Source organism: Rhinopithecus roxellana, chromosome 12 (assembly GCF_007565055.1).
Source record: "Rhinopithecus roxellana isolate Shanxi Qingling chromosome 12, ASM756505v1, whole genome shotgun sequence".
Lineage (NCBI taxonomy): Eukaryota > Metazoa > Chordata > Mammalia > Primates > Cercopithecidae > Rhinopithecus > Rhinopithecus roxellana.
This window is the reverse complement of record NC_044560.1, coordinates 129922782-129985356: the sequence shown is the minus strand read 5'-3', so window position 1 is coordinate 129985356 and position 62575 is coordinate 129922782. Positions and strand designations below refer to the sequence as shown.

The 62575-nt window shown below is 51.2% G+C and overlaps 3 protein-coding genes and 1 long non-coding RNA gene across 7 annotated transcripts; 1 reads left to right on the top strand and 3 right to left on the bottom strand.

The window, feature by feature from the left end:
* Window positions 1-2979: 2979 nt before the first annotated feature.
* CNFN (cornifelin) lies at window positions 2980-6086 on the bottom strand. Of its 3 annotated transcripts, none has more exons than XM_010358785.1 (5): window positions 6027-6086; window positions 5286-5365; window positions 4733-4846; window positions 3301-3437; window positions 2980-3203 (listed from the first exon to the last, which is right to left on the bottom strand). In XM_010358785.1, the coding sequence occupies exons 2-5, from the start codon at window positions 5320-5322 to the stop codon at window positions 3114-3116; spliced, it is 378 nt and encodes a 125-aa protein (XP_010357087.1). In that variant the 5' UTR covers window positions 5323-5365; window positions 6027-6086; the 3' UTR covers window positions 2980-3113. The 3 variants fall into 3 exon arrangements, with proteins under 3 accessions (XP_010357087.1, XP_010357081.1, XP_010357090.1); XM_010358779.2 differs by having other exon boundaries at window positions 5286-5466; window positions 6027-6041; XM_010358788.1 differs by lacking the exon at window positions 5286-5365 and having other exon boundaries at window positions 6027-6078.
* Window positions 6087-12921: 6835 nt separating this feature from the next.
* Window positions 12922-24132, top strand: LOC104658669. 2 transcript variants are annotated; one of them, XR_747461.2, is made up of 3 exons: window positions 12922-13026; window positions 17390-17503; window positions 23812-24132. It is a non-coding gene; the product is annotated as an uncharacterized LOC104658669 (long non-coding RNA). The 2 variants fall into 2 exon arrangements; XR_747465.2 differs by lacking the exon at window positions 23812-24132 and adding an exon at window positions 17687-17821.
* On the bottom strand, window positions 17650-43844 carry LIPE (lipase E, hormone sensitive type). The gene is made up of 10 exons (XM_010358762.2): window positions 42709-43844; window positions 25865-26400; window positions 23786-23876; window positions 23530-23675; window positions 23160-23345; window positions 22728-23022; window positions 21717-21944; window positions 20958-21134; window positions 18757-19181; window positions 17650-18230 (listed from the first exon to the last, which is right to left on the bottom strand). The coding sequence occupies exons 1-10, from the start codon at window positions 43607-43609 to the stop codon at window positions 18009-18011; spliced, it is 3207 nt and encodes a 1068-aa protein (XP_010357064.2). The 5' UTR covers window positions 43610-43844; the 3' UTR covers window positions 17650-18008.
* Window positions 43845-45000: 1156 nt separating this feature from the next.
* Window positions 45001-60131, bottom strand: CXCL17 (C-X-C motif chemokine ligand 17). The gene is made up of 4 exons (XM_010358744.2): window positions 59836-60131; window positions 48836-48916; window positions 47792-47893; window positions 45001-45443 (listed from the first exon to the last, which is right to left on the bottom strand). Exons 1-4 carry the CDS (start codon window positions 59912-59914, stop codon window positions 45346-45348), a joined length of 360 nt encoding a protein of 119 aa, XP_010357046.1. The 5' UTR covers window positions 59915-60131; the 3' UTR covers window positions 45001-45345.
* Window positions 60132-62575: the final 2444 nt, after the last annotated feature.

Sequence of the window (62575 nt, the reverse complement as noted above, 5' to 3'; positions counted from 1 at the left end):
GCTTGCAGTGAGCTGAGATCTGGCCACTGCACTCCAGTCTGGGTGACAGAGTGAGACTCCGTCTCAAAAAAAAAAAAAAAAAAACAAAACAACAACAAAAAAAAAACAAACAAACAATGATTTTGTTTTGTTTTGTTTTGAGACAGGGTCTCTCTCTGTTACCTGGGCTGGAGTGCAGTGGCGTGATCACAGTTCACTGCAGCGTTGACTTTCTGAACTCAAGCGATCCTCCTACCATAGCCTCCAGAGTAGTTGGAACTATAGGTGTGAGCCACATGCCCAGCTAACTTTTTTTTTGAGACGGAGTCTCGCTGTGTCGCCCAGGCTAGAGTGCAGCGGCGAGATCTCGGCTCACTGCAAGCTCCGCCTCCTGGGCTCACGCCATTCTCTTGCCTCAGTCTCCCGAGTAGCTGGGACTACAGGCGCCCACCACCATCCCCCGCTAATTTTTTGTATTTTTAGTACAGACGGGGTTTCACTGTGTTAGCCAGGATGGTCTCGATCTGCTGACCTCATGATCCGCCGGCCTCGGCCTCCCAAAGTGCTGGGATTACAGGCGTAAACCACCAAGCCCAGCCTTGCCCAGCTAATTTTAAGAAATTTTTTCTTGGCCGGGCGCGGTGGCTCAAGCCTGTAATCCCAGCACTTTGGGAGGCCGAGACGGGCGGATCACGAGGTCAGGAGATCGAGACCATCCTAGCTAATACGGTGAAACCCCCGTCTCTACTAAAGAATACAAAAAACTAGCCGGGCGACGAGGCGGGCGCCTGTAGTCCCAGCTACTTGGGAGGCGGAGGCAGGAGAATGGCGTGAACCTGGGAGGCGGAGCTTGCAGTGAGCTGAGATCCGGCCACTGCACTCCAGCCTGGGCGACCGAGCCAGACTCCGTCTCAAAAAAAAAAAAAAAAAAGAAAAGAATTTTTTTTTTTCTTATTTTTTTCCTAGACAGAGTCTCATCCTGTGAGCTCATTGCAGCCTTCACCTTCTGGGCTCAAGTGATCATCCTATCTTAGCCTCTCAATTAGCTGGGACTTCAGGTACACGTCACCATGCCCAGCTTATTTATTTATTTATTTATTTATTGAGAAGGAGTCTTGCTCTGTCATCCAGGCTGGAGTGTTGTGGTGCAATCTCGGCTCACTGCAAATTCTGCCTCCCGGGTTCAAGTGATTTTCCTGCCTCAGCCTCCCGAGTGCTGGGATTACAGGCACCCACCACCATGCCTGGCTAATTTTTGTTTTTTTAGCAGAGATGGGGTTTTGCCATGTTGGCCGGGCTGGTCTTGCACTCCTGACCTTAGGTGATCCAACTGCCTCCGCCTCCCAAAATACCGGGATTACAGGCATGAGCCAGCACGCCCAGCCTCATGCCTGGTTAATTTTTGTGTATTTTTTGTAGACACAGTTTTGCCATGTTGCCCAGACTGGTCTCGAATTCCTGGGCTCAAGCGATCCTCCTGCCTCAGCCTCCCAAAGTGCTGGGATTATAGGCGTGACTGCTCCTGGCTCAAAAATTTTTCGTAGAGATATCTCGCTGTGTTGCCCAGGCTGGTCTCCAAATCCTGGCTTGAAGTGATACTCCTGCCTCAGCTGTCCCAACATTGAGATTAGAGGCAGGAGCCACCACATCCAGCCCACAGTGATTTGAGTTCACATTTTGGCCTTTCCCTCTGTTCCATCTCTTGTTCTTACAATAGCCATATGACATGCTAGGGATTGTTAGCCCCAGAGGGGGAATCAGGTTCAGAAAGGTTTATGAATTCACTAAGATAACACAGCTAAATGTTGAGGAGTCAAGATTAGATCCCAGGTCAGTCCAATTTTGAGACCTGAACATTTTTTGATCTGCTGTTGGTTGCTTTTGCAGGAAAGAGCATTGATTGAAGTAGACAGTTCCTAAAAATTCCTTTTTAGGCCAGGTGCACTGGCTCATGTCTGTAATCCCAGCACTTTGGGAGGCCAAGGTGGGAGGATCACCTGAGGTCAGGAGCTCAAGACCAGCCTGACCAACATGGAGAAACCCCCTCTCTACTAAAAATGCAAAATTAGCTGGGGATGGTGGCGCATGCCTGTAATCCCAACTACTCAGGAGGCTAAGGCAGGAGAATCGCTTGAACCCGGGAGGCGGAGGTTGTGGTGAGCTAAGATCGTGCCATTGCACTCCAGCCTGGGCAACAAGAGCGAAACTACGTCTCAAAAAAAAAAAAAAATGAAACAAGAAGAAGAAGAAGGGGCTGGGGGCAGTGGCTCACGCCTGTAATCCTAGTACTTTGGGAGGCCAAGGCAGGTGGATCACGAGGTCAGGAGATCGAGATCATCCTGGCTAACACGGTGAAACCCTGTCTACTAAAAATACAAAAAAAAAAAAGAAAAAAAAAAAAAAAAGAAAAAATCAGCGAGGCGTGGTGGCGGGCGCCTGTAGTCCTAGCTACTCGGGAGGCTGAGGCAGGAGAATGGCGTGAACCCGGGAGGCGAGATCGCGCCATTGCACTCCAGCCTGGGCAACAGAGTGAGACTGCGTCTCAAAAAAAAAAAAAAAAAAAAAAGAAAAGAAAAAAGAAAAAAAGAAAAAAAAATTCCTTTTTAGCCCCAGAGAGCCTTAAGCTTGGAAGTTCTCTGCTTTGGAGACAAAAGTCCCCGACGCCTGTTCGAATTGTGTGCAGGCCAAACAGTCCATTGGCAAGGGCGCTCTCCTGTGTTTTTCCTTTGAACTTCAGTGCCCCCGCCCTCCCAAGACTGACTTTCTGGTTTTGCTTATTTTCAGAGTGCAGGCAGCTTCATGCAGGGAGTCTGCAGCTAAAGCGTTAGTGGTTTTACTTTGTTAAGGTGAGGGCGCCTGGGGTTTGGGAGGGATAACTTGCCAAAGTCACACACTGCCTGGCGGGGTCACACGTAGGCATCTGTCGTGTCCCCACCTCTCTCACCAATCCTCTCTCTCCACCCAGATTCCTACCCTGGGACAAAATGGATGTAGGCGGAGTTGGTTTTCAGGTTTTTATTGTGGGTGTATTTCTGGCAGCGAGACAGGGGTGGTGAGGCAGTCCCTCCCAGGAGTGGCCAGAGAAGGCCAGAGGTGAGACTGGTGGAAAAGGACGGGGAAGACAGGGAACTTCCTTACTCTCGGATCTTCAGCTCCCGCGCCATCTGGCAGAGCGCGCAGGGCAGACAAAAGGTGAGGGCCGCCCAGTCGTGCCCGACGGAGCCCTAGAGGGTGGGAGAGAGCGGTCAGGAGCCCTGCCGTGGGTCCCAGGAGGCCAGTCCCCAGTTCCCTGCTCCCGCGGGTCCCCAGTCCGGCGCGCACCTGGATGTGGTATCGCTCCCGCATGCCGGTGCGGATGGAGTGCAGGCCTCCGGGCAGGTAGGGCGCGCAGCAGCACTCGCCGAAGTCGTCGGAGATGCGGCAGGCGAGGCACAGAGGAGCAAAAGTGCCGCACAGACCTGGGCGGGGCGCAGGCGGTCAGGGGCGGGGCCAGTCAGGGCCTCCCAACGGCTCCGCCCCGGGGAGGGGCACGGCTGATTAGTCGCAGAGGGGCAAGAGGGTCCCAGCCAAGGAGAGGTCCCGGAAGGAATTAGAGGTCCGAGGAGAGGATGGCTTAGCGATTGGAAGATAGGGTTTTTCTTTTTCTTCTTCTTCTTCCTCTTTTTTTTAGAAATCGGAGGCCGCGCGCTGTGGCTCACCCCTGTAATTCCAGCACTTTGGGAGCCCGAGGCGGGCGGATCACAATGTCAGGGGCTTGAGACCAGCCTGGCCAACATGGTGAAACCATGTCTCTACTAAAAATACAAAGATTAGCCGGGCGTGGTGGTGTGCGCCTGTAATCTCAGCTACTTGGGAGGCTGAGTCAGGAGAATTGCTTGAACCTGGGAGGCGGAGGTTGCAGTGAGCCTAGACTGTGCCATTGCATTCCAGCCTGGGCAACAGAGCAATACTCCGTCTCCAAAAAAAAAAAAAAAAAAAAAAAAAAAAGAAAGAAAGAAAGGAAGAAAGAAAAATAAAGTCTCTCTCTGTCATCCAGGCTGGAGTGCAATAGTGTGATCACACGGCTCACTGTAGCCTCCATCTCGTGTGCTCAAACAATCCTCCCGCCTCAGCCTGCCGAATAGCTTGGGACTACTGGTGTGCCACTACCCCGGGCTAATTTTATTTTTTATTTTTTTGAGATGGAGTCTCACACTGTTGCCCAGACTGGAGTGCAGTGGCGCGATCTTGGCTCACTGCAACCTCTGTCTGCCGGGTTCAAGCAATTTTCTGCCTCAGTCTCCCGAGTAGCTGAGTTTACAGGCGCCCACCACCATGCTCGGTTAATTTTTTGTATTTTTAGTAGAGACGGGGTTTCACCATCTTGGCCAGACTGGTCTTGAACTCCTGACCTCGTGATCCACCTGCCATGGCCTCCCAAAGTGCTGGGATTACAGGCGTGAGCCAGTGCACTGCGCTGGGAGTTAGGGTTTGAAGAGGGAGTTGGGCGTCACAGTGAGGAAAGCTGGGAGTGCAAGGGGGAGGTTGAGGGCCCGAAAAGTTGAGTGTAGGAAGGCATGAGGTAGTATCCTAAGGAGTGTTGGGAGTCTGAGGAAAGGGTGAGTGTTAAAGAGTGGGAATTCCGAGTCCAAGGAAGGGAGGTTGGAGTGGGGTTAGCAAGCGGTGGGAGGAGGTTGGAGGTGAGCTTCCCTCTCCTAATTTCCCCCAAACCCGCCTTCCACTGGGCCTGGAGAGGGAGCAGGCAAGCACTCACAGACAGGCATGTCGTTGCAGCAGTCCGTGAGACCTGTGTGCCAGTCACTGAGCTGGGTCTGGTAGCAGCTGGTGGTGGTGCACTGGGGCTGGCTGGTCACGGGGTAGGACATAGCTGCAGAGGTGGGAGGGTAGGGGTCAGCTGGCAGCCTCGCAGCACCTCCTGCGCCCTGCACTTCTGCCACCCTTCCCTCTGCCGGGCAATCTGGGCGGGGCCACAAGGCCGCCACTGAAGGGGCACCACTGTGCCTCCCCCTTCCCTTCTGCCACATCTGGGTACCGGCAACCCCAGTCTGTCCCTGTTGCTGCTGGGTCCTGCACGTCTGGTTAGGCTGGGCGTGGGGGTCTCCTGTACATCCAAGGAAGGGTGGGAACCACATCTGAGTGGGGCCTGGCAGTGCCTCCTCCTCCTCCACGTCTGGGCCTGGGTTCTGGGTTGCAGCATTTCTGGGGTGGAAGCAGGCGCCATCTGTCTTCGAAGCAAGGGTGCCCAGGGGAGGGAGGCGGCCAGGTTCCAGTACTGAGAGGGTTGCTGGTCCACCCAGTGATCCCACCTTTGCCTTTCACGTTGTCGTGCATCTCAAACTGCATCTTGCTGGCCCTGAGGAGGTGGCGTTGGGGACGGCAGAAGTGGCTGCAGCGACAGTGGCAGAGTCTGTCCAAGGGATGCTGGATACTGGGGAGGTGGGGGCAAGGGACTGGGGCATGGGGGCTGGTCTCTCAGGGGGAGAGGAGCTGGGGAGAAAGAGGCCAAATCAGCCTGCTGACCAGGAGAGATAAGGAATAGGGAATGGATAGGGTGGGGGCGAGAAACTCGCCCATCTCTTTCCAACTGCCCGACAGATCGCAGAGGACCCTCCCCATAACCGAGGTAGAGCTTGAGAGAGACTAAGAAATGGAGATGGACAGAGTCAGAGACAAGGGGAGAAATATCAGAGCCAGGTGCCCACAGCGATGTCACCAATAATGCCCACATGTGCCCAGCACTTTGACTCCTCTGCAAGCCCATCTCACAGATAAACACTGAGGCTCAGAGACATGAGGAGGAACGCCCCACGTCTGATGGCCCAGGCCAAGGGGGTTCATAGAGGTGATGCTGGGCCACAGGACTTCTAAATTCAGCTCAGCCCACCCCAGTTAAGAAGGAGGGATTTGGGGGCATTGGGAAGGACAGAGATGTCCCGAGAGACAGACAATCAGAGATACGAAAGGAGACAGAGTGATATGAGGAGGAGGGAGATCAGAGCAGAGGTGCCCAACTTCAAAGAAGAGGGCTATGGAGGGGTTGCTCCTACCTGCAGGACCACGAGGCAGTGATGGAGACAGAGGTGTGGAGACACAGGCACTGACTTCTCCCTCTCAGCCCAGAGCCACTTATATGGGCAGCCACGCAGCCCTGGGCGGGGCTCTGACAGAGGTGCCCAGGAAGCCAAGCCGGTCCGGTCGACCCTCTCCCCGCACTGGGATTTCCCGCCCTCCCTCTCCACTCCCATCACCCCACTTCCCCTCCTGCCTCAGCTCCCAGGACTGAGGGGAGAGAAGGCGGCGGGGTGGGGTGGGGTGGGGTGGGGGTGTGGGGGGCCACAGCTGCGTCAGTGTGCAGAGACCAAAAGAGAGGGAGAAACAGAAACACAGTGTCAGAAGGGCAGGCAGAGAAGTCCCTCTATACAGAAGGGAGAGAGAGAAGGAGATTCAGAGAGATGGAGAGACACAGGGAGATGTAGAGAGATGGAGAGGTGCCAAGAAACAGAGGAGCACAAAAATGTGAAAAGAAATAACAAGAAGAAGGGAGATGGGCCAGGCATGGTGGCTCTCACTGGTAATCCCAACACTTTGGGAGGCTGAGGCGAGAGGATCGCTTGAGCCCGGGAGTTGGAGACCAGCCTTGGCAATAATGGGGAGACCCCATCTCTACAAAAAATACAAATAAAATTAGCCGGGCATGGTGGCATGCGCCTGTAGTCCCAGCTACTTGAGAGGCTGAGGCAGGAGGATTGAGTCCAGAAGGTTGAGTCTGCAGTGAGCTGTGTTCCTGCCACTGCACTCCAGCCTCAGTGACAGAGCGAGACCCTGTCTCAAAAAAAAAAAAAAAAAAAAAAAAAAAAAAAAAAAGGGGAGATGGGAGACAGAAGAGAGATGGAGATGGAAAAGTGGAGAGGTGGGTGGGGGAATCACTGAACAGGCTTAGAGGATAGGGAAATGGGGAGAGGTGATGGGTGGGGAGAGAGAAAGGCTAGGTGGAGTGGGAGAGAGTGCTGTGTGGGACTCCCCTTTCAGGGTCTCTCTCATCAGACTCTCAGTGATGTCCCCACTTTACTGAGAGAGGGGGACAATGTCCTCCCCATTCAAGCCAGGAGACACATGGGGGGCAGTGTGTTTTGGGGAATGACTCATGTTGGAACCAAAGTAAATAAACACACCTCACCCCAGTTCCAAATTGGAAAGGGAGGAGGCTGGGAACTGAAAAGCCGCAGTTCCTGAAGGACATGGACGTCATCCAGGACTCCTGGGTCCTAATGGAGCAAAGGACTGGGGACTTGGACCCCTGGGTCTGAGGGAGGAGGGGCTGGGGCCCTGGACTCCCGTATCTCATGAGGCCAGGCACACATCCCTCAGTAAGGTAGGGGTCCTGGGATTCCACACTGCTGGGCTCCTGAGCAGGGAAGGAGCTGGGGGCCTGGGTGCCTGAGTCGCCAAAGTCTCCCCCCAACAGGCCTGACGGGGTTGGGAGGTGACTCAGTGAGGGAAGCAGTGTTAGAGCTGGGTGGGGTTCTCAGCACGGGTGTCACCCCAAAAATGTAGGAGGTACTAGAAAACTGGGGTGTCACCTGCAGAGAAGGTGGTGTCATCATCCTATGGTGTGGGGTGATGGCAGGTGGATCGCCCTGCTAGCCTGGGATCCCAGGTATCCCCTCCCTGCGTCCAACACATTAGGACCCAAGCCTTGGTCTCCCAGCACCACCCAGATGGTTGGGTCTCCTTGTCCCCAGAACTCCCGGCAGCGCTCACTGTCTTGCCGGTGCACGTCCATCATTGGCCCTGGAGCTTGGATATCTGGGGAACATCTCCTTCCCACTTGTGTCCTGACATCCCTGTCTCCCCATCTCTGAATCTTTGTCTCTCACCCTGCATCTTCACCTTTCCAGCTGTGAATCTCTCTTTCTTTCCTCATCTCTGCAAATCTCTTTCCAAATCTGTCTCTCCATCTCTGGGTCCCTCTCCTTCCAGGCTCTGTGTCTCTATGCCCTTATCCCAGGGTCTCTGTCTCCTAAGTCAAAATCTCTTCTGAATCTCGCTTCCCATCTCTCTTCATCTCCAGACCTGCCCCGTGGAGGCAGCCACAGGGCCCCATCCCCCCTGCTGTCCAGACTAAGGGTGCAGGTGACTCAAGGTCAGTCATTTCCAAGGACCCTAGGGCTCCCAGGATGACACTCTGAGTTGTCCTCAAGTTTCCTCTCTCACTCCTGACACAGCCTGGGGGCCCCAATTAGATCTAGCAATTCATGCAGGTGAGGAAATAGAGAATGGGGAAGCTGTGAGGTGGCCTGCTTGGGGGCGAGGAGGGCCATGAGCAGGAGGAGGAGCTCCTGGGGTGCTGAGGAGTGATGGTGGCCCAGTCACCAGGCATCGGCCTACATCCTCCTCAAACAGGGTTGCCACATAAAATACAGGATGTCCTGTAAAATCTGAAATTCAGATAAGCAACAAACAGTTTTTTTTTAGTATAAGTATGTTTCATGCAGTATTTGGGACATATTTATACTAAAAAAAAGTATTTGTTATTTATCTAAAATTCAAATTAAATTGGGCTTCCTATAGTTTTATTTGCTAAATCTGGAACCCTACCATCAAAGACAGAGGAATCCAGGACTCCAGCCCCCTCTTTTCCCAGAATCTAGGAGTCCAGGCCCCAGCCTTCCATCCTCAGGATCTGAGAGTCCAGGTCTCAATCCTCCTCCTAGCCCTTAGAAGGAATGGGGCACCCAACCCCCTCCTCCTTTGGAAATACAGGAGTCCAGGCTCCCAGCCCCTTTCTCCCCAGAACCCAGGCATCCAGACCAGGTCTGAGTTCAGTTGCCCAACATGGGTCAGTCATCACTTGGGTTTCACAAGGTGGGTTGTGCCATCTGTGGCCCTGGTGGAACCGGTCGGGCTGAGCAGACAAGTGGGGTGGCCCCCCTTCCCATCCTCAACCTGCTGTTTCCTTGAGGTCCAGCCCAGCGGGGCTGGGAGCGGAACAGGAGGGACTTGGGGAGCTCTGGGTGTGCCCCTGTGTTTCTGTGTGTTATGTCTCTGTGTGTGGTTGTGACCACTTGTCATGACAATCCTCAACTGTCATGATGTGTCTCTGTGCTTTTTCTGTGGTCTGTGGTGTGATATGAGAGGGCCTCTTCTATTTGTGTGTCTGTATTGCCCTCCTGTGAGTCCACACACTGTGCACTGCCGTTTGGGTGTGTTCGCAGTTACTGTGATTCTGTAATTCTGGTGGATTAAGGGAGCAATTATTTATTGAATGGTAGCCTTATGTGATGGACTCTGGAGCCAGAAAGCCTGGGTTCAAAATCTTTTTTTTTTTTTTTTTTTTTTGAGACCGAGTTTCGCTCTTGTTTCCCAGGCTGGAGGGCAATGGTGAGATCTCAGCTTACTGCAACCTCCGCCTCCCAGGTTCAAGCAATTCATCTGCCTCAGCCTCCCGAGTAGCTGGAATTACAGGTATGCACCACCATGTCCGGCTAATTTTTTGTATTTTTAGTAGAGACGGAGTTTCTCCATGTTGGCAGGCTGGTCTCAAACTTTCAACCTCAGTTGATCCACCTGCCTCTGCCTTCAAAAGTGCAGGGATTACAGGCGTGAGCCACCACGCCCAGCCTCAAATTCTTTTTTTATTGAGACAAAGTCTCACTCTGTTGTCCAGGCTGGAGTGCAGTGAGTGGGAGGACTCCCTACAGCCTTGACCTCCCCAACTCAAGCCTCCTGAGTAGCTGGGACCACAGGTGTGCACCACCATGCCAGCTAATTTCTAAAATTTTTTTGTAGCGACGGAATCTTGCTATGCTGCCCAGGCTGGTCTCAAACTCCTGGGCCCAAGCAATCCTTCTGCTTCTGCCTCCGAAAGTGTTGGGATTAAAGGCATGAGCCACTGTGCCCAGCCTGGGTTCAAATTCTGATTGCTGGCTTGGCATGGTGACTCACACCTGTAATCCCAGCACTTTGGGAGGCTGAGGCAGGCAGGTCAGTTGAGGTCAGGAGTTCAAGACCAGCCTGGTCAACATGGTGAAACCCCGTCTCTGCTAAAAATGCACACAAAAAATTAGCCGGGTGTGGTAGCATGTGCCTGTAGTCCCAGCTATTCGGGAGGTTGAGGCAGGAGAACTCCTTGAACCCAGGAGGCGGAGGTTGTATTGAGCTGAGATCGCACCATTGCACTCCAGCCTGGGTGACAGGACGAGTCTCCATCTAAAAAAAAAAAAAACCCCACCAATTCTGACTGCCTGTCAGTGGCTGTGAAACCTTGGGCGAGTCACTAAACTTCTTTGGATCTCAATTTTCCCATCTATAAGATGGGTTGTTGCAAATAAGGTTGTTGAGAGCGTTAAATAAAAAGTGTGGCTGGGCGCGGTGGCTCACGCCTGTAATCCCAGCACCTTGGGAGGCTGAGGTGGGCGGGCGGATCACCTGAGGTCAGGAGTTCATGACCAGCCTGGCCAAGATGGCGAAACCCCGTCTCTACTAAAAATACAAAAACTAGCCGGCCGTGGTGGTGTGTGCCTGTAGTCCCAGCCACTTGGGAGGCTGGGGCAGGAGAATCGCTTGAACCCAGGAGGCAGAGATTGCAGTGAGCCGAGATCGCGCCACTGCACTCCAGCTTGGGCAACAGAGTGAGACACTGTCTCAAAAAAAAAAAAAAAAAAAAAAAAAAAGTGCTTGGAATTGTGCCTGTCACATAGGAAATATTTTTTGTTGCTGCTGCTGCTGACGATAATGTGTTTTTTCTTGTTGCCGGGGATACAGTAGGGAATTAACCCAGGTCTTTGCTCAGTTCCTTCTGGTAGGAGCTGGATGAGTGGCCTGTCAGTGACTGGTCATGTAATTTCATCCCTGGGGTGTCTGTTTTGCATGTGGAATAGGATATTTCTTGTGTGCTGTGATCACGGGTGATTCTGTGATTGTGTGCCTGTATTTGTGTTTGTGCTTATAGGTGATTGTATTACTGTGTGTGTGTGATTCTTTGTGTGGGTGTAAATGCAAGATCAAATCTAATACAAACTGTGAAGGCCCATGTTTGGTGTGATCTTGCATTTCTGACTGCGGTGCTGCGAGTGTGTCTGTAATTGGAATCTTGAGAACCCTTCTCTCAGCTGTGAGGCCACTCCCTTACATAATGTCCCGTACGTGACCCCTGGGAGAGAGATCTTCCAAAATGAGCCTTGGTTTCTCCCTAATGGGGATAGTGGGCCCGGTGGCTCGAGGAGAAAGGTGAGGTTGAAAGGGAAGGTGGGAGGAGACTGGTGAGGCCAGGGGGAGGCTAAGAGACGTGATGGTGACACAGAAAAACGTAACTGGATGGGGACAGAGGAAGAGCTACGCAGAGATGGGGATCTCCATCCATTCATTCCATGAGCATTTCCTGAGCCCCTGCAATGTGCCAGGACCTCTGGTCGGTTCAGGGTCTGGGAGAAAGCAGAGAGACCCAGAGAGATGAATGCCCACCAGGAAAGCTGTTGCTGCTCCAGGGTGGCCCACTGCCTCCACAATGGGCCTCAGTGACAGTTCTGAGTGACGGAGATGCAGCGATGGGGAGGGACAGAAAAGGCCAGATCTGTCCAGATCAAAGAACAGAGGCCATGGGGGAAGGTCCCTTCCAGGCTGAGGGCACTGTCATGAATCATTTTCTTATCACCTCCTAATAGGCTCATGATGCATCTGCACCTCCTAATCACTATTTTCGACCCCAACCAGGCTCACACCCACAGCCAGAAGGGTTGGACAAGCTTGGTATTATGGATTCGCAGGGGAAAATACCTGGGAGACCCCATCCTTGGCCCTGCCTTCCCCAGGACCCAGGAGTCCGAGTCCCCAGCTCTCCACTCCTCCAGCCCCAGGAGTCCCAGCTCTCGGCCCCTCCCCTTTTGTTTGTTGCCTGCATTTTCTTTTTTCTCTCTGGGCCTGTAACTCTTTGTTTATCTCCATCTGTGTTTTGTGTCTCTCTTGTATCTTTACATCTGTATTTTGATTCTCCCTCACTGGGCCTCAATTTTCTCACTTGTAAACTGGGGATAATAATAATAATAATAATAATCCAATCTCTCAGAGCTGTGACGAGGAAGACATGAGATAATTATGTAAAATGCTCAGCACAGAACCAGGCCACAGTAAACTCAGTACAAGAGAGCTCTATTATTATTACTGTTTTATTTTTGCTATTTCCCCTTTGGTATCTCTGTTTTTCTCTTGGTCTCACGTGAGTCTCCAGTCTCCTCCAGTTCTGGGTTCCTTTTGCAGACAGCACCTGCCTCTGACTTCCCTTTTCGGGATGAGGAAAGGGCATATCCACGCCAGAGCTTCCCCTGAGCCTCTTCCTTCTCCCTCTCTATTCCAAGCTCCACCTCATTACCTCCACGTGCCTAGGGGTAAGGCCTGGTTCCCTTCCCATAAATAGCCTTATAAAATCCTGAACCCCAAACCTGTCATCCCTGGGCGGGCGAGTGACTCAAGATCCCGTAGTTCCCGCTCCTAGACATCAAACCTTTAGGTTTCCAGCCCCCTCCTCCCTCTGGCCCAGGAGTCCGGGCCCCTAGTCCCTCCTTCCTCGGGTCCCAGGCTTCTCCTCCTTCAGAACCAAGGAGTCTGAACTCTCAAATCTCCAACCTTCCTGAAGACCCAAGGATCGGGTCAGCAAACAGCCTAGGTATTGGGGGCCAGAAACTCCATTCACGGCCACTCGGCGACCGTCTACGCCAGGGCTCCCATCCCGACTCAGTCCCTCCGGAGGCGGGTCCGACACGCCAGGCGCCCCTTTGGAGTCTGGCTGCGATAAGCTATCCCTGACGTCAGTCACTATCTTCCAGCCAATGGACACTCGGCCTTCTACCTCCCTGGGCCACTCAGGACCCTTTGCCTAGTAGGCGGGGCCCATAGCCCAACGCGGTCAGCGATAGGCTTTCGGAGACGCCAGTCTCTGCCAGGCCCCATCAGTCGGCCAATAGACCCGGAACCTGAGAGATCGGAATCCGGGTCCACTCCGCAGAGGCCCGAGCGGGCTCGCGAGGGAACCGGTTCTGCGGGTCTGGCCGGGTAAGCCCTTTCCAGCACTCCTGGTATTGGGATTCTGGACATAGCTCGGGTGGGAAACCGTGAGGCTTGGTGAGGCTCGAGGCGGAGGGGGGAGCTCAGTCCCGGCGAACCCATCTTGCTTTCTTGGAGAAACTGAGACCGGGATGCTGGATCTCAGTTATTCATCCGTTCCTCCCACCCTAAGCCTGATTCTCGTCTGCTCCTGCCTTCCTGCTCCTCATCCGTTCAGCCTTTCCTGCCCTCCTTAATTCCCTCACTCACGGATTCCCTCGTCTAGCCACTCACACACTCTCCCACCTATTACTTAGTTAGACAAACATTTCCTGAGTCTTCTGGTGTGCCAAGCCTTGTGCCGGGCGATGCTGGTGACCAAGATGAGTCAGGCGTGGGCCGTGCCCTCAAAGAGCCCGGGCCAGATGGGAGGACGGACATCGATGGGCATGGGTGTGCAGAGATGGTGGGGAGCCCAGGAGAGACTTTTTTGAGTTTGGCGTGGTCGGGAAAGGGTTTCCAGGGGAGGGGCCATTGGGGCTGGATCTTGGAGGAGCAGGAGGTGCCAGGCAAAGTGGAGGTGCCAGTTTGCAAAGTGGTTGTGGGGAGGGTGTTTCAGCGTGACCCAAGACAGGGAGGCATGCAGGAGTAGTACTGTGTGCAGGTGCCCAAGCGGAAGGCCAGTCAAGTCTGTGTGGCCAGCAGGGGAACTGTAAGGCTGGAGGAGGCTGAAGAGATGGGCAGAGGCCACGCTGAGGAGCTTGGAGTTTGTCCTGAGGGTGAGGGGGTAGTGGAGAGCCATGGAAGGACATGGTAGTGGAGAGTAGCGAAGGACAAGGTCGTAGTTGGACCAGAACTGGAGGAATGAGACTGGAAGCCAGTAGCCCAGGAGGTGGCTGTGGCAGGGATTCAGGCAGGAGAGAGTGGAGCCTGGATCAGGGAAGAGGCCAAGGGGATAAGATAAGATAGAGATTCAGGAGGCAAGACTGGGTGCCATGGCTCATGTCTGTAATCCCAGCACTTTGGGAGGTTGAGGTGGGAGGATCACTTGAGGCCAGGAGTTCAAGACCAGCCTGGGCAGCACAGTGACAGCCTCATCGCTACAAAAAATTAGCTGGGTGTGGCTGGGCACGGTGGCTCATGCCTGTAGTCCCAGCACTTTGGGAGGCCAAGGTGGGTGGATCACGAGGTCAGGAGTTCAAGACCAGCCTGGCCAAGATGGTAAAACCCCCTCTTTACTAAAAATACAAAAAATTAGCCAGGCGTGGTGGTGGGCAGCTGTAATCCCAGCCACTTGGGAGGCTGAGGCAGAAAATTACTTGAACCTGGGAGTCGGAGGTTGCAGCAGTGAGCCGAGATTGTGCCACTGCATTCCAGTCTGAGCAACAGAGTGAGACTCTGTCTCAAACAAACAAACAGACAAAAAAACTGGGTGTGGTGGTGCGTGCCTATGGTCCCAGTTACTGAGGAGGCTTAGGCAGGAGGATCACTTGAGCCCAGGAAGTCGAGGCTGCAGTGAGCCAAGGTCATGCCACTGCACTCCAACCTGCACAACAGTGAGACCCTGTCTCAAAAAAAAAAGGAAAAAAAGAAAAAATAGGCCGGGCACGGTGGCTCACGCCTGTAATCCCAGCACTTTGGGAGGCCGAGGCGGGCGGATCACGAGGTCAGGAGATCGAGACCATCCTGGCTAACACAGTGAAACCCCATCTCTACTAAAAATACAAAAAAATTAGCTGGGCATGGTGGCGGGCGCCTGTAGTCCCAGCTACTCGGGAGGCTGAGGCAGGAGAATGGCATGAACCCGGGAGGCAGAGCTTGCAGTGAGCCGAGATTGCGCCACTGCACTCCAGCATGGGTGACAGAGCGAGACTCCGTCTCAAAAAAAAAAAAAAAAAAGAAGAAAAATAAATAAATAAATAAGGAGATTCAGGAAGCAGAGAGAACAGAAAGTGGGGATTGATGGGCGATGGGACAAGGGGGTGTCCAGGATGAGACCCAGAGCTCTGGCCTGGAGGACAGTGGAGCCATCCCTGAGGTGGGGACAGGAAAGAGGAGCAGGTTGATGGGTAGTGACTGTTTTGACAGAGGTGAACAAGGGGTTCTATGAGTTGGACAAGGGGAGCAGTGACTCAGGCCAGTGGATCTGGACCTTCAGGAAGAGTTCTGGGCTACAGCTCCCTGCCCCAGCACAGGCCCTGACTCAGAAGTCACTTGTTGGTGAATGAGGACCTCTGAGCTGAGGATCCCTTGCTTCTCACCCACCCACCAGGAAACCGCTTTCTTGTTTCTGCAGCTTCAGTCTCTCCCACCCCTCCAGCATTCAAACATGTCCATCATCTCTAAACACACGCGCCTTGTATCAGGCTCCCTTGTGGTGCCCACTGGCTCAATCCCTTACCTTCCACCACCCTCTTCAACCCACTATGTCTGGCTGCCCAACTGCCATGACCCTGCAGTGGCTCTGGACAAGGTCACTGAGGTCACCTGCTTATTGCTGAGACCTGAGGATAACATTTTAATCCTCATCTGACCTGGTCCACTCCCTGAAACTCCCTTCGCCCTACATCCTCCTTACCGGGCAGCTTCCTCTCTCTCCGGCTGCTCCTTAGAACCCTCCAGCCTTGCCTTCCACTGCCCACCCTTGCCCACCCCTTTACTGAGGACGTGATCCTCAGGGCTCTCTCTGTCCTGGCCCTCTTGTTGCTTGTCCTACCTGCCCAGGCTTCCTGGAAAGGTTCCAGTCCCTTGGCTCCACCTAGATTGCATTGCGTTTTTTTTTTTTTTTTTTTTTTGAGACAGAGTCTCATTCTGTCGCCCAGGCTGGAGTGCAGTGGCATAGTCTCGGCCCACTGCAACCTCTGCCTCCCAGGTTCAAGCGATTCTTTTGCCTCGGCCTCCCAATTTGTTGGGATTATAGGCATGTGCCACCACACCCGGCTAATTTTTGTATTTTTAGTAGAGACAGCGTTTTGCCATGTTGGCTGGGCTGGTCTTGAACTCCTGACCTCAGGTGATCCACCCACCACGGCCTCCCAAAGTGCTGGGATTACAGGCATGAGCCAGTGCACCCAGCCCCAGGCTGCACTTCTGACCCTTGTTGCCTCCTGGATTGTCTTCCTGAGACCTTCCAGCTCATCATGTCCAGAATGGCCCTCAGCAGGTCTCACCTGTCACACACACACCTGAGCCTCCTCCTATTGAAGAGACAGCTTCACTGTCCACCTGCTCCCATGGCTAGCCTGGATGTCATCTCTGTCCCCTTGCTCTCCTGTAACCTCATCAGTAAGTGCTGTTCTTCCCAGCTTTTATGGCTCTGGGATGCTCCACCTCCACTCCCTACCCTCACAGCTCCTGCCCCAGCTCAGGCCTCCTTCTTGGCCTGCAGGACTCCAGTTTTGCCCTTCTCTGTCCATCCCCCAATGTCCCAGCAGAATCTTTCAGTGCCCTGAGCTGACCCTGGCCCTTTCCTGCTCAAAGCGCTCCGGTGGCTCCCCACTGCCCTCCAGTTTAGTCCAAATTATGAAGAGTCCAGGCTCTTCAGGCCCTGCTCCTGCTGACCACACCAGGCCCTTCACGCCCCTCTCCACTTTGCACCTGACCTTCTGGTCAGGTGGAAGCTTTTTCTAGCCAGGTGGCAGCTTTGATCACTGCCAGCTGGCTGTCACAACCTGGAATGTTTTTTCTTCCTAGCAGACTTTTGTTCATCCTTTAGTGTCAAGCTCAGATCACCACCTCTGTGAAGCCCTCCCTGACTACCACAGGTGGAACCCCGGGGACTGTGACAGCCTTTGTCTGTTCTTCCCCCATCTCTGAATCCAGGATCAAAAGCCCTTTGAAGGCACGTCCTGGGTATAAATCATCTCAACTCCAAACTCAGGGCTTACAAGGGGCCAGAGAGTTGGTCCAAGAGCTGATTGTCACAGCTGGACAGAGCTCGCATTTCCAGTTTTTGTTTTTTTTGGAAAAAGGGTCTCACTCTTGCCCAAGTTGGAGTGCAGTGGTGCGATCATAGCTCACTGCAACCTCGAACTCCTGGGCTTAAGTGATCCTCCTGCCTCACCCTCCTGAGGAGCTAGGACTGCAGGGGTGTGCCACCATGCCCGGCTCATTTTTAAATGTTTTTGTAGAGACTGGTCTATGTTGCCCAGGCTGGTCTCAAACTCCTGGACTCAAGCCATCCTCCTGTCTTGCCTCTCAAAGTGCTGGGATTATAGGCGTGAACCTCTGTGGCTGGCTGCATTTACAGTATTTTGAGCGCCAGTTTGTTTCCGGTTTCCTGCTAACTTTGCTCCAGTTCTGTAGGGTGTTTGGGTCATTGGAGCCTTTGAGACCCAAGACATTAAACTTTTATTTCCCCCGATGTATGCAGAGCCTGGTCTCCCTGGGACCACCAGAGTGAGTTCAGCTAACCGAAAGTCTTCAAGGGGAGGAACTGAGGACCCAGCATCTCCTGGCAGTGTACCTGGATGAAGTCCGAGGGGAGGTGGGTCTGGGTTACCAGGGAGTCCACTCCCTTCTGGTACTAAGAATCCAGGCCCCCACACTCCTCATTCCAGGTTTCTTGGTTCCCAGCCGCTTGAGTCCGATGCTGCCCCCTGGTGGGCAAATACCCCACCGTATTTGAGAGAGGCCAAACTAATTAAATACTTTTATTTACAACAAACAGACAAACCGACCTGCAAGGGAGGGCCAGTCCCCGTCCCTGCGGCGGTCACAGCAGCAGCAGAAGGTAGCGGTGGTGTGCAGGTCCAGCCGTCTCGGTGACCGGTGTGTGTGCGCGTCCCCCTCCCCGTGGCGGGGGTCTCAGCTTTCGGGCCCCCGCCCCGCCCCCTTGCCACCCCCGACTTAAGTAAGGCACAGCCCGCGCCCCCTCCCGCCCGGCCCGGAGCGCATTCATGACGGAGGCCGGCGCATATGGGAACAGCAGGCTTTTAGTGTCGCCCCCCGCAGCCCCCTTCTCCCCGCGCAGCCCAGATCCGGCAGGCGGCTCAGACCGGAGGTGGCGCGGGCGCGGCGGGCGGAGTGAGGACGAGGCGGATGCGCTCCACGCACAGCTCCGCGGCCTGGCGCGTCTCGCGGCACAGCGCCGCCAGGGTTAGGAAGCCGTGTGGCAGGTCTTCCACCACGCGCAGCGTCACCGGCTGGCCCAGGTTGCGCAGTCGCCGCGCGAACATGACCGAGTCGTCCAGCATGGGGTCCAGCGCACACGCCTACGGGACAGCAGGACGGACGTGGAGGGTGGGGGACCGACAGACCGGGGTCAGGTAGAGCAAGGAGGGGTTTGATGAACAAAGGGAGCAGGAAATATGGATACAGACAGGGGTGGACGGAGGCAGGAGACATGGTGGGTGAGGAGTTGGGGAGAGAATGAGGGAAGGCGGGGAGTGGTGGGAAGGAAGGGAGAATGACTTGAACTGCGCTCCCTGGCCTCTGTCCAGCCTCTCCCTCCCCATCCCGCCAAACCCACCTTTTTTCCCTCTTGATTCTCCAAGCCCAAGGGGCTGCCCCACTGATCCTGTCTCTTGGTACTCAAAATTGCAAAATAAAACGGAGGCCGCCCTGACTCCTGTCCTCCTCCCGTTTGTTTGGGATATTGTTCTCTCCTGGGCACACGCCTGTCCCTTTCTCCCCACTCCGGAGCTCTCTTTCCCAGGTGCACCTGTGCGCGGTCCCGCTCCTCCCTGGGTGCCCTGCTCCTCTCTAAATGCACCTGTGCCGGCCCCCTCTGGCGCTCACCACGATGTGCACAGGTGGCAGGCTCTTGAGCATGCTGTCGGGTGCCAACAGCGGTGACATGAAGGGGTTCTTGACTATAGGCGAGGAGTAGAGGGGCATCTGTGTGGCACCCTGGCTGGAACGTCGCGGGTGGAAACCCTCGGGGAAGGCGGCATTGACGCCCAGGCCTCTGTCCATGGGGCTCAGCTTATTTTTGGCCTCAGCCTCTTCCTCTGCATCCTCAGGCGGTAATAAGAAGTTGACATCGGAGGGTGTGGAGGGGCCAAGTGTCTCAGCTGACAGCGACATCTCGGGGGTGTCCGACAACATCTCGGAGTTTCCCCTCTGGCTCAAGTCCCTCAGGGTCAGGTTCTTGAGGGAATCCGTGCCCAGTGGGCCCTGGGGCTGGGCCAGCGCTGCTTCAGACACACTGCGGCGCATCGGCTCTGAGAGAGGGGGAGCAGATAGGCCTGGCTCCGTTAGTTTGGGTGAGTGTGGCTGGCAGGGAATGCAATGGGAAGGGCAGTCACTTGTGGAGGGCTGTGAAAGGCTGTTTCCCCAGACTCTCGCCTAGGGGATGGGTGGAGTTCCAGATGCCCCAGGTGGTCATGGCGGCGGGGGGGGGGGGGGCGCGGTTCTTTGCAGTGGGGCTATGTGTCCTAGTGAAGGATGTGTGTGTGTGTGTGACTGGGAAGGTGAGGTGCAGTTTACCTCTAGGAACCTATTTTTTCTTCTAGATCAAGGAAATGAAAATAGTCCTTGGTTCATAGTTGGCAGGACTCAGTGGTTTAAGATGTGGGATTAGGTACTGCTACCCACTGGGAATCACAGTATATCAGGTTTTTATTTTTTGGAGACAAAGTCTCGCTCTGTCACCCAGGCTGGAGGGCAGTGGCTAGAACATGGCTCACTGCATCCTCCACCTCCCAGGTTCAAGTGATTCTCGTGCCTCAGCTTCCCGAGTAGCTGGGACCATAGACATGTGCCACCATGCCCGGCTAATTTTTGTGTTTTTTTTTTTAGCAGAGACGGGGTTTTGCCATGTTGGCCAGGCCTCCCAAAGTGCTGGGATTACACTTACCACCGGGCGTAAATGGATCAAAGTGATTTGAATAGTGAGCAGGCCCAGTGGCTTGAAGGGAGGCTCTGTTCACAGGGAGCTAACAAGTCTCCAGGGTGTATCAGATTCCTAGGGGTCTGGCACCTGTAGCCAACATGGATCTGCTTCCCCAAATTTCCTTTGTGTTCTTCCATTTTATCCCTTCACATGACTAGGCAAGCAAGTGCCCAAATGATGCTAAAGATACACTTCCAGCCCACCCGGTGTGCCCAGCTTAGCCTCAGATCTGTTCATTTTATCAGACCCACACTGCCTACCACGAGGGCCAAGACCCTACAGCTTCAGTTTTTTACTTCTTTTTCTTTTTTTTTTTTTTGAGATGGAGTCTTGCTCTGTTGCCCAGGCTGGAGTGCAGTGATGCGATCTCAGCTCACTGCAACCTCTGCCTCCCGGGTTCAAGCAATTCTCCTGCCACAGTCCTCTGAGTAGCTGGGATTACAGGCGTGCCACTATGCCCAGCTTTTTTTTTTTGAGACAGAGTCTCACTCTGTCACCCAGGCTCGAGTGTAGTGGTGTAATCTTGGCTCACTGCAACCTCGCCTTCTGGGTTCAAGCGATTCTCCTGCCTCAGCCTCCTGAGTAGCTGGGATTACAGGCGCCTGCCACCACACCTGGCTAATTTTTGTATTTTTAGTAGAGACAGGGTTTCACCATGTTGGTCAGGCTGGTCTTGAACTTCTGACCTTGTGATCCGCCCGCTTCGGCCTCCCAAAGTGCTGGGATTACAGGCATGAGCCACCGCGCCTGGCCAATTTTTGTATTTTTAATAGAGATGGGGTTTCACTATGTTGGCCAAGCTGGTCTCGAATTCCTGACCTCAAGTGATCCGCCGGCCTCGGCTTCCCAAAGTGCTGGGATTATAGGTGTGAGCCACCACACCCGGCTAATTTTTTTGCATTTTTACTAGAGATGGGGTTTTGTCATGTTGATCAGGCTGGTCTTGAACTCCTGACCTCAAGTGATCTGCCCACCTCGGCCTCCCAAAGTGCTGGGATTGCAGGCCTGAACCACCATGCCCCGCATCTTCCCTGGGACTTTTGCTGTGCTAGGCTGTCCCTTCTGCCCACCCTGGCTGGGCAGGTGATGGGAGTGAATCACTCACCTGCTATGGGCTCTGACATCTTTTGGGACTTGCGCCCACTTAACTCCAGGAAGGAGTTGAGCCATGAGGAGGCACCCAGACGGAAGTCTCGAAGGAGCAGGGCTGTGTCCCGCCGCACCAGCCCCATCATGCCTAGGGCTTTCTGGTCTGAGTTGGAGTGGTCCTCTGTCTTTGCACCTGCAGAGTATATGTGGGGAGCTGAGTTGTTTTCCTCTCTTTCTGGGTCCAGTCTTAACACGCAGAACTTCAGGCATCTGTGGCCCCAGGGACGTGAGAATATCCAATTGCTTCAAAAGGGATAAGGAGTCTGGGCGCAGTAGCTCACGCCTATAGTCCCAGTACTTTGGGAGGCCAAGGCGAGAGGATGGCTTGAGCCCAGGAGTTCAAGACCAGCCTGGGCAACATAGCGAAAAACACAAAAATTAGCTGGGCGTGGGTGTGGGCGTGGTGGTGCACGCCTGTAGTCCCAGCTACTTGGGAAGCTGAGGCAGGATGATTGCTTCAGCCTGGGAGGTCGAGGCTGCAGCGAGGTGTGTTTGAGCCACTGCACTCAGCCTGAGCGACATGAGACCTTGTCTCTCCCTCTCCCTCTCTCTCTCACATACACACACACACACACACACAAAAGGGACAAGGAGTCTTAGATTCCTCCGCCTGGCTTCTCCTTCCTCAGTCACAGGAGTCCCGGTCCCCAGCCCATCCCTGCAGGACCCAGATATCCATGCAGTCCTGTTTCCCTGCTGAGAGTGTGGGCCTCACCAGCATAGGCACTGACACACTTGGAGAGCACGCTGAGGGGTAGCAGGGGGTCCATGAGGCTCAGCAGGCGGGAGGGAGAGGCGGCAGGCTGCAGCATTGTGGCCGGGTAGGCTGCCATGATGCCATCTGGCACCCGCACCCCGTAGGCTGCTGCCCGGAGAGCCACGGTGAAGCAGAGGTTCCCGCCTGCACTGTCCCCCGCAAGGCAGATTCGTTCCCCTGTTGAGCCTGGTTTGGGAGAGGGGTGGTTGGTTACAGCCTGGCAGGGGCAGGAGACTGGGGAGGGAGGGCAGGGAGGAACTCAAGCTGGGAGAACTGGGCTCTCCAAGGTGGGGTGTGGGGCACTCCAAGGCCTAGCAGACTGCAGTTTTAGAGACTGGCAGACTGAGGCACAGATTTGGGCTCATGTGGTAGACAGAGGATCAGGATGACTCAGGACCTGGAGAGGCGCAGGGAAGTGCCGGGAAAGTCTGTCGGGGCTGGAGGTTGGGAGCAGCGAGGGCAGGTGGTGGGGAAGGGGAGCTGAGCTCAGGCCTGTTGCAGGAGGGGGGCCTCAGAGGGTGGGAATGGAAGGTCAGGGTTCAGGCTCAGCACAGAGGGACTGGGCTGCAGGCTCTGTGCTCTGGGGCATGGCCACAACCTGCTCTGTGCCTCAGTGTCCTCCCAAGATGTTGATCTTCAAAGAGGGAGGTCAGAGAAGCTGGACTGTGGGCCAGGAGGCTGGCAGGACAGGAAAGCAGGGCCTGGAGCTACCAGAGGGGGATGGCAGAGGCCCAAGGAGACAGGACGGTGGGTGGGAAGTGGAGGTGGAGGAGATGGAGAGTCTGGGTGCCACAGTCGGGGACAGAGGATAAAGTGGCTGAGGCGGAAGACTGGGCAGGACCTGGGTGAGCAGGAGCTGGGAGGTGTGGGGGAGGAAGGTAGAAGGTGTGAGGCTGAGGCTGGAGGAGCTTGAAGCAGGCTGGGCAGGATGGGAGCAGGTGCAGGTGGCTGTGGGAGTCTGAGGCTCACCAAGGAGGGCGCAGTGCTTGATGGCCCAGCAGTAGGCGAAGAAGCACTCCTCCAACGCACGGGGGAAGGGGGCCTCGGGGGCCAGGGAATAGTCGATGGAGATGATGGGGGCGCCCAGCTCCTGGGCCCAGCTCTTGAGGTAGGGCTCATGGGATTTGGAGGTCTGGGCCACGAAGCCACCACCGTGGAAGTGCACTATCAGGGACTGCGAGCGGGGTGCCTGCTGGGGGCGCGGCCACAGCTCCAGGCTCCGTTGGCCGTTGGATTTTACCAGGCTGCTGAGCTCCTCACTGTCCTGGGGGTGAGGAGGGAGGCGGTGTGTGAGGTTGGGGAGAGCTGGCCAGGGCTGCACCCCTCCATGGGCATGCCAAGGCAGGGGCTGCCCGGGCTTCTCGGCTGTGTCCCTATCCCTGGCTGAGGCTGGAACCCTACCTGTCCTTCACGCAGGTCGTAGGAGATGAGCCTGACTAGGACAGGCCCGGGGCCTGTGTGGGCCAGTGGGGGTGAGATGGTGACCGTGAGTGTGGGGTCAGCAGTCAGCGGCATCTCAAAGGCTTCGGGTGGCAGGCTGAGCAGGCGGCTTACTCTCACGGTGGCCGATGCCATGTTGGCCAGAGACTGGAGGGAGGAGACAGAAAGGGTACTGGGGAGGGTCTGCCAGCAGGGGTGCCCTTCACCCCTCCCTCTGATCCCCAGTCTTTCCCCTTGTGTGCCATCCCTGGGCCTGGAGCCCCACAGAGACCTACTGTGGCCTTAGATGGGTCTCTGGGCCTCACTGTCCCCATCTATAACAGGCCCTCACCGATAGCACTTCCATCTCGGTGATGTTCCAGAAGGCTTTCCAGAAGTGCACGTCCAGGTTCTGTGTGATCCGCTCAAACTCAGCCCCACGCAGCTCGGGGTCAATGGCAAAGCGGCCGCTGGTGAAGAGGGAGCTGGCGGCCACACCTGGGGTTTGGAAGGGGTGTCAGGGAGCCCCAGTGGGTCAGGCTACTTGGGCAGGAGTGGGGAGGAGGGCCAGGAGGGTAGGCTGCGAGTAGAACCCGGCTGGGACTCACTGAGGCCTGTCTCGTTGCGTTTGTAGTGCTCTCCGAAGGACACCAGCCCAATGGAGATGGTCTGCAGGAATGGCCGGATGGCAGGTGTGAACTGTGGAGAGACGCGGCTGTGTCACCTACCGCTCAGGAGAGGGATGGGGACAGGGCAGGAGCGAGGCACAGGGATGTGTGGGGAAGACACGTTCATTGAGTAAATGTTTCATGAGCTCCTACTGTGTGCTGGGCATAGCCCTCACCTGGTTCAAGGACCTGATGTTCTCAAACGGAAAACAAATGATCAGCAGATAAGCAAAGCCATGCACAGTATCACAACAAGGAATGACGAATGATTTGAAAAAAAAAAAAAAGGCAGTAGGTGGAGAGGACACGAGCGATGACTAGGGGTCAGGCTACTTAGCGGGTCTCGGAGGAGAGATCTGACTGAAGTGAGGGGAGGGTGTTCCCTGCACAGGGCACAGAGAGCGTGAAGGCTTAAAGGTGAGCTCATAGGAGACTGAGGCAGGAGAATTGCTTGAACCAGGGAGGCAGAGGTTGCAGTGAGTGGAGATCACTGCACTCCAGCCTGGGCAACAGAACGAGACTCCGTCTCAAAAAAAAAAAAAAAAAAGGTGAGCTCATGCTTGGTGCTTGACCTGGGTAGCGACAGCCAGGGAGCCAGTGTGGCTGGAGCAGAGTGAGCAGTGGGGAGAGGGGCAGGCGGTGACACTGGAGAGGCAAAGGGGGCTCATGCAGGGCCTGGGCAGAGGAATTCGGATTTCATTCTCAGTGCAGGCTGGTGCCACTGGTAGGCTGTGAGGTGGGGAGTAGGATGGTGCAGAGACTTCCTGAAAGTCAGAGAGAGGATGGATGGGGAGAGGGGGCAGCTGGAAGGCAGGAACAGGGAGATGGCCAGAGACAGCCCCCCAGGCACAGGGACCTGAGGCAGAAAGACAGCCAGAGAGGGTGACTGAGGCCTAGACATGGGGCCAGCCGGCCACCACAGGGGAAGGGGGAGACAGTGTCTGACAGAGCAGACAGGCAGTTAAGGAAAGATGGTGGGGGCCGGGTGCGGTGGCTCATGCCTGTAAACCCAGCACTTTGGGAGGCCTAGGTGGGCGGACCAGTTGAGGTCAGGAGTTTGAGACCAGCCTGGCCAACGTGATGAAACCCCATCCCTACTAAACAAAATACAAAAAAAAAAAAAAAAAAAAAGACAAGACAATGGGGACACAGGATCAGAGGAAATGAATGGAGCCGCAGGAGGCCAAGGCAAGGGACTGGTGCATTCTTGTGTTCACTCTACATTGGCTAAGGTCCTACTGCATGCTAGACACCGGGCTGGTCCAGTGACCAAGACAGAGGAGGCCTCTGCTCTCCCAGAGGCTAACATTTTAGAGGGGAGACTGCCCTGTACCAAAGCAGAGCTGGGCCCTGCCCCTGGCCAGGTGCCCAGTAGGCCAGAGGGCACCTGAATGCCTGGCTATTATGGCTGGGATGCTGGTTCAGGCAGCCCTGGGATCTCTTTCTCATGACTCTAGGGTCACGGCTGGGACACAGGGAGGAGCTGGCTGGCCCCGCTGGGCTGATCAATACTCGTGGGTTCAGCCCTGGCGAGGGGAGGTTTCCAGGAACACCTGGGCTGGGTTGCTGAGAACAGGCTAGCCCTCAGGGAAGCCTGGAGACATGGGGTGGGAGGGGGAGGCTGAGGTGAAGGGAGGCCCAGAAAGGGCCAGAAAGACTACAGGGTCACATGGCTGCAGATCCCTCCCTGAGGGGTCTCAACCTCAAGTGACTTCAGAGGCCAGACAGGTAACAGAGTGGATGTATCTCCTGTGTGTAGGATGACAGAGAGTAGTGGATATCCTGGTGAAAAAAGCTCTGCAAGTTGGATTTCTTACTACCCAGCAGATATGACCTAGGGCCCATGAGTTTGAGACCCCTGGTGCAGCTCTGTCTGAGCTCCAGCCAACTTCCCTTTTCTGTACCTGCTGTTTGCTGAGTCCGATAATGCTGACCACTGTGGTTACTTTACCATATTATAGGCCAGGCCAGGGGCCACCAGGTGCCTTCATCGTGGGCCCAGAGGGGCAGGGGGCTCACCTGGAAGCCCAGGCAGCGGCCATAGAAGCATCCCTTATGCAGCGTAACATACTCCCGGAGGAAGTCGGCGGTGAGCCCCTCGTCGCCCTCAAAGAAGAGCACCCCTGGCTGATTGGTAACCAGCAGGCGCTGGGCGTAGTAGACCAGAGCGCGGAGCTGGGTGAGGGCAGCCAGGTAAGCCTCCAGCTCGGCCAGGTTGTGGTTGGTGCGGAAGAAGATGCTGCGGCGGTTGGAGGCCACATAGCGGGATTTGTGCAGGAGGTGTGCCACGCAGCAGCGGGCTGTGTGCACCAGGCTGCGGTACCCATTGGCGGGTGTCTCTGGGTCCAGGTCAAAGAGGTGCGCCACACCCAGCAGGCGGCCAAGGGCCGGCTCCAGCCCCAGTGCCTGCTCCCGCACACCGGCAAAAACGCCTGACAGCCTCTGGGCCGTTTCCCCAGGACCCTGGCTCGAGAAGAAGGCTATGTTGTCCTCCGCCAGAGTCACCAGCGACTGTGTCATTGTGCGCAGGTCCATGTTGTAGATGAGCTTTGAGGCTGTGGGTAGGTGGGGAGGCCTGTTAGGCTGGGCTGGACCAAGCCTTGCTCAGCTGGAGCCCAGGAGTCTGGGCCATAGCTTATCGGCTCCTCCTTCAGACCCCAGCACTGTCTTCTTTCAGTTCCAGGAGCCCAGGACCCCAGGTTCCTCCTCCTTTCGACACGAGGTCACCCTCTTGTCTCTAGGAATCAGAAGTTTGGGGCCCCAGTTCCCAGTGCCTTTGACCCTCCTCAGGAGCCAGGAGTTTGGGCCCTCAGCTCCTCCTCCCTCAGGCCCAGGAGTCCGAGCCCCAGACCCTTCCTCTTCAGGACCCAGGAGCCCCTGCTGTCACCTCTTTGGGACTCAGAAACTTGCTGCCCTGGCCTCCTATCCCTCGGACCCAGGAATCCAGACATTCCCTGAGCCCACACAACTCTGCTTCCCTAACTCATTCATCTCTCCTATGATCCAGGAGGCTGCCAGTCCTTCTTTCTTCAAACTTCCAGGGACCCAAGAGTCCAGGCACCTGTCTCCATGAACTCTCCTGGGGCCCAAGACTCCTTCTCCTAGATTCCAAGAAGTCTAGACCTCCAGTTGGTCCCCACTCTCAGGACTCTGGAGTCCAGGTCCGCCATCCCATCTTTCCTTCTTAGGCCCCAAGTGCTACCCACAGGCCCTTCCCCTCCAACAACATTTGGGAGAGTTCAGCCTGAGTCCTCCCATTCCCATCTCTCCGGACCCTGGTCCCCAAGCGCAGCTCTCCCTGAACTTAGGAGTTCACAATTCTAGACTTCACTGATGAGTCATTCCTCATTCTTCAAGTCTGGCTGTGGAAGCCCCTCCAAATCCCAGTTCCCTCCCTGTTTCTCTGAGAGATCCCAAAAACTCAGTCTTGCTTCTCCCCCAGTGCGGTCCCCTGGCCTTCAGGCTTGTCCACTGGTCCTGGGTTGCATGGCCGGCCCTGCTCCCCTGCCTGGAACAGCGATACTCATTGCTGTTATCGACCTTGAGCATACCCGTGCAGGTCCCGGGCTGAGAGCTTTCTGTGTGTTTGCTGCTTTAGCGCGCTAACCCGCTGGGACCCATGTCACCTAGGTTCAAATCTCTATTGTTGCCAGCATCCCCATTTTATAGGAGAGGAAACTGAGGCTCAGGTTTTTTTTTTCTTTCTGAGATGGAGTCTTGCTCTGTTGCCCAGGCTGGAGAGCAGTGGCGCGATCTCAGCTCCCTGCAAGCTCTGCCTCCTGGGTTCACGCCATTCTCCTGTCTCAACCTCCTGAGTAGCTGGGACTACAGGTGCCCACCACCATGCCTGGCTAATTTTTTGTATTTTTAGTAGAGACAGGGTTTCACCGTGTTAGCCAGGATGGTCTCGATCTCCTGACCTCAGATCTGCCTGCCTCGGCCTCCCAAAGTGCTAGGATTACAGGCCTGAGCCACCGCGCCCTGCTGAGGCTCAGGTTTTAAGTGAGGAGGTTAAGGCTGCACTTCAAGTGGCAGAGCTTTTGTAAACCCAGCTCTCTGAGTCCACAGCCACACTTACGTGGGGCTCCCCGCTAGGACTCTGGAAACCACATCTCAAAATTTGCCCTGGACTACGTCTGATTCGCCATACTTCCCGGTCCCCAGTGATCTTCCCTCTGAGATCCTTTCCCAGGCATTCAGGCCGTCCTGTTTCTTGGATGCCTTGTCACTCAGGTCCTGAACAAGCTGCCCTTGGTGGAATGCTACCATCTGCTCCAGGGACTTCCCTCCCAAAGCCCAGCACCTTGCCTGTTCCCCTAGAAGAAGGTATTTCCTTTCCCTTCTAGGTCCTGGGGCCTGGCAGCAGCCATTCCTGTCTCTCAGCTGGCTGCACACTCACCCCTCCTAGGCATCTTCCGAGCTCCCCCGGGCTGAGACTGCTGGTCTGTGGCTTGTGCCAGTAGCAGCCTGGGGCTATAAACCCGGGGGCGGGGCTGGCCTGCCCAGGGTGTAGCCGCACAAGCCACCTCCCACCCAGAAAGATCAGTGAGGACCACGTGCTGTAAACAGAGTAGAGGGCCCAGCTCCCTGCCCTGCCCCCCACCTGCTCCCAGACTCAGCTCAACTGGTAGTCCTGCTACAGGCTCCTCTGCCTTAGAACCCAGGAGTCCACACCCACAGCCCCTCCTCCCTCAGACCCAGGAGTCCAGGGCCCCAGCCCCTTCATCCTTTAGGACCCAGGAGTCCCAGCCCCAGTCCTGAACAAACTGTCCCCTCTCATCCAGCCAGGGGCTGCCCTCTCTCTCCCTAGAGAGGATTCAGGGAGCCAAAGGCCCAGTGATCTCAGCTCCCGCCTCCTAGTCTGGCCCTGGCACAGCCAGCCCCAGCTGTTGGGGGGAGAGAGGAGGTAGCCAGCCCTGCCTGCCCCTCCTGGAAGGACAAAAGCCGATTAAGGGCAGTGCCAGGCTCAGCTAGGGGCCTGCCTGCTGGTCCTACTGGGTGGTTGAACACACCGGGTACCCTGGATCTGCCACTTACCCCTCTCAGCCCACCCTGCTGTGATTGGCATCCCCACCTCACACATAGGGAAACAGAGGCTCAGAGAGATGCTTCACCCATGTCATTCACCTGTGTGATTCCACACACTCCTTGTCTGGCCTCAGCTTGTCACCTCAAAGAGGTACTCCCCAGTTGCTCCTCCCCATCTAAGATATGCATGCCACCATTATTTTCTGCCATGATACTTAGTTCTGTTCCATCCTGCCATTTGACACTTTATAATTTGTCTACATGTTTGTTCATCTCCCCCAGGACAGGACTAGGTTTTATGGAGCCATGAAACTTATAAGGTACAGGGGCGTGGCCCTTTGGGAAGAAGAAATACAGAATTACAAATACAAGATTAAGGCCTTGGGCCGGGCGTGGTAGCTCATGCCTGTAATCCCAGCATTTTGGGAGGCTGAGGCGGGCGGATCATGAGGTCAGGAGATCGAGACCATCCTGGCTAACACAGTGAAACCCCGTCTCTACTAGAAATACAAAAAATTAGCCAGGCCTGGTGGCGGGCGCCTGTAGTCCCAGCTACTCAGGAGGTTGAGGCAGGAGAATGGCGTTAATCCGGGAGGCGGAGCTTGCAGTGAACCAAGATCGTGCCACTGCACTCCAGCCTGGGTGACAAAGTGAGACTCTGTCTTTTTTTTTTTTTTTTTTTTTTTTGAGACAGAGTCTTGCTCTGTTGCCCAGGCTGGAGTGCAGTGGCTGGATCTCAGCTCACTGCAAGCTCTGCCTCCCGGGTTCCCGCCATTCTCCTGTCTCAGCCTCCCGAGTAGCTGGGACTACAGGCGCCCGCCACCTCGCCCGGCTAGTTTTTTGTATTTTTTATTAGAGACAGGGTTTCACCGTGTTAGCCAGGATGGACTCGATCTCCTGACCTCGTGATCCGCCCGTATCGGCCTCCCAAAGTGCTGGGATTACAGGCTTGAGCCAACGCGCCCGGCCGAGACTCTGTCTTAAAAAAAAAAAAAAAAAAAAAAAAGAAGATTAGGGCCTTGGAAGGGGCCTGTGTGACTGAGGGGCCCTGAGGCCTCAGGGTCATTTGCTTGGCTGGAGGTGAATCTTCTGTCTACGACTGTCATCCCCCAGGTGGCCCTGGGGCCCACCATGGGATCTGGCACATAGCAGATGCTCAGTGGATATCTGAAGCAGGAAGGAAGGCATGAAGAGGCAGAGTGAGGGCAGAGGGGCTAGTTAGCTCGGGAGAGGACTGCCCCTTCCCAGGGCTGGCGGATAGATGGATAGACAGAGGCCTCAGGAGTCAGTGTTAGGCTTGCAGCTGTGAAAATGGGACGATGTGGGCTAGGCACGGTGGCTCATGCCTATAATCCCAGCACTTTGGAAGGCCAAGGTGGGTGGATCACAAGGGCAGGAAATTGAGACCATCCTGACCAACATGGTGAAACCCCGTCTCTACTGAAAATACAAAAATCAGTGGTATGGTGGCGCATGCCTGTAGTTCCAGCTATTGGGAGGCTGAGGCAGGAGAATGGCTTGAACCCAGGACGCGGAGGTTGCAGTGAGCTGAGATCACGCCACTGCACTCCAGTCTGGCGATACAGCGAGACTCTTGTCAGAAAAGAAAGGAAGAAAGGAGGCCGGGTGCGGTGGCTCACGCCTGTAATCCCAGCACTTCGGGAGGCCGAGGCGGGTGGATCATGAGGTCAGGAGATCGAGACCATCCTGGCTAACACAGTGAAACCCCGTCTCTACTAAAAATACAAAAAAGTAGCTGGGCGCGGTGGTGGGCACCTGTAGTCCCAGCTACTCAGGAGGCTGAGGCAGGAGAATGGCGTGAACCCGGGAGGCGGAGTTTGCAGTGAGCGGAGATCACGCCACTGCACTCTAGCCCGGGTGACAGAGCAAGACTCTGTCTCAAAAAAAAAAAAAAAAAAAAAAAAGGAAAGGACGAAAGAAAGAAAGGAGAGAAGAAGGAAGGAAAGAAAGAAAGAAGGGGCCGGGTGCGGTGGCTCAAGCCTGTAATCCCAGCACTTTGGGAGGCCGAAACGGGCGGATCACGAGGTCAGGAGATCGAGACCATCCTGGCTAGCATGGTGAAACCCCGTCTCTACCAAAAAATACAAAAATCTAGCCGGGCGAGGTGGCGGGCGCCTGTAGTCCCAGCTACTCCGGAGGCTGAGGCAGGAGAATGACGGGAACCTGGGAGGCGGAGCTTGCAGTGAGCTGAGATCCGGTCACTGCACTCCAGCCCCGGCGACAGAGCGAGGCTCCATCTCAAAAAAAAAAAAAAAGAAAGAAAGAAAGAAAGAAGGAAAGAAAGAAGGAAGGAAGGAAGGAAAGAAAGAAAGAAAGAAAATGGGATGATGGCCCAAGCCCTTGCTGGCAACCCTGGATAAGTCTGTTTCCCTCATCTGGAAACTGCACTTGGCCGTTCTGCTGGCTCAGGATGGGAGACAGGGTTTATAAGTGGGGCCATGGCCCGTGTGTTCTGCATGCGGTTTGCTTTGTGGGCTCACTCGGCCTTCCTGAGATGGTGTATTGGGTGATTTTTCTCTGCGGCACTTGTCACCGTCTGGCATACTATACAATTTACTATAGGAATACCTTGCTTTACTGTGTGTGCCTCGCACGTATTGCATTTTTTACAAATTGAAGGTTTGTGGCAACCCTGTTTCAAACAAGTCTGTTGGCACCATTTTTCTGACAGCAGGAGTTCACTTTGTGTCTCTGTGTCACATTTTGGTAATTTTCACAGTGTTTCACACTTTTTCATTATTATTATATCTGTTATGATGATCTGTGATCAATGATCTCTGGTGTTACTATTGTAATTGGGGGCACCACCAACCATGTCCACGTAAGAGGGCGAACTTTACCGATTAATGTTTTGTGTGTTCTGACTGCTCCACTGACCAGCCATTTCCCCCATCTCTCTTCTCCTCGAGCCCACATATTCCCTGAGATGTACACTATTGAGGCCGGGTGTGGTGGCTCACGCCTATAATCCCAGCACTTTGGGAGGCTGAGGCGGGTGGATCACTTGAGGTCAGGAGTTTGAGACCAGCCTGGCCAACATGGTGAAACCCCATCTCTACTAAAAATAAAAAATTAGCCAGGCATGGCGGTGTGTGCCTGTAATCCCAGCTACTCGGGAGGCTGTGGCAGAAGAATTGCTTGAACCCAGGAGGTGCAGGTTGTAGTGAGCCAAGATCACACCATTGTACTCCAGCCTGGGCAATAGAGCGAGACTCTGTCTCCAATAAATGAAATAAAATAAAAAATAAAATAAAATAGAAATCTGGCCAATTAATAACCCTACAATGACCTCAAAGTGTTCAAGTGAAAGAAAAGTCTCGTGTCTCTCACTTTAAATCAAAAGCTAGAAGTGATTAAGCTTAGTAAGGAAGACATGTCCAATGCTGAAACAGGCTAAAAACTAGGCCTCTTCTGCCAGTTGGCCAAGTTGTGAATGCAAAGGAAAAATTCATGAAAGTAGTTAAAAGTGCTACTCCAGTGAACATGTGAATGATAAGAAAGTGAACCAGCCTTGGCCGGGCGTGGTGGCTCACGCCTGTAATCCTAGCACTTTGGGAGGCCAAGGTGGGCAGATCACGAGGTCAGGAGATTGAGACCATCCTGGCTAACATGGTGAAACCCCGTCTCTACTAAGAATACAAAAATATTAGCCAGGTGTGGTGGTGGGCACCTGTAGTCCCAGCTACTAGGGAGGCTGAGGCAGGAGAATGGCATGAACCTGGGAGGCGGAGCTTGCAGTGAGCCGAGATCATGCCACTGCACTCCAGCCTGGGCGACAGAGCAAGACTCCGTCTGCAAAATAAAAAAAAGAACAGAAAGTGAACCAGCCTTATTGTGGATATGGAGAAAGTTTGAATGGTCTGGATAGAAGGTCAAACCAGCCACATTTCCTTAAGCCAAAGCCTAATCCCGAGCAAAGCCCTATCCTTCTTCAATTCTATGAAGGGTGAGAGAGGTGAGGAAACTGCAGAAAAAAGGTTGGAAGCTAGCAGAGGTGGATTCATGAGGTTTAAGGAAAGAAGGCATCTCTGTAACATAAAAGCGCAGGATGACAGCCGGGCACCGTGACTCATGCCTGTAATCCCAGCACTTTGGGAGGCCGAGGCAGGCAGATCACCTGAGGTCAGGAGTTTGAGACCAGTCTGACCAACATGGAGAAACCCCGTGTCTACTTAAAATACAAAAAATTAGCTGGGCATGGTGGTGGTACCTGCCTGTAATCCCAGCTACTTGGGAGGCTGAGGCAGGAGGATAACTTGAACCTGAGAGGCGGAGCTTACAGTGAGCCAAGATGGTGCCACTGCACTCCAGCCTGAGCAACAAGAGCGAAACTTCGTCCCAAAAAAAAAAAAAAATTGCAAGGTGATGTGGCAAGCGCTGCTGGAAGAGCTGCAGCAAGTTATCCAGAAGATCTAGCCAAGATCATTGATGAAGACGGCTGCCTTAAGCAACATATTTTCAGTGTAGATGAAACCACCACGTATTGGAAGAAGATGCCATCTAGGACTTTCATAGCTGGAGGGGAGGTCAGTGCCTGGCTCCAAAGCTTGAAGGCCAGGCTGACCCCCTTATTAGGGGCTAATGCAGCTGGTGACTCAGTTGAAGTCAGTGCTCATTTATCATTCCAGAAATCCTAGGGCCCTCAGGATTATGCCAAATGTACTCTGCCTGTGCTCTTAAATGGAACAAAGCCTAGATGACAGCATGTCTGTTTATAGCATGGTTTACGGAATATTTCAAGCCCACTGTTGAGACGGACTGCACAGAAAAAAACAAAATATTTCTCAATGACAATGCACGTGGTCACCAGAGAGCCCTGGTGGAGCCATACGAGTGGATTAATGTTGTTTTCTTGTCTGCTAACACATCATCTGTTCTGCAGCCCACCGGCCAAGGAATAATTTCCACTTTTAAGTCTTATTATTTGTTATTATTATTTTTAAAATTTTCAGTTTTAGAGATGGATTCCTGCTGTGTCGCCCGGGTTGGAGTGCAGTGGTGCGATCATAGCTCACTGCAGCCTTGAACTTCTGGGCTCAGGTGATCCTCCCACTGCAGCCTCCTGAGTAGCGGGGACTACAGATGGGCACCACCATGCCCGGTTCATTTTTTTTTTTCAGGTTTTTAGAGACAGAGTCTTATGACATTGCGTCGGTAGCTGGTTTTGAACTCTAGGCCTCAAGAGATCCTCCTGCCTTGGCCTCTTGAATAGCTGGGATTATAGGCATGTGCCACCATGCCTAGCTCTAAGTCTTATTAAATAATAAAAAATAGAAATACATTTTAAAATAGAAATGCATTTTGTAGGCTGGGTGTGGTAGCTCACACTTGTACTTGTAGCACTTTGGGAGGCCAAGGTAGGAAGATAGCTTGAGACCAGTTTGAGATTAACCTGGGTAACATAGTGAGACCCTCCCCATCTACAAAAAAAAAAAAATTAAAAAAAGAAATACATTTGATAGCCAGGAATAATGGCAACAAAGGATTTAGACTATGACATAGACTTGGTTGAAAAAGCACCAGCAGGATTTGACAGGACTGACCCCATTTTTTTTTTTTTGAGACAAGTTTCGCTCTTGTTACCCAGGCTGGGGTGCAATGGTGCGATCTCGGCTCACTGTAACCTCTGCCTTCCAGGTTCGAGTGATTCTCCTGCCTCAGCCTCCCAAGTAACTGGGACCACAGGTGCCTGCCACCATGCCCAGCTAATTTTAGAATTTTTAGTAGAGATGGGGTTTTACCATGTTGGCCAGGCTGGTCTCAAACTCCTGACCTTGGGTGATTTGCCCACCTCGGCCTCCCAAAGTGCTGGGATAATAGGCGTGAGCCACTGTGCCTGGCCTGACCCCAATTTTGAAAGTTCTACTGTGGCCAAAATGGTATCAAACAGCATCACATGCTACAGAGAACTGTTTTGTGAAAGAGTTAATTGAAGCAGAAAACTTCATTGTTACCTTATTTTAAGAAACTGCCACAGCCACTTTCCACAACCACCACCCTCGTGAGTCCGCAGCCACTACCACTGGGGCAAGACCCTCCACCAGCAAAAAGATGAGGATTTGCTGAAGGCTCAGATGATCATTAGCATAGTATGGGGCCAGCTGTGGTAGCTCATGCTTGTAATCCCAGCACTTTGGGAGGTCAAGGCAGGAGGCTCACTTGAGGCTAAGAGTTCGAGACCAGCCTGGGCAACATAGTGAGATTCTGTCTCTACAGAAAAAAAAAAAAAAAATGTACATGGTATTTTTAGATATATGTTAATGGACTATAGGATAGTGTGAACATAACTTTTCTATGCACTGGGCAACCAACAAATTTGTGTGACTCGCTTTATCAAGTGGTCAGGAACCAAACCCCAAATAGCTGAGACATGCCTGAATTTATATTGTTTGCTCTCTGTCTTCCCCACTAGATTGTAAGTTCCCTGAGGGCAGAGACTTTTGCCTGTTTTATTCAGCCCTTAGGCAGTGCCTGGTGCACTGTCACCCCTTGGTAAAGTGGTAGTAGCATCCATGCTGGTAGGGATCTTTTAAGGTAAGGAGTGGGGGCTGGGCGCGGTGGCTCACGCCTGTAATCCCAGCACTTTGGGAGGCCGAGGCAGGTGGATCACCTGAGGTCGGGAGTTCGAGACCATCCTAGCCAACATGGAGAAACCCCATCTCTACTAAAAATACAACATTAGCCGGGTGTGGTGGCGCATGCCTGTAGTCCTAGCTACCCGGGAGGCTGAGGCAGAAGAACTGCTTGAACCCGGGAGACGGAGGTTGCGGTGAGCCCCATTGCACTCCAGCCTGAGCAACAAGAGTGAAACTCCATCTCAAAAATAAAATAAAATAAAAAGATGAGGAGAGGTGACATTTCCGACAAAACAAGTGACTGCACAAAGGAGTGGGGAAGGGGCTGGACCCAGGCACTAGGGACTCCAGGGCTCTGCCCTTTGTCCTGTTCCAGGCCGCTCCCTGAGGGCTAGGCTGGGTGGAGCTGGCAGGAAGGGATGTTAAGGCTGCCAGAAACTTGCCAAGAATCCCTGGCAGAGGGCACTGGGGCAGGGGCAGGCCCACTGGGGCCGTGGGTGCAGACTAGGGCAGAGGTAGGGCAGAGGGGATTTGGCTTTGGGGGGTGTCCCACTGACTGGGCACTGGACCTTTCTTTGCCCTAAAGAGTTTCTGGACAGCTGAATCCGATTCCTGGAAACTGAGCAGGAATAAGGAGGGCGGTGGGGAAGGAAGTGGGGTGGGGGTGGATGGGGGATGGAGGAAGGGTCAGGTCTGGGGCCTGGGAGGAAGCAAAGGCTTCTGAAGCCAGGAAGCCTGGAATCAGATGCAGGCGGGGACAATGAGTGGCTGGATAAAAGAGCAAACATTGCACCAACAGTCTCTACGTGCCTAGTGCCTGGTCTCTTTCTGTGTGTGTGTGTGTGTGTGTGTGTGTGTGTGTGTGTGTGTGTGTGAATTTAAAAACAGGGATCAAATCTAGCTGTGTTGCCTAGACTGGTCTCAAACTCCTACGCTCAAGCAATCCTCCTACCTCGGTCTCCCAAAGTGCTGGGATTTCTTTTCTTGTGTGTGTGTTTTTTTTTTCATTCTCAAAGGAGTGATGAGATTTCTTTATGTGTTGTATGTGAAGTGACTCATGTCACCTGCCCCACAACCCATGAGGGAGGGACCATTATCATCCCTTTTGGCAGATGACAAAATTGAGGTACAGAAAGGTGACATGATCACTTGGGGTCACACAGCCAGCAGGGGGCAGCTCCAGGGCAGCGCTGCTGATCTCTGCTGTTTCCGTGTGCTGCTCCCTCTGTCTGTGCTTCAAAGTATATGCTTTCTGTCAGGTGTGAGGGTGTCTGGGATTCACGTGTACATATGCACCTCTGCAGGTATGTGTCATGGCTAGCGTGTCCTGGCCTGTGTCCGTTGGCACTGGTACATTTGAAGGTATGAATGTTTGTAGGCAAGTGTCATGGCCTATGTGTGTTTCTTAGCCTGTGAATGTATCTGTGTCTCTGTTTCTCTTGGCCTGTGAGCTTGTGTGGGCGTATTTGTTTATGTATAAACAGATATACATGCTTGTGCATGTCTTGGTCTCTGCATGTGTGTTGAGAACAAACCTCTCCCCATTTGCTTAAGCTGGAACCCAGGATGTCATCCTGGCCACTTCCCCACACTTCAACTCCCATGTAATCCATTCCCTAGTCCTTCCTGCCCAATCTGCCTACCAAAGGCCTATGGAACCTGATCCTTCTCCCCACCTCCACTGCCTCCTCCCTGGTGCAGGCTGTAGCATCACTATCTGGGTGACTGTGACAGCTCTTTATATAGTTCTGATTTTGTTCTCTTTGATTTGTTGTCTGCATAGCAGCCACAAGATCCTTCTAAAACATGAATCTGTTCACACACTTCCAACCCTTCAACACCCTCTCCCTTGCTTTCAGGATAAAGCCCCCAATCCTGGACATGGCTTGCCAAGCCAGGTACCATCCTCCTCTCTCTCTCTCTTTTTGAGACAAAGTCTCATTGTTGCCCAGGCTGGAGTACAGTGGTGCCATCACAGCTCACTGCAGCCTCAACCTCCTGGGCTCAATTGATCCTCCCACCTCAGCCTCCCAAGTAGCTGGGACTACAGGTACACCCGACAATGTCTGGCTAATGTTTGTATTTTTGGTAGAGATGGGATCTTGCTATGTTGCCCATGCTGGCCTCAAACTGCTGGATTCAAGCAGTTTGGTGCTGGATCCCACCTTGGCCTCCCAAAGTGCCAGGATTACAGGTGTGAGCCACTGTACCCAGCTACCATCCTCCTCTCTTAACCTGCCTGCACTATTTCCTCTTCCTCTTCCTCCTGGCCCTGGCTGAGCTCCCTCTGCACTGTAACTCAATGCTTCCTCAAGCCTCAGGTCTTTCTCCATCCCGTCCACTCTGTTCCCCTGCCTGCCCCCTGCACACGTAACGCCTGTCCATCCTTGGGTCCAATATTGCCTCCTTGGGAAGCCTCCCAATTCTATCTTTCCAGGGTATTTTTCTCTGTTGTATTTATCACAGTTTACAATCATAGTCTTATTTGAGTAATATCTGTGTCCCCAGCTCAACTGTGAAGCTGTTCTTGCTACCGAGAGCCCAGGCCTGGCACAGCTCAGTGTTCAATGAATGTCTGCTGAACGAATCTGTGTGACTGGAACCTCTTGGGCCCAGAATCAAATTTGGGCCCACAGCAGTTGTGGGCCCACAAACTCCCTGCCTGGAGGAGGCTGGGGCAGCCATCTCTTTGCCCTCACTGGCCAAGTAAGGAAGCCTAGGCGGCCTTGGTCCCTCAGAGCCCCAGTGTCGTCATCTGGGAAATGGGATGATCATAAGGACACTAGCCTCATCCAGTTACTGGCAAGGTGAAACTGATGACGAGGATTGCTCCAGCCAGCCCAGATGCCCTTGAGGCAGGAGTGAGGTCTGATTAATTTATCTAAAGCCTGGCAAGAGGGCGGGGCCTCAGGAAATAATGACAGGCAAATCTTGGAGTTTGCAGGAATGAGCCTTTGTGAATGGCTCATTTTGCAGGGAGCCCTGCCCAACTGGATTCTGACTCCTCATGACAACCCCAAGGGAAGCATGATTATTATGATCGCTGTTACAGTTCACACATTCCTTCACTTATTAATCCAATAAATATTTGAGTGCCCATTTGCCTGGCATACCAAGCTCTGGAAGTACAGGGTAAACAAGGCAGATACAGCCCTGCTTTTAGGATGTTCACTGTCTAGTGAGAACTAACAGTAACAATAACCTTCAGTTCTCCTGAGGGTTTGCTGTGTGCCTGTGCCAAATGCTCTACACTCACTCTAACCTCACAAAAGGAGGTACTCCTATCATCATCCCCATTTTAGAGCTCAGAAAGCTGAGGCAGGGAAAGAGGGAGTCTCCTGTCCAGCACATCACAGCTCCCAGCCTGAGGAACCAGATCTTCAACGCCCACGTTTCTTAACTACAGTCTGTACTGCCTCTGGGTATGCTATGCTGGTGTGACGCTCAGAGTCTTGCTGTGACAGCGAGTGCCCTTGGGCTTCAGTTTGTCTGCCCTCTGAGCCTGTCTGAGCCTGCGTGTGTCTGGAGCCAACTCCAGGTCTATTCTGGGCTAATGATGTGTTCTATGGCAGGGGAAGCAATGAGTTTGGGGTCCCGGGGGGCTGAGGGGTGGTGTTAGTTTCTTTCCTGCATGGGAACTTCCCACAGGTCCCCATGCTGATTGATAACTGCTTGTAACTGAGGACCTGGCCCTGCCTGAGGCTTGCAGCATTTCTGTTGGTCTGTCAGCCTTTGTTCCGCCTTTTGAGACCTGAAAATAATGTGACACCCTAGAGAAATCAGGCCTTCCCTTTTCCTGAGGCAGGTGTGCAGGTCTGAAGCCAAGCCAGGGCCACTTGTCCTGGAAAGGGTAGGGGTCAGGGCTAGGCCACAGTGGAGCCGGCTGAAGCAGGTGGGCTGACAATGAATGGATGGATGGATGGACTGACTTGCCGAGTGGGAGGCCGGGACTGCGATGAGCTTTACTGGCCCCGCTGCACTCTCCACTATGGGTACCCCTTCCTCCTACCTCTCCTTGACTCACCCCTAGACTTCCTGTTTGAGTAACACCTGCTAACCTCCTTCCCCCTTATCCTCTCAAGAGCGCTGGAGCCCTGAACATCGTCGCTTGAACCATTCCCCAGGTAGAAAAACACTGAGGGCAGCCGTTGCCCTTGGTCACACGGCGAATATGGAATCCGAGCGGGAACCTTGGTCCACGAGGCTCGCATTCCGGACTCTGCTCCCAAGCCGATCCGGGCGTCAGCTAGTCCCTGTGCCAAGGTGGGCCTCTCGGCTCTCACATCACCCCCTTCTCACAGTGGATCATCCCGTTTTCCCCGCAAGCGGCAATGGGCCAGTCCGCGGACCCCCCCCCCCCACTCCTCGTGGCAGTGGGCCAGTCCACGCTGTCCCCACTCCCCCGCAGGATGTACGAGGTTCCTTCTGGGCTGCTGCCGGTCTCCGCGCGCTCACCTTTGGCCTTGCCTTTTCGCCACCGCCGGCGACCGCGGCTCCTCGAGCTCTCTTTGGCATTCTTCGAGGCCGGGGCCATAGCGGCCTCGGCGGGTTCCATGCCACCGGCCGACTCCATCAATTCCCCGCGGTCCTTGCGCGGGGGCCAATTCCAGCCGCGAGGCCCTGCCCGGAGGGCCAATCCTCGCTACACACTACCGTCGGGCCCCCCTATTACCCAATCCCGAACTTGCTATTCTCTGGGTCCTGCTCCCTAGCCAATCCTGGTCTCCCTCCGCTGCCGTGCTCCGCCCCCAACCGCCAGAATTTAAGATCTGGCTCCGCCCCCTATCGCGCATTAAAGGGCTCGCGGCCAACAAAAAGGAAGCCCTGGGGGCGGCGAAAAGCGTCCTTCCTGCAGGACTGGTGCGGAGCCCCGTGGGGAGCACCCCAGCAGGGAAGTCCCGATCTTCCCACGTGCTGGGAAGCCTCCCATGTGCTGGCTCAGTCTCGCCATCCCACTCACCTTCCCAGGGTGGGATCCCCTAGAACGCGGCCTGGCCCACCTTTTGAAGGGGTGAAAGTGGGGCGCCTCTGGGCCTCTGCCTGGGGTGGGGGCGGGCCAGGTCCTCTGCCAACTCAAAGACGAGGCGGGGCGCCAGCGCTGGAGGCGTGGCTGTGCCTGACAGCCGTTGGAGGAGGGAGCCCCGCCTTCCCTCTCCTGTCTCCTAGTTCTCCTATTGCGCTTTTCCTGGGGGATCTTTCTCCTTCTGTCTCCGCCCCCCAGTCCATGCTCCCGAGAATGGGGGTGGTGGGTGGTGGTGGCGGCGAGGCGCCTGCGCACTAGCTTCACGCCGCGGGCCGGCCCAAGAGCGGAGGTAGAGGGAACGACGCATGCCTGAGAAAAGGCGGGAAACAGAGGAGGCTCGAGGCTTGCGCACACGCACACAGCTAACTGCTTCTGGACCGCCTGAGAGGCGGCCTCGCCCGCCGTGGCGGTGTGGAGCGGGCATCCTTTGAGACTGTGTTCTGGAGGCCTGGAGAAACAGCTTTCCATCCTCAGCACTGGGGAGAGCAGGCCTCAATCCCTGTCTTTGCCTGCTGCCCCTCCTCCTTCCCTCTCAAAGCATACCCACCAGCCCCGGCTCTGAGAAACGCGTTATCCTCTTATCAGCTCTGGGAGAGACAGGACGGACTGGCCTCTGGGCGGTGGGGCCGCCATTGCCTGCCCTCTGGACCAGGGCCTCACAGATGCCCTCAACTTCCGGATTAGGGCTGCGTTGCTTTTCCCCCCCACGTCAGGGGACTTCAACAAGTAACCTCCAGTTCCACAGATAAAACTTGCATTCCTCCCTTCTCCACGGCAGGGGTTTTGAGCCTAGAGAAGGAATATCGGAGCTTCCTGGGGCTCCTATGAAGCAGGCAGGGGGCAGCACTGGGCACTGTGAAGAGGCGGAGAAGGCGAGAGAGCACCTGCAGCAAGCCCAGAGCCTTGGGCCCGTTATCTTCTGATGCTGCTCCCCCAACTTTCCTGCCGTCAGCCCCTGACCTTGCCTGAGACCTTGGCGGCTCCTGCACCTCCTCCCAGCTCCTCCTTGCTGAGAACACAACCTGCAAGGCCATTCCGCCTGGCTGGACTGAGTCCCCTATGGAGGCAACCTGGCAGGAAGCAGGTGTCTTCCTGGCAGCAGAGGACAGATCTGGTAAACTGAGGGACTGCTGATGCCCCGATGTTCTGCCTAGCCTGCATGGAAACTCCAGAAGGGTAAGGTTCCATCTGGCATTGTATTGCTGGGACTTATGCCTGTGTCTGCCCCAGAGCTGGTGCTCGGTTAGTTTCTGTGGATGGATGAATGAATACTGGCAAGAGGGCCACTTTCCTGGTCTCCTGGTCCCTAGCCCAGAGTGCCTTCCCACTCTGGGATTTGATTTTCCCCAAATCCTCTGTAGGGAGGGAGCCTGGTCCAGGGGAGAAAGACCCCGGCTTCAAATCCTGACTTTGCCACTTCCTAACTGCATAGCCCTGTGCAAGAACCTTTACTTCTTTGTTGTTCTGCCTCAGTGTCCTCATTTATAAAATGAGGATGTTGACCAGTTGCTCGGTGGCTCATGCCTGTAATCTCAGCACTTTGGGAGGCCAAGGTGGGAGGCTTGCTTGGGGCCAGGAGTTCGAGACCAGCCTGGGCAACATAGCGAGCCCATGTCTCTAAAAAAATGTATGGTGGTGCACCTGTAGTCCCAGCTACTCGGGAGGCTGAGGTAGGAGGATCGCTTGAGCCCAGGAGTTTGAGGCTGCAGTGAGCCGTGATCATGCCACTGCACTCCAGCCTGGGCGACAGAGTGAGACTTCGTTTTTTCTTTTTTTGAGATGGAGTCTTACTCTGTCGCCCAGGCTGCAGTGCAATGGGGTGATCTCGGCTCATTGCAACCTCTACCTCCCGGGTTCAAGCGATTCTCTGCTCATCCTCCTGAGTAGCTGGGATTACAGGCACCCGCCACCATGCCTGGCTAATTTTTGTATTTTTAGTAGAGACGGTGTTTCACCATCTTGGCCAGGATGATCTTGAACTCTTGGCCTCAAGCAATCCACCTGCCTTGGCCTCCCAAAGTGCTGGGATTACAGGCGTGAGCCACTATGCCCGACTTTTTTTTTTTTTTTTTTTAAATAATGGGGATGTTGATCTTTATCTCAGGATTGTTGAAGGATGACCAGAGCTAACCTGATACACCGTAAGTTTTTAGTATTTCTTACGTAAATGAATGACTGTCCCTGAGAGGCTTCAATTCCTCCAGGTTCAAACTCACCTGTATCCTGGTAGTGTCTGTGATTCTGGGCACTGGTTTTCTTATGTGGTGACATCCCACCATATCCTGACATCACTTTATAACCAGATTTTCTTTTGAAGGGTAGCTTCACTCCCTGGGCCACCATTCCACTCATCGTGGCTAGAGACTCTGTGTCTGAAGATGATCCCACCTCTGATTCTGACTCAGAATCTGTGACCCACTCAGAAAGTGCCTTCCACTCTAGGGCTGATCGCTGTTTGGATAGTTCCTGCAGTTTTGTTAGAAATCCCAGCTCTATCAAAGATCCTTGCTTGGATTTGGCTCCCTGGACTGGAGTTGTTTGCTGGTGTGACTGTTCAGGTGTCTCTTGGGATGTAGATTCAGTCGGAGCAGATGGCCCCCTTTTGGCTCTAGGTTTAGCCTGGGCTGCAGGTGTTGATTCAGCTTCTTGTTGAACTGGAGGTGGCTCTCCTGGCCCAGACCCTGGCTGGGCTACATGTCTTTCTCTCAATACTGGCTCCTGTTGAGTTGTAGATTCTTTTCCTAGCCCAGGTCCCTGCTGGGAGGCTGGTTCCTGTTGAGTGAGGGGCACCCTTTTGACGTGAGGTGATTGCTGTGGTGTAGGCTTCTGTGGGGCAAGAAATTCCTCTTGTGAAGCAGATTTTTGTTGGGCTCTAGGATCCTTCTGGGATTCAGCATCATGTTGTGCAGGGGTCTCCTGCTGGGTGAGGGGTCTTTGCCTTGAATCAGGCTCCTGTTGGGTCTTCGATTCTGGCTGGGCTATGGATGTCTTTTCTGGCTCTGGCGTGGTTATAGGCCTCTGGTGTGGCTCAGGTTGCCAGTCTGGCCTAGATGCTGACTTAGAACCTGGCTCCATTGTTACTTCCCTCACGGGAGATATTGATCTTCCAGGTTTCATCCTTCTGGGCTCCCACCCAGCCCTCTCTCTTCACAGATATCTCACTGATTCCTCATGATGGCATGTTCCCTTGGGTTTCACTCCATCCTGGCATCACTGGTCTTCCTTTTTAAGGCAGCTAGCAGTGGGCCGATCACAGCTGGCCCCCACTAAGTAGTGAACTCTGTGCCTCTTTCTTTGGTGGGAGGATTAGGAATAGGAGGAGGCTATGTGCCCAGCACTCTCTTACAAGAAGGGAGGGGCTTGCTCTCTTGTGTCATAAATAGGGCCCCAGGGCCCCACCCCACCCACCACTCAGTTAAAGTGTTTCTTCTCATAAGGCAAGCACCCCAGTTTAGGCTTCTGTGTCATCTGGGATGATAGAAGCCAGATGCTGGATAAGTGTTCCTTTTTTCTCTCTCCTGATGTTTGAGGAAAGCGTCATTCAGGGGGCAGTCTCTGTAGTTGTTGTAATAATTATTTCCTTCTTTGTTCCTTCCTACAAATGGTTGCCAGATTATTTATTTATTTATTTATTTATTTATTTATTTATTTATTTATTTATTTGAGACAGAGTCTTGCTCTGTTCCCCAGGCTGGAGTGCAGTGGTGCCATTTTGGCTCACTGAAACCTCCACCTCCTGGGCTGAAGTGACTCTCCTGCCTCAGCCTCCCAAGTAGCTGGGACTACAGGCACGCACCACCACGCCTGGCTAATTTTTGTATTTTTAGTAGAGATGGGGTTTTGCCATGTTGGCCAGGCTGGTCTTGAACTCCTGACCTTAAGTGATCCACCTGCCACCCTCCCGCCCCAGGCCTCCCAAAGTGCTGGGATTACAGGTGTGACCCACCACGCCCAGCCAGGTTGGCAGTTTAATTTCCTTATATTGTCACTCTGATCATTTAACTCCCATGCTAAAAATTAATGTCATGCCTCCCATCTTTATAGCTTGAGGCCCTTCTGAATGACATTTGAGATACTGCATGCCATCTCTCTAGCCCTGAACTATGATCCTGTACTAGATTGGAAACTCAAAGACAGTGACCACTGATGACGATAACTGATAATGATGATGGTAATGGTGATGATATTAGTTATAAATACCAAAGGCTGCCTAAGTGCTAAGAAACTGTGCCAAGTTTTTTTTTTTTTTTTTTTTTTGGAACCTATATTATCTTTAGTAAGACCAAGTCTGGTTCATTGGTATACTTTTTTTTTTTTGTCCCACCTAGCTCTTACCTCACAAAGATTTGTTGAATGAGTGAAAGATGAACAAGTAGGCCAATGGAGATAGAGTGAGGGTCTTGGTGGGGAGAAGTATGTGTAGAATCTGCATTCAGTCTGCAGTGAATAGAGTAAAATGCATCATCTGGATGTGAATTGGCAGACCCCATTTGAAAGAAACAATTTTGATCTGTTACATTTAAAAATATTTATTGACTTCTGTTTGCTACTTTCCTGATTGTATTTAGGTTAAATGACACCAGCTGGGAAGCTACACTTTCCTGGAATCTTTCAGATAGTTAAGCCTAAGCCTGGGTAAGGGGAGGGCACAGGATAAGACTGACGAGAGAAGAAGGTACTAGAGAGAGCAACAACCAAAATGATCTTGAGAAACATGCTTTTTGAGAGCACTGGAATGATTTAGGGGTGGGTACAGTGGAAGAGTGAGGTGGGAGAAGAAGAGTGTCTGGTAGGTGTGCTCACTGTCTTCTTGACTGAGAATGTTTAATAGGAAGAGTGGGAGCTCAGAGCTCCTACAAAGGCAGAACAAAACTTCTTAGCTGACATTGTTTGAGAAATTGCTGGCAGGCTCTGGAATGCTTGTTTGGCTTTCTGTGGTGCCTTTGGTGTCCTAGGGTGCAAATAAAGGGGAGAGGCTAGTGTTAAAAACATTTTTAACATTTATTTCTTTTTATTTTTTATTTTGGAGACGGAATCTTGCTCTATCGCCCAGGCTGGATGGAGTGCAGTGGCACGATCTCAGCTCATTGCAACCTCTGCCTCCCGGGTTCAAGTGATTCTCCTACCTCAGCCTCCCGAGTAGCTGGGATTACAGGTGCCTGCCACTATGGCTGGCTAATTTTTGTATTTTTAATAGAGACAGGATTTTACTATGTTGGCCAGGCTGGAGTATAATGGCGTGATCTTGACTCACTGCAACCTCTGCAGTGCAGGGTTAAAATAATTCTCCTTCCTCAGCCTCCTGAGTAGCTGGGAGTACAGATGTGCACCATCACACCTGGCTACTTTTTTTGTATTTTAAGTAGAGATGGGGTTTCACCATGTTGGCCAGGTTGGTCTTAAACGCTTGATCTTAGGTTATCCCCCTGCCTTGGCCTCCCAAAGTGCTGGGATTACAGGCATGAGCCACTGCACCTGCCCTCACTTTAGTTTTAATTCACATTTTCCTTGTAAAAATAAGGTTGAGTGCCATTGCATATGTTTATTAGCTGTTTGGGTTTCATCATCTGTGAAGTGGCCATTCAAGTATTTTTGCCCGTTTGTTGTATTTCCTGCCCTCCTCTCACTGGTCTGTAGAAATTCCTTATATAAGTATTCTGACTACTAATCCTTTGAAGGTTATATATATTACAGATATCATCTCCTAGTAGGCAGCTTGTCATTTTATTCTTTTGATGATTAAAACTTATTAATTGCAGTGAAGTCAGATTTATTTACTCTTTTACTTTATGGTTTATGCATTTTGTAATTTGTTTAAGAAAGGCTTTCATACCTCAAGGTTGTGAATATATTCTCCTGTATTTCCTTGTAAATTTGTTTTTCAAATTTAGATCTGTAATCCACCTGAAATTTATGTTAATGAAGGATGTGAAATAGGGGGTCTCTACCTCGTTTTTTTCATTAATATATTGTGGATATCTTTCCAGCCAACACATAATGATTTATCTTATTATTATTATTATTATATTTATTTTAGAGACAGGATCTCGCTATGTTGCCGAGGCTGGTCTTGAGCTCCTTGGCTTACTGGGTCCTCCTGCCTCAGCCTCCTGAGTAGCTAGGATTATAGGCTTGAGCCACTGCCCCTGGTTTACCTAATTATTTTTGACAGTAATTAGGTTTTCCCAATTTGCCTTTGAAGAAAATTTCCCCCATTTATTTGTCAATACAAATACCGCTATAAGTAATATTCTTGTACCTATATCTTTGAGCATCCATGCTAGTATTCTATTGTTGAGATTTCCTAAAGTGAGATTACTAGATTAAAGTTATTATACTCATTTACAATTTTGATACAGCCAAATTTATTTTACTTCTGTCAATAGTGTATAAGGATCCTGGTATATCCCATTCTTGATAATATCATAATATCAATCAGTTTAACGTTTGCCAATTTAGTTTTTTTTTTGTTGTTGTTTTTTTGAGACAGAGTCTCACTCTGTCGCCCAGGCTGGAGTGCAGTGGCGTGATCTCAGCTCCCTGCAGCCTCCGCCTCCTGGATTCAAGGAATTCTCATGCCTCATACTCCCGAGCAGCTGGGATTACAGGCATGCACCACTATGCCCAGGTAATTTTTATATTTTTAGTAGAGACAGGGTTTCACCATGTTGGCCAGGCTGGTCTTGAACTGCTGGCCTCAAGCAATCCACCTGCCTTGGCCTTCCAAAGTGCTGGGATTACAGGCGTGAGCCACTGTGCCCGGCTGCCAATATGCTTTTTAATATGACACTTAAAAACTGGTAGACTAAACTGGGTATGGTGGTGTGTACCTCTAATCCTAGATCCTTGGGAGGCTGAGGTGGGAGGATCACTTGAGCCCAGGAGTTTGAGACCAACCTGAGCAACAGAGCAAGACCCCCACTCAAAAAACAGAACAAAACGACAAACACAAAACTGCTAGACTAGGGAGGAGTCAAATTCTGTTTGATGCTGACACTGATGTAATCTTCAGAGGTTAATGACCAGGTCTCCAACAGCCCCATCTACCCCTACTTTGGTAAAAGTGAGGTTTTAAAATCTAAGAATTTGGTTAAACCTTTCCAGTATCAGGAGAATTGTATCCTGCTTTTCCTGCTCTTCCTATTTCCTGACAAGTTGACATTGAGTAGAAAGGGCTGTGAGTTGTGTGCTTATCCTGGTCTTAATTTCACCTCTTTTTTCTATTCTCAACCGTGCTTCATCCCTAGTGATTCCACGGAGTGACTGTGGTATAAGGAAAATCATCCTCTGCAAACTTACTTGTTTTCTTCACATTGCGCTTGAAGTGATCACAGGGACACTGCTTCTTTGGCAGCCCAGAAACTGTCATGACTTTTCTTCTCGGGGCTCTCAGGAACCAATCTGAAACAACAGCACTGCTGCTTAGACGGGAGAGTTAACACATATGATAGGAGGGAGTAGGACGAAGCTTTTTTTTTTTTTTTTTTTTCTTTTTTTTTGAGGCGGAGTCTCGCTCTGTCGCCCGGGCTGGAGTGCAGTGGCCGGATCTCAGCTCACTGCAAGCTCCGCCTCCCGGGTTTACGCCATTCTCCTGCCTCAGCCTCCCGAGTAGCTGGGACTACAGGCGCCCGCCACCTCGCCCGGCTAGTTTTTGTATTTTTAGTAGAGACGGGGTTTCACCGTGTTAGCCAGGATGGTCTCGATCTCCTGACCTCGTGATCCGCCCGTCTCGGCGCTTTAATCGCCATCTTCTGTGCCTTGAATTTCTACTGCAATGGAGTGGGAAAAGGGGTCAACACAGAACAGTGTCCATCCAGCTATTTGAATGCCAGTATTTCTGAGTTGTTTTTCCTGACCTGTTTGGGCAAGGGTTTGGTGGCAGGTTTGCAAGGTGCATCAGAATATCATTACTCCAAAGAATGAGGAGTAAGGCTTGGGTGTCTGCTTTCCAGTGGCTGCTTTCCCTTGGGGAAGCCATTTTACTGCTCTGCTTTCAGTCTTACCTATGAGTAAAATAAGGCTGAGAATAGGATTCAGGAAGCTTTTGGAAGGCCAGGAAAAAATAAAAAGCCTTTTGGGCGGTAGCCTTGGGTTCTTTAGGAAAAGGATAAGGGGCAGGGGGCAGCCTGACATTGGCTGGCTTTCCCCCTAGACCTTGGAGAAGTCCAGTTTTTGCCTGAGAGTCAGGAAGAAAGCGGGCACGGGTGCTACATGTGGCAGGTTGTGGAGAGGGGAATGGGTGAGGTCAGCTGAGATAACATCTGCATTGGTCTCAGAGGGGCCCAAGGGAAAGAGCTGGGGTCATTGTGATGCCATCGCTGTTGTTGATGCTGAGTTACTGACCTTTGCACTCACATTCTCGGCCGCCTTCCTGGAGCCACCTCCTAGAAGCCTGGCCTTGGTCCCTATGGCCTCTGGCGACCCCTGTCGGAAGGAAACAGGTCATATCTAGACACTGGAAAGGGAACAGAAATGATCTTCCCAGCATTGTGCTACCTAGGTCAGCACAGTTCCATTTTTCCATTTTTACTTCAAGAATCTAGGTTACTTCAAGAGACGAATATTTTATTTTTATTTATATTTTTGAGATGGGGTCTTGGTATGTTGCCTAGGCTGGTCTTGAACTCTTGGGCTCCAGTGATCCTCCTGCCTTGGCCTCCCAAAGTGCTAGGATTATAGGCATGAGCCACTGTGTCCAGCTGAAGGGTATTTTAATCAATAAGGAATTGAGGTTTAAAATCTGGCCTATACGTAAGCCTATTAAAAAATTTAATGATTAAACAACATCTGGCCTAGGGAAAAGCGTAGCTGAAGGTAGGTGGAGAAAGAATGGCTTCTAGATGGAAGAGAGGATAAAAGGCAGGGCTTTGTCAAAACCTCCCGACGTCTCCCCATACCTCACACTAAAATCCTCATGACTTAAAAGAGTGAGAGCAAGGAGGAGATTATTCCATAAACCAAGATTTTCCCTTGACCTCCAAGTTGCTGGGTTTGTTTGTTTGTTTGTTTTTTGAGACAGAGTCTCACTCTGTCATCCAGACTGGAGTATAGTGGTGCAGTCACAGCTGCAGCCTCGACCTCCTGGGTTTGGTTGGTCCTCCCATCTCAACCTCCTCGGTAACTGAGGCTTCAGGCATGCACCACCACTCCTGGCTAGTTTTTTGTATTTTTTGTAAAGATAGGGTTTCGCTACGTTGCGCAGGTTGGTCTGGAGCTCCTGGGTGTAAGCGATCTGCCTGTCTTGGCCTCCCAAAGTGCCATTATTATAGGCATGAGCCACCACACCCACCCGAAGTAGCTGTATTTGAATCCAGAGTCCCAGTTCAACTATTAAATGATGGTATTTACCTTTGTTCTTCTGGAACAAATACATTCTTCTTTTGGCCTCTATCCGAGCCTGTTTTATCTTCTGATTCTATCTTATCTCCATTTTTTGATACTTAAAATATTCCTATGACAGACCGGGCTCGGTGGCTCACGCCTGGAATCCCAGCACTTTGGGAGGCCGAGGCAGGTGGAACATGAGGTCAGGAGATCAAGACCATCCTGGCTAACACGGTGAAACCCCATCTCTACTAAAAATACAAAAAATTAGCCAGGTGTGGTGGCAGGCACGTGTAGTCCCAGCTGCTCAGGAGGCTGAGGCAGGAGAATCTCTTGAACCCAGGAGGCGGAAGTTGCAGTGAGCTGAGATTGCACCACTGTACTCCAGCCTGGGCGACAGAGCAAGAGTCCATCTCAAAAAAAAAAAAAAAAAAAAAAAAAAAAAAAAAAAAAAAAAATTCCTATGACAATCAAGGATGATGGTTTATAGACTTGAGATTCTCAAGTAAGAACTTGGCTCAGATGACACCTCCTTTATGGTGGTTTCTGATACTTACTGTCAGAATGCATTATGCCTTCAAACGGTTCCTATTGTATTTGAATGCAGTTCTGTTATTGCACTGTAATGTTGTTGTTTGAAATCTTTTATGCACTGAATTGTGTCTCCTGAAATTCACATGTTGAATCCGTAACCCCCAGTACCTCAGAATTCCTGTATTTGGAGATAGGGCCTTCAAAAAGGTGATTAAATCAGGCTGTTATGGTGGGCCCTACTCCAGTCTGGCTGGTGTCCTTATAATAAAAGGAGATTTGGGCTGGGCGTGGTGGCTCACGCCTGTCGTCTCAGCACTTTGGGAGGCTGAGGCGGGTGGATCACAAGGTCAGGAGTTCAAGACCAGCCTGGCCAACATAGTGAAACCCTGTCTTTACTAAAAATACAAAAATTAGCTGGGCATGGTGGCGTGCGTCTGTAGTCCCAGCTACTCGGGAGGCTGAGGCAGGAGAATCACCCAGGAGGTGGAGGTTGCAGTGAACTGAGATTGCATCAATGGACTGCAGCTTGGGCCACAAAGTAAGACTTCGTCTCAAAAAAAAAAAAAAAAAAAAAAAAAGGCCCTTATGAATGGGACATAGGCCAGGTGTGGTGGCTCTCACCTGTAATCCCAGTGCTTTGGGAGGCTGAGGCAAGGGGATTGCTTGAGGGCAGTAGTTCAAGACAGCCTAGGTAAAATAGCGAGGCCTTGTCTCTACAAAGTGTGTGTGTGTGTATATATATATATATATATATATTTTTTTTTTTTTTTAAAGTAAGGTATCCTAGGCTGGGCATGATGGCTCATCCCTGTAATCACAGCACTTTGGGAGGCTGAGGCTGGGGATCATTCGAGGTCTGGAGTTCAAGACCAGCTTAGCCAACATGGTGAAACCCTGTCTCTACTGAAAATACAAAAATTAGCTGGGTGTGATGGCACATGCCACCTGTAATCCCAGCTACTGGGGAGGCTGAGGCAGGAGAATTGCTTGAACCCGGGAGGCAGAGGTTGCAGTGAGTCAAGATCATGCCATTGCACTCCAGCCTGGGCAACAGAGTGAGACTCCGTCTCAAAAAAAAAAAAAAAAAAAAAAAGTAGGAGGGATCCTAGAGAGCTCTTTCATTCTCTTTCCACCTCTTGAAGATAAGAGGAGAAGTCTGCTGTCTGCAACCTGGAAGAGGACCCTTGCCAGAACTCAGCTGTGCTGGCACCCTGATTTCATATATCCAGCCTGCAGAACTGTGAGGAATAAATTTCTCTTGTTTATGCCACCCAGTCTGTGGTATTGTGTTAATGCAGTCCTAGCAAACTAACATAAAATCTTTCTCCTTCACTAGACTCTGAACCATTGGCTCAATAGTCATTCAGCTACGTGATTCCTGACACATGGTAGGCATTTGGTAAATGTTTGTTCAACACGTGGATGGATACATTGCTTGGAGAGGACCCTTAGAGATCATGTGGCTCAATTCAGGCCTCCTACTTCCCAGACTTCTGCCACACAGATGGAGGGGATTGCGTCATTTTCCCGAGGGCTGCTTTTCCAGTGTTCTCATGTGCTGTTTTGAGTGTTATCAAAGTAATTTAACCTGGCATAGCCCCTGCCATGTAAACTTTTCTAACATTTTTACTCTTGCCTGACCTCTACTCCTAGTTCCAGAGAAAAACCACAGAATATTAGGCCCTGAAGGAAATCCCGGAGATTATTTAATTGAATTCCTTAATTCTGAAGTTTTTTTTTCAGTCTAAATCTAATTTAACTGTTAGAGAAAATTTTGAAAGTACAAGCGGAGAAATTACTATTCTTACCAACTGTTGGTATTTTGGCATATTTGTTACCTGCATATGCTTTTTATTAATGTAGTGATAACCATAGAATGTAAACACATTCTCTTTTTCCATTCATAGGCGTGTTGCTGTGTTATCTTTATAACACATTTTTAATGAATGCATAATGCTCTCAATAATTATGTATTCCAAATTATTTAACTGCTTTCCCATTGCTGAATATTTAGAAAGTTTTATTTTTTAGAAGTTGGTAAATTTCTTTGTTGTTACAACTGTTTTCCAAATTTTAGATTATTTTCTTGGGAGAGAGTTCCCAAAGTGGAATTACTGGGTCAAAAGTTAAGAATTGCTTTCAAAAGAGCTGTACTAATGTTTAAATTTTATTTTTTAATTATTTTATTTTATTTTATTTTATTTTATTTTATTTATTTTTTTGAGAAGGAGTCTTGCTCTGTCGCCCAGGCTGGAGTGCAGTGGTGCGATCTCAGCTCACTGCAAGCTTACCCTCCCGGGTCATGCCATTCTCCTGCCTCAGCCTCCCAAGTAGCTGGGACTACAGGCGCCTGCCACCACGCCTGGCTAATTTTTTTGTACTTTTTAGTAGAGACGGGGTTTCACCGTGTTAGCCAGGATGGTCTCGATCTCCTGACCTCGTGATCTGCCTGCCTCGGCCTCCCAAAGTGCTGGGATTATAGGCATGAGCCACCATGCCCGGCCTACTTTTTAATTTTTAAAAATTAAAAAAAATTTTTTTTTTCTTTGAGACAGGGTCTCGCTCTGTCACCAGACTGGAGTGCAGTGGCGCAATCTTGGCTCACTACAACCTCCTACTCCCTAGTTCAAGGGATTCTCCTGCTTCAGCCTCCCCAGTAGCTGGGATTACAGGCGGCATGTGCCACCACACCCAGCTCGTTTTTGTATTTTTAGTAGAGACGGAGTTTCACCATGTTTTCCAGGAGGGTCTTGATCTCCTGACTTCGTGATCTGCCCACCTCGGCCTCCCAAAGTGCTGGGATTACAGGTGTTAGCCACTGTATCCGGCCAAGGGCCGTACTAATTTCATTAAATCACTATCTCCTTTTTTTTTTTAAGATGAGGAAACAGTCCCAGAGAGAGCAAATGAAATGCCCAAGTTCATAAAGGTAATGGGGACATATCTAAGGGCTGAAACCCAGGTCCAGGATTTTATTTTATTTTTAGTGACTAGGGTCTTGCTATGTTGCCCGGGCTAGAGTGCCATAGCTGTTCACAGACATGATCACAGCACAGTGTGGCCTCAAACTCCTGGGCTCAAGTGATCCTCCTTCCTCAGCCTCCCAAGCACTACCACACCCAGCTACAGGTACAAGATTCTTAGTCTGTTGTTTTATTCTGCACTGCTATATGACCCTAGTTTCACAGAGGAAACTGAAAATGAAGCTGCATGGTGCTATAGTATTATGTCTCCCAAACTTCAGACATTTTTAGACCATCTTTATGATTTTTTTCTATAGCTTAAACCACCCTTAGTATTATTTACTTCATGCTTTTTCCTTTTTCTTTCTTTCTCTCTCTTTCTTCCTTCCTCCCTCCCTTCCCCTCCCCTCCCCTCCTTCCTTCCTTCCTTCCATTCCTTCCTTCCTTCCTTCTTTTTTTGACAGAGTCTCACTCTGTCGCCCAAGCTGGAATACAGTGTTGCGATCTCGGCTCCCTACAACCTCTGCCTCCCGGGTTCAAGCAATTCTCCTTCCTTAGCCTCCTAAGTAGCTGGGATTATAGGCACCCACCACCCATGCCTGACTAATTTTTGTATTTTTAGTAGAGGCGGGTTTTACCATGTTGGTCAGTCTGGTCTTGAACTCTTAACGTCAAGTGATTACAGGCATGAGCCACTATGCCTGGCCACTTTATACTTTTTCTTTTTTCTTTTTTTTTTGAGGTGGAGTCTCACTCTGTCGCCCAGGCTGGAGTGCAGTGGCCGGATCTCAGCTCACTGCAAGCTCCACCTCCTGGGTTCATGCCATTCTCCTGCCTCAGCCTCCTGAGTAGCTGGGACTACAGGCGCCCGCCACCTCGCCCGGCTAGTTTTTTGTATTTTTTAGTAGAGACGGGGTTTCACCGTGTTAGCCAGGATGGTCTCGATCTCCTGACCTTGTGATCCGCCCGTCTAGACCTCCCAAAGTGTTGGTATTACAGGCTTGAGCCACCGTGCCCAGCCTTATACTTTTTCTCTAAATAAATTTATTTTGCAAAACATCTTCATCCTATGCAATATTATCTGTGAAATTACAGGTTTGATGTATGCTTAGTTTTTTTCCTAACATGCATTAAACTAAACACAGAAGTATTAAAGTAAAAAGAAGCTTATTTACATTCCACGTAAAATCAGTTTTGGGAACCACTGATACAGTGGCATAAGCATGCACTTTATATCCAGATAGGCCTGGGGTCAGCTATTGGCTCTATCACTTAACTATGTCAACTTGGGCAAGTCACTTGGCTTCTATGATCCTCGATTCCCTGATTTGTAAAAGGAGGATGGTAAAATCCTCCTCTCAGAGTTGTTGGGAATAAGTGAGCGCTGTGGGAGCCCAGTGCCCAGGCGGGTGTTGAGTACATGATAGTTATCATTGTGGTTATTGCTGTGGAATTCTGGTTATTTTACAAAGAGAGTGTCTATGCTGGAATATTGGGCTTGTGGCTTTCTGCTGATGCCGATGTGTAAATAAGTTACTTCCACTTGTTAGGATTTATGATGCATCTGTCACTATTTTTATTTCCCAGATCCACTACGTACTTGCTTTGTGATTTTGGACAAAGTTATGTAACTTTTCTATGCCTCATTTTCCTAATTTGTAAGATGTGGTTAATAATAGTACAGTAATCCTTCCTTATCCACAGGACTTCCAAGATACCTAAAGTCTCAGATAGTACCAAAACCTATATATATATTTTTTTCTACACATATATACTTATAAAGTTTAATGTATGAATTAGGCACAGTAAGAGATTAACAATAACTAATAGGATACAACAATTTAAAAAATATACTATGATAGGCTGGGGTGGGGGCTCACGCCTGTAATCCCAGAACTTTGGGAGGCCAAGGCAGGCAGATCACGAGGTCGGGAGATCGAGACCATCCTGGCTAACACGGTGAAAGCAAGTCTCTACTAAAAATAATAAAATAGTAGCCGGGTGTGGTGGCGCATGCCTTTAGTCTCAGCTACTCGGGAGGCTGAGGCGGGAGAATGGCATGAACCCAGCAGGCAGAGCTTGTAGTGAGCCGAGATCGCACCACTGCACTACAGCCTGGGTGACAGAGTGAGACTCTGTCTCAAAAAAAAAAAAAAAAAAAAAAATATATATATATATATATATATATATATAGTAATAAAAATGATATGAATGTGGTCTCTCTTTCTCTGTTTCTGAAGATAACATAACAATATCATAACAATATTTTGGGGCCACAGTTGGCGGGTAACTGAAACTGCGATTAAGTGGAGACTACTGTACATGAATGTGCGTGTGTGTTATTTCCCAGCTCTGACCACTAGAGGGCCTAGAAGCACCAGCACCTACTAGCAATGGGCCTATCAGTCAGTGCCCATGGTCTGTAAATATCATTCTCCCATGAAAGGAACCAGGGCTTCCAGGAAAAATAGCTGATCCAGGGCTGGGACAGAAAAGCACAAGAGGAGCCCGAAGCTTCTTGTGGTGTCAGAAACTAAGGAACTGCTCAAAAAATGATGGAGACATGTCTAAAGGTCATAGAAGCCAGCTGGAAGGAGTTCCCAGTGGCCAATTTTGGGACAATATGAGCAACATAATAAATAATGATAGTAATGGATTCCAACCCATAAATACTCATGAGTCCATGCTGATATAAATAAATAACTGACCAAATAAATAAATCAGGAAGAAAAGGCTGGGCATGGTGACTCACGCCTGTAATCCCAGCACTTTGGGAGGCGGAAGTGGGGGAATCACTTGAGGCCAGGAATTAGAGACCAGCCTGGCTAACATGACAAAACCCCGTCTCTACTGAAAATACAAAAATTAGCCGGGTGTGGTGGTGTGTGCTTGTAGTCTCAGCTACTCAGGAGGCTGAGGTGGGAGGATTGCTTGAGCCCAGAAGGTGGAGGTTGCAGTGAGCCAAGATCACACCACTGCATTCCAGCCTAGGCAACAGAGTGAGACTCTATCTCAAAAAAAAAAAAAAAAAAAAAAAAAAAAAAAAAAAAAAAAAAAAAAGAAAGAAAGAAAAAGAAATAACTCTTTCTTATGGCAGAATTCTGATTAAATAAATGTTGAAGGAACAATGGAAGTAGAAAATCACTATTTGGCCAATACCACAGTAATAATTCTTTGTAGGAAACAATCATCCATAGATTCTAAAAATTAATGTTAAAAGTATAATGATGCTGTTAACTGGTGAACAACAAGAAAAAAAGGTATGATGAGAAGAAACAGGCTGTTTACGTATTTCCAAAGTGTCTCTCCATAAGATACTTATTAATTACAATGAGACGAATAGTAACTTTACAGTAGAGAAACCCGGCAGACACCACCTGAACCAAGTGCTTAAAGTGAACCCCATCAGTAATGAGAGATACCGACATCCTGGGGCTCTTGCTGGGATGTCCAGAGAAGGATACATCACTTCTGAAGTATTCTTGCCTAAAATACATAGCCGGAAATATCAGACAAACCCATATTCGGGGGCATTCTACAAAGCAGCTGGCTAGAACTCTTCAAAAGTGTCAAGGTCCTGAAAGAGAGGGAAAGACTGAGAAACTATCCCAGGTTGGAGGAGACCTAGGAGATCTGACATTTTATTCAGTGGGATCTTGGATTGGAGTCTGGAGAAGAAAAAGGACATGAGTGGGATGATTAGCAAGATTTGAACGTTTGTAGATTAGTTAATATTATGGTATCAATGCTAATCTCCTGGTTTTGATAATTGTATTATGGTTACATAAGATATTGTTTGAAAACAATTGGATGAAGGCTATACTGGAACTCTATTTTTATAATATTTTTCAAAGTCTGAAAAATGAAAAGTAAGAAAAAGTAAGAAATGCATTAGATTTGTGAGGACAAATGAGATAGTAAGTATGAAGTGCTTAGAACAATGCTTGTGATATAGGAATTCTCAATGTGTCTGATATAAGTAATTTTATAATTAAATAATATTACAATTAATGAATAATCTGTTATTATAAGTAATTTATTTCCTAATGACCTCATAGATTCTTACTTATTTTTATTTTCCTTAACCCTGTGAAAAGCATATTGAGCATGTATGTGATTAAGAGATAAAATAAGATTAGACTTTATTCTGAGATTTATTTTGGGGATGGAGGAGCTATTATTTCCTTTAGCCACTAAGTAGCTCAGACTCAGGCCTACACTGCAAAACTTCGCTTGCCTGGGAAACAAGGCTTGAGCCCGGCTGCCACCCCCGCGACGTGATTTGTGATGGTGCCTCCTGGTGGCGCAGGGAGCTTTCCCCGGTTCCTCACCCTCGTCCTTTAGGAGCGACTTAGAAATTTTACTCAGTCCATTTATTAAACCCTTTCTAGGTCACACTGCGGATCATTTAATCTTCACAAGTGTGTGTGACAAGTGGTATTTTCTTCATTTTAAGATGATAAAACTGAAACTCAAAAAAGTGAGGCGACTTGTCTAGGGTTGCAAATTGTGTGGCAGAGTCAAGATCTAGGTCCCCCTGACTCTCCAGGCTGAGTGTAAAGGTCTAGGTGAGTCTAAAAGTGTGGCCATGCAGAGAACTATTGGTGTAGAGCAGTGGTTGTTGACCAAGGGTGGTTCCCTTGGGGGACATTTGGCGATGTCTGGAGATATTTTTGGCTTCCATAACGGGTTTGGATGAGGGAGAGGGAAGGCTGCTATTGGCATGTAGTAGAGAGAGGCCACGCAGATGCTGCTGAACATCTCACAGTGCACAGAACAGCCCCCACTGCAAGGAACTGTTCAGCCCAAATGTCAGTAGAGCTGCTGTGAAGCCCTGGTTTGATTTAGAAACCTGAGGATGCATTCTTGAGGTTAGCTAATGTTTGCTGAGTACTGAGCTGAATAGCGTGAGGGATATGGAAACAGTGCACCAGTCCGTGCCACCAAGTAGTTTGCAGCCGACGCAGGGGGTAGAGGCAGGAAAGGCACATGAAGGCCCCTCAATATAAGGCAGCAGATGATAAGTGCAAGAAGAGAGTGTCCAGCAGGGCTAAGCTGGCTCTCAGGAGGGAGACCACATGTCTGGCTGTGGGAGGAACTGAAGGAAGCTGTGGAAGGTGGTTTTGAGTTGGGTGTCTGAGCAAAGTTGAGCTGATGGGAAAACATAATATGTGTTCAGGGAAGGGCAAATAGGTTAGTTTGGGTGGAGAATAGTATTATTTAGTGAGTAGAGGGAGGTACACTGGAAAAACAGGTTGGGGCTAGAGCTTTGAGTTCAGGCAGAGGACTGTAGCGTGGGTGTCTGTCATAGTGATGGAAAAGTCTTCCCTTTTGGAATAGTGGTCTAAGCCCTAGGGCTATGGGGCTTAGCAGCTTCCAGAGCACTCTCTCTACAAAGGAAGGGATGTTGGAAATTGGAGTGGAGAAGGGAGAATGCCTCCTGATTTTAGGACCAAGTTGGTGCTGAGTATGTAGCAAAGCCATTTCACCTCAAAGTGGCCTTTGGGGAGATGGTGCCCACAAGCAGAAATATACATGGAGGTCAGGTCTGTTCTTCGTGGTTGCTCTGTGAAGGGCTGGGCTACTTTATAGTGAAAGCTGGAGCAGATTTGGAACCCCTAAGCTAAGGTCTGCTTCCCAAAATGTGAGCTGTTACAGCAGGGCTTGCTACGGATAAAGCTTCAAATATGGACACTACTTGGTGACAGGCTTTTTCTAGTTTATTACATTACCAGTAAATAGCATTAAGATATGTTGGTGGCGTTCCGGTGCACTGTAAAGAATATAAGCAAGGACTTCCTGATCTTCTGTAAAGGTACCATTGCCTTCAGCACCCTCCCACCACCATCATTAAGTTTAGCCATGATAATTATGTTACTCTTTTGGTAAAGGGTTGGGGGAGAAGGCATGGGAGCAAATCTTTGTTGAGCTAGTATATATATACATACATACATATCTGTGTGTGTGAGGGGGATCAGCTACAATTACAGATATTTTCTTTTTTTTTCTTTTTTCTTTTTGAGACGGAGTCTCGCTCTGTAACGCAGGCTGGAGTACAGTGGTGCCATCTTGGCTCACTGCAGCCTTTGCCTCCCGGGTTCCAGCAATTCTCCAGGCTCAGCCTCCTGAGTAGCTGGGACTACAGGTGCGTGCCACCACGCCTGGCTAATTTTTTGTATTTTTAGTAGAGACGGGGTTTCACCGTGTTAGCCAGGATGGTCTCGATCTCCTGACCTTGTGATCCACCCACCTCGACCTCCCAAAGTGCTGGGATTACAGGGATGAGCCACTGCGCCCGGTCAGTTGCAGATATTTTCACATACAATATCTCATTTAACTCTGTCAACGTTGTTTGGGTGTAAGTACAGTTTGCTGTTTTTTGTAAAGGAGGAAACTGGCATTGAGAAAGGCTCACTCACCCCAACACCCCACAGCTAAGAGAAGCTGCATTTTGATGTGTCTGTGGCCTGTTTTGCCACATTTCCTCCCCTCATTTTCCCCTTCATAGACAGTCTTGTTTACCTGGATTCAGGCTGCTAGAGACCATGGACATCAGCATCAATGGCAGCAACAGGAGGAGGGAAGAGATTAGAACTTTCATTGCAACTGTTGGTGCAGCTGTTAAGTTGCTTGAAGAGTATAATGGAAGGTTCCCTGTTGGAGGCTCCTGATCTCTGGGGATGACTCAGGTCAGGGTACTCAGCCTGGCGGTCTACGCTTTAGTCCCAGGCCAGCGTTCCCATTTGAGGGCGAGAACAGGTGAGGTGACGCTGTTTTGCTCTTAGGTAACAGATTAGACCATGTGCTTTATGGGAATCTGGGAGGTGAAACTGGTCAAACAAAAGAAGTTCAGGATTCTTAAGAACATAAGAAGGTGACTGATAACTTGGCAGCCGTGCCAGTTCTCTTCTGTACTCTTTCCCGCCTCCTCACACCCCAAGGCCTCATGATTTCTTCCTCAAACCTTTTTTTCTTGCTTGGATTTCCTTATACCTTTCAGTGAACCTCTCTCTCTGAATATTTGACAGGAAAGTGGCTGCTAAGTGTTGGTAGGCGAGACTTTGACAAGGTCTCTTTCCCCTCCTGCTCCCATCCTTTTAAAAATATTGGCAATTGTAGTGTTGTTGCCTGGGAAGTTGCCCTGTCCTCTCTCTGTTCACAATTCCCTCCAATTCTGTAGCCACATGAGGTAGCAGCAGAGCAGGATCCCGGACAAGAGGCAGCTCCCCTGCCCAGAACACCACCCTGGAGCAGTGGGTGACACCAGGCCTCCTTGTGTGTCCATCAGGAAGGAGGCCATGGCTTAGTTGTTCTGGTCCAAAGGAGAGGGAACTGGGTTGGGGGAAGAGACCCCCAGAGCTGCAGGTCCCAGAGGGTTTGAGAAACAGGAGCCACAGAAGGGAAGGAGCCCTGAAGTGTGTTTGCCCAGCTGCTGGGGCGCCTGGCTCCAGCCCTTGTTTGGAAATGGCCCCGGGCAAAAGAAGAAAGGTAATAATACTCGAAGTAAACAGTAGGGGCATAGAATACCAGCACTCACTAAACTTGATATTTATTTGAGACTTTAGGAAATGTGTGCAAAGGGAGAGGAGAGGCTGAGCTTGAATGCTGGGTGATATTCCTAGGGGCTGAAGGGAAGGCTAACAAGGGAGCCCTCCCTGGAAGCCTCCAGGCAGGAGTGAGAGCAGGGGGTGTGACTTTATTTCCCTGAGAGGAGGAAAGAGGAAAGGCATGAGTCAAAGCCCTTTGCTTTTGTTTGACCATTCTTTTTTCTCCATGTTTTCAAATTATCTCGGCCTGTTGACTTGTCACAGAGTTGATTGTGGACTTTGCTACTGCAGTGTTTATAAAGCACTGCAGGGGCCAGGGATTGCTAGGACTGAGCCTGTGTCCAAGTTGAAGGCTCAGGCTGGGCCTAAGCTTGTTCTGATGCAAATCACGGGTGTGTCTTCTTTCTAGAAAATTCTAAAAATGGTCTCTGCCTTCAGGAGGCTCAAGTCTAAGCAGGGAGATGACATCCATTTCATAAAGCCTAGAGATATGAGTGCAGTCATCTCTCAAAGTGGCAGGAGTGCAGGGGGACTGAGAGGGACTTGGTCGGGTGGAACTTGAGCAGGAGATGGGGGAGGATTTGGGTTGGTGGAGGGCAGAGAGGAGGGCTGTGCAGAGCAGGGATGTGTTGTAGGAGAGGTGCCCCCTGGAGCTCAGTGGATGGGGATCTTAGAGGACAGGAGCTGTTTGTGTTCATTTTTGTATTGCCTGAACTTACACAGGGTCTGGCACTTTGGGAGTATTCTATAAATGACTGTTGAATGGAATGATGGTTTTGTAGCCTATTAACTGGGCCTGATGTATTAAAAAGTGTGTGAAAATGCAGCCCATTAGCAGAAAGAAAATGTTACTGAAAAACCATCCCATGTACAAATGGAGCCTGGTGCGGCCACTTTACTTGTGCTGCTGAGTTCTGCATCAGTCCACACCGAGGCCACCACAGGGGCCGGAAGCTCCTCCTCAGACCTTCCTCCGGGTGTCTCAGTCTCTTTACCCACTGTTCTCCCAGGTCCTGCTCCTTGTCAGTTCACTCCATCTGGTTTCCTCTCCATGCACTTGGGGTGGGTGTTGCATCCTGTGTCCCATTGGAGGGGGCTTCGGGTCCATTAGGTCTATTAATATAAAACACCCCCAAGACAAATGGACTTTTTTCTTGTTAACATGACAACTTCTTATAACACATCTCAAGAACATTATTTGTGTCAAGAGTCTCTCTGATGTACAGAGGCCCTCCCTTCCCCAGGAAGGCGGTAAGGGGAAGTTAGGAGAAAACACCGTCCTATCTGGGTTACTTATTTCCCTATTGTACAGTGTACTTGGTAGATGTTCAAAAATATTTGTTGACTTTGACCATGATCCACATGGCTCGCATATAGTCATTTATTCACACATACATTCAGTGAGGCTTTGAGCGCCTAGTGTGTGCCTGGTATTTGCTAGATGGTGGATGCTGAGATCAGGTGTGCTGCTTTCTCTGAGGAGCTCTCACTATACAGCTGCACCTAGGGTGACTGAATCCACCTGCCCCACTTTACAGACGTGGAAATTGAAGTTCAGGGAAATTATAGGATTAGTTCAACAACACAGTCACTAGCCTCAAAGTTACAGGAGTAAATCAAGTTTCCTGACTTGCTGGATTTTCTGTTAGTGTACAGCCACCTGGCTGCTGCAGGTGCAGATGTGGTGAGCTCCGATAGGAGAGAGGATGTTCAGA

Coding starts and splice junctions, on each gene's coding strand:
- CNFN (XM_010358785.1), bottom strand. CDS start 5,322: ATGCAGTTTGAGATGCACGACAACGTGAAAGGCAAAG. Junction 4,847..5,285: donor CGACAACGTGAAAGGCAAAG/GTGGGATCACTG, acceptor CCACCTCTGCAG/CTATGTCCTACCCCGTGACC. Junction 3,438..4,732: donor CTGCAACGACATGCCTGTCT/GTGAGTGCTTGC, acceptor CGCCCCGCCCAG/GTCTGTGCGGCACTTTTGCT.
- LIPE (XM_010358762.2), bottom strand. CDS start 43,609: ATGAAACCTGGAAGATCAATATCTCCCGTGAGGGAAGTAACAATGGAG. Junction 21,945..22,727: donor CAAGCACTGCGCCCTCCTTG/GTGAGCCTCAGA, acceptor CTCCCAAACCAG/GCTCAACAGGGGAACGAATC. Junction 21,135..21,716: donor GTGTGTCAGTGCCTATGCTG/GTGAGGCCCACA, acceptor TATACTCTGCAG/GTGCAAAGACAGAGGACCAC.
- CXCL17 (XM_010358744.2), bottom strand. CDS start 59,914: ATGAAAGTTCTAATCTCTTCCCTCCTCCTGTTGCTGCCATTGATGCTG. Junction 48,917..59,835: donor CTCTAGCAGCCTGAATCCAG/GTAAACAAGACT, acceptor TCCTTCCGACAG/GGGTCGCCAGAGGCCATAGG. Junction 45,444..47,791: donor GCGCAATGTGAAGAAAACAA/GTAAGTTTGCAG, acceptor TTTGCACCCTAG/GACACCAAAGGCACCACAGA.